This window comes from Anticarsia gemmatalis, chromosome 5 (assembly GCF_050436995.1).
Source record: "Anticarsia gemmatalis isolate Benzon Research Colony breed Stoneville strain chromosome 5, ilAntGemm2 primary, whole genome shotgun sequence".
Classification (NCBI taxonomy): Eukaryota; Metazoa; Arthropoda; class Insecta; order Lepidoptera; family Erebidae; genus Anticarsia; species Anticarsia gemmatalis.
The window spans coordinates 3463031-3523978 of record NC_134749.1 but is presented as its reverse complement, the minus strand read 5'-3'; the positions used below and the strand labels follow the sequence as shown (position 1 = coordinate 3523978).

General features: G+C 33.2%; 3 protein-coding genes across 4 annotated transcripts in view; all 3 read left to right on the top strand.

The window, feature by feature from the left end:
* Positions 1 to 9642: 9642 nt before the first annotated feature.
* Positions 9643 to 35855, top strand: LOC142973327 (cardioacceleratory peptide receptor-like). The gene is made up of 10 exons (XM_076114975.1): positions 9643 to 9777; positions 13412 to 13547; positions 13962 to 14065; positions 14285 to 14378; positions 15859 to 15954; positions 17060 to 17239; positions 20393 to 20488; positions 27781 to 27961; positions 32886 to 33018; positions 35446 to 35855. The coding sequence occupies exons 1-10, from the start codon at positions 9670 to 9672 to the stop codon at positions 35593 to 35595; spliced, it is 1278 nt and encodes a 425-aa protein (XP_075971090.1). The 5' UTR covers positions 9643 to 9669; the 3' UTR covers positions 35596 to 35855.
* Positions 35856 to 58319: 22464 nt separating this feature from the next.
* LOC142973326 (uncharacterized) lies at positions 58320 to 60420 on the top strand. The gene is made up of 5 exons (XM_076114973.1): positions 58320 to 58503; positions 58702 to 59022; positions 59184 to 59629; positions 60131 to 60170; positions 60318 to 60420. The coding sequence occupies exons 1-4, from the start codon at positions 58485 to 58487 to the stop codon at positions 60152 to 60154; spliced, it is 810 nt and encodes a 269-aa protein (XP_075971088.1). The 5' UTR covers positions 58320 to 58484; the 3' UTR covers positions 60155 to 60170; positions 60318 to 60420.
* A 202-nt stretch (positions 60421 to 60622) lies between these two features.
* Positions 60623 to 60948, top strand: part of LOC142973325 (uncharacterized) — a 2126-nt gene continuing 1800 nt past the window's right edge. Inside the window, exon 1 of one of the 2 annotated variants that reach the window (XM_076114971.1) lies at positions 60623 to 60730. The gene's annotated coding sequence lies outside the window, so the exon portion shown is untranslated. The remainder of the gene's footprint in view (positions 60731 to 60948) is intronic. The other variant, XM_076114972.1, reaches the window with a different exon arrangement.

The following is a 60948-nucleotide window of genomic DNA, read 5'->3' as shown; positions in this document are numbered from 1 at the left end:
ATGAATAAAGACAATACTTGTCGGGGAAAAATACAGGACAGTTCTGAAGATAAACCACATTGGGGTGGAGTATCGTGATAAGTTGACCTTCATTGCGGCCCTTGAATTTCGACGGGTATTTTCGAAAATTGCCTCTAGGCTCTCAGTTTCTGATGAAATTTTTCAAGTATCATGTACTATTACTGTTGACATTTGATCTTTTCACACAAATGCGTATAAAGAACATGATATCTTTAATATTATTAGACCGATAAAAGTGGTGTTTTTTTTGTTCGATTTTCTTTTGTATATTGCACAAATGCTCATAACAATCATCTTGAAAATGCTCACGTCTACGAAACCAACGAAATAGACTAAATAAATATTTTCTTAAAATACACATTTGTTAAGTTTTGATTTAGTAGTTAATTTACTCAAACGTGACGGGTTCAAGTATTTCTTACTCAATAACATAACGTACATGTAACAGCTTCAATATACATATTATTAATCTCAATAAGTTTATAAAAGTATAAATACGTTCTCGTTAAACGACATAAATGCAATAGTTTTCTCAGTTCCTATAAAATTTTCATTCCAATTTAGCTCTCAATCTAAGATGTTATAGTACTAAAATTGTACTTAAATAACAAATTAAACGAGACTCGACTAATAAATGGTACTTTCCATGATTGCTGGGTCCATTCCTAAAAATCCATCTTGGGATTAAATTGCTATTTATAGCGTTTTAATTTCGTATTTTGCGCATTTCATAGACGTGACCGTGAGCTTTATAAAAGGCTCGGCGACGGGAAATTAAAATTTAAACGAAATAATGACTTTCTTCCTGAATCGTTACTTTTCTTCACCAATTGAAAAAAAAGACACATAATCTTGACATGTGATGACTCTAACCCTCGGATTCTGAGATGTATTTAGCGATAGTTTATCTATTCAATAGCGTTTAACTGATATGAATTGAATAGATAAACTACCGCTAAATGTACTCAGAAACCGGAGGAATGGAATTGCATGTTGCACCAATTAAGTATTTCTAACGCACTAAAAATATTTCTCAAAAATGGCTTTACTAAGAATTGATAAACATTTAGTTGAGAACGTTTATTGGCTGTCTACGACCGGCCCTAGAAAAAATACTACATGCTAATATCACCTAACGGCTCGCATGTGCCATTAAAACTACACATAAACGCAGATAACACTGAATAAACTGTCGTTGAACTGCAATAGTATTACTAACTAGCTGACCCGCGCAACTTCGCTTGCGTAACATAAGAGAGAATGGGTCAAAAATTCCTCGTTTTTGTAACATTTTTCACTGGTACTCTACTACTATTGGTCGTAGCGTGATGATATATAGCCTATAGCCTTCCTCGATAAATGAGCTATCTAACACATAAGAATTTTTCAAATCGGACCAGTAGTTCCTGAGATTAGCGCGTTCAAACAAACAAACTCTACAGCTTTATAATATTAGTATAGATATTGCTTACTAAATATGTTTTTGCCTTTAAATGTGCATAAAGCTCATCTAAAATACATTAAAGATATCTTGATCAATTCTCCCTTTATTTGGCAACATATTAACTCGACGATTGAGACTGGATTATTTTCTATCTTAATTTATTCGTCCCCTCCCTAAGGATTACTTGGTATTTTATTTCGCTATTACCATTAGACTGGTTTATTTGAGAATGGTAGATTTATTAGGAGTTGATATTGGTTGTAAATCGATACTTAATACTTGATTCAATCTCGTGTGGAAGTATACATATCTAAAGTTTTAACGTTAGTATATCGGGCGACTAGGCTAGACTAGGCGACTTGGAATGGCATGGTTATAGAGAATTAATTTGAGAATAGTATCAAAAAAATAATTTATTATTGATAGGAACGATTGTAGCGGCAAAGTTAATACCGTAACTCTCATCACGCATTTTTTATACCATTGCTTTTATACATCGACAAACAAAAAATTCAATACAATCTCTTTATTTTGAGAAAATAACCGCATAAGGAAAGAACTTGCAATTCCATCAAAGGCAAAAATATGAGCCAATTAAAGCAATTTACCACAAAATACAAGCAAACTCCAGTAACAAATCAGCCGTAAGCCTCTTACGAATTAGTCGTAGCTTCTTTTATTCCCAAAGCTTTAACAAAGGGGAAATTCCAGGAACTAATTGGGAAAATAAAATAAGAAATTACACTTGCGCTGTTCTACCGCAGTCATTTAGACACCAGTGTGAGTGTGGTTTGGTTAAAAGTTTTGAGAGAAAACATACACGAGAAAATAGTGCATAAAAATGTTGTACTGCTCACATCTAAAACTTGAGAGCCTTAAAAGAACTAAGATCTGTTTGAAAAAAAAAGGTTTTTTGTACAAAAAAGCATGACGTAGCAATGACATATTTATCATCAAAACAATATTATATATATTTTGATATTTTCCTTTTGCTAATTTGTAATGTGTGTCACTAAATAATCTCCAATCTAAATCTTTGGTCGAAGCTGAGTATAGCTCCAATTAAGACATAATAATTACTATGTTAAGGGCCAGTTTCCCAGCTAAAATCAAATAACATAAGTACCTGTGAAAAAATGTAACGGCAAATGTATTGAAACAAATATCAAAATACTAACTGGTAAGTTATTTTATAGACATCTAGAAGTATTGACACCAGGCCTTAGCCTTTACAAAGACAATTAAAAGTCATATACACATCAAAAGAAAAAAATCTAAAAGCAATGAACTTGTATCACAATCAGACTAGAATTTGAAATCCAATTTTTTCCGAGCTTTCCAATTAAACGAGAGTCCTTTGCGAGCAAATTGAACCGTGTGTCAACTGAATTGTGTATGGACGTGTGAAGCAGAAGCTGGGGATTGCAGCAAAATACCGGATCCATTTAGATAGGTCTATTCGTGTGTGAATGCAGTCTGTCAAATTGTCGACCATTGTTCAAACACGGTGCGTTTTGACTGAATCTATTGAATCTATTCTATCGCATTTTTTGTGTACAGAAAACATGTATACATGTGTATCTACACGTATTATTAATTAATACTTACTTACAATCCAAAACAAAGGGGTATTTAAAAGCTAATGGGTAAAAGAACTAGCCCCATGAAGTCGATTTTGTCACTCCAATCATCTTCCTCTAAGTAAAAGCGACTATGTTTGTTAATGAGACTTCAACTAAAGTTCTTTAAATTTCATCGAAGACCGTTTAGAACTGAAAACGTAACTGACAAAAAACTTTCGTATTCACTATATAATTATGAATTTTACATAGAAGCGTATACACCGCTAATGATTTAATACAAACTTTATGTGTTAGAATTCTGTGCTAGGTATGTCTATTTTTAAACTGATTTTATTATAAACATATTTTCTGCTGTTGGGTGATTATTTTTGTTTGCCGAAAATAGTATGTCTACACTCGATCATTTTGTATAACACTCGCTACCCATGTATATTTTCGTAAGCCTTGATCTCAATTTCCATCCAAGTAAATTATTTAGATAAGAATTATTTTTTATTTACTGTGAATTACTAAAGATGAAATTTGGGCAACTAAACAATAAATAATGATTATAACAGTGTTTAATTTGAGCCGCCTACTTTTGACACTGATCTACAGACAGTAGATGCATTTAAACACACGCTCTTTCGCGCGTGAAACAACAAAGGGAAGAGCGCGCGCCGCATTCATCTGTCCAGCCCGCGAAGAAAACGTGAGCGAAGAGCGCGCCGTCTGTGTAAAGAGCGTGTGTGTACACCTAATATGTATTTATGTCATGTCGAAAATTTATAGCAAAATTAATACATGCATTAGTAAATACAAAAAAAAAGGAAATGTCGTACTTCCTCCTTTATAAAGTCAGTAAAAAGTAACTTTACACCATTCATTCGGGTAAAACAGTTTCAGACCGTTTTCAAATCAGTATATTTTTACATGTTCATAAAAACTCCCAGTTTATAGATGTCGAGTAGGCGAGAATGTGATAGGGGTTGTGTATAACCCAATTTTTGGGGCACAGAGCCTGACCGGGGCTTAAGGGCTCTTCACTCAAGAGTAACTGCACAGATTTATCAATCTACGGTTAGACAACATTGCCGCTGTCGGGCAGATGAGGATCTGATTTTAATGTGGAAAAATATTTACTGAGAGATATAAATTGTTGTATTTTTATGAGAATAATAGAATGTTTTTCTAAGTAAAACTGTTTTACTTTCATTAATTAATGAAAAGGAGAGAGTCTCTAAAGTAATTTAAGTCTTTTGGAACCCAGTAGTGCTAATTCGCATGTGTGACATATACATATTATAGCAATTTATCTGCTATCTAATTATATGGAAATGAATGACCTTTTCTATGTTTGTTTGTTTGTGAACCTTTTTTCAGCCTGTATCGATATCAGCTGAAAAAAAAGCCTCATAAGTAATTGAGGATTCTATTAAAAATATTCTGTGTTAAAATTTGACACACATAAAATACGAATATCGGGTACGTAAACAAAAATAAATAATTTAGTACATTTTCTTTTCTCAACAAACTTTCTAGAGTAGAAATGAAGAAATGAAGAAAGACCATGAAGTTTTCCTTGAGAGTATAGAAAAGTTAGGACTTGTGACGTCATAGTGAAGCTCGCTCTCATAATAAGTAATCTTTCTTCCAACTGACTGCTTCGTGATAAAGTTAGTTTAGTTTTTAAAACTATATTGACACCTTTCGCTTGTTAGGTATCAACACGACTTTAAAATAAGTTTTCATTTATATATTTTATTTACAGTCTACATAGACAGAACATACTTTAGACCCATTATTGATTTAAGGCACTGACACCCTATACCAAAGGATGGGTCCAAAATACACAACCGCACTTATGTAGGTACTCAACTAGAACTATTTAATATTATCTTGAATGGGTACTTACCGATGTAACAAGGAAAATCATAATCTTCTACAAAAAAAAATTTAAATTTTCTTTTGTTTCCTTTCACAAATCTATGTGTAAAAAACATTGGTTGAACTAATACTGCCTACTCCTTATCAAAATAAAATAAAATAAAGCCATGAATAAACACCTTCAATATTTTACGAAATTTAGTTTTGAAGATCCGTATGTTTCGAAACCAAAATCCCTATAGAATCGAGCGCTGTATCGTTGTGGGGTCTGCCGTCACCAGATAGGTTGACAACTTCATTCATATGTCACAAGCAGCTAGCTTCAAACTTTGACCGCGACACCGCAATTTACTATGTGTGTGTTTGTTTGTGCATTAACGAGTAGTGTGAGTAAGCGAGTCAGTTATTATAAAGTGATTTAGTCAATGCATGCTAAGTGCAAGACAATTTCTGAGTGTGATGTTGTTTTCATGTTTTGTATATTTTGTTTGACTTAACGTGAAAGAAAACTGAAACAATGGTTTACATTTCCGGTATTCTAGGGTTTATTATTTAGTAAATATCTACTCGTCCGATGGACAGACCTGTACCCCCTAACGCGTATATAAAATCCCCTTTACCTACTGTACTGTATAATGTTTAACGGCCAGGGATATAACATCTAATATAATAATAAAGAAATTTTAGTAAAGAACCTTAGATTCGGCTAAACTGTGTCCAGAGATTTCATTACTTTCATTATTTTTTTTACAGAATATTGTACAGAACGTATTTCGTGGCATATTGGATTTTCAAGTGGCTTTTTGTGAGTCTAAAATTATTTTTTAGATTTATTCTCAATTAACAAACTTTAATATTGTCAATCTAAATAATATTTTTATAAATGAAATATTATCTGAAACAATCTGTTACCATTTTTAATAAAGATAATTTGATTAACGTCTTCGTACTAAGAGATAAATGTATTTTTTAATTTAAAGTAAAGACAATTGTTTTGAAGAAAGTTTTCGTCATTTTTATGAGCGTTATCTTGTTAATTATTTGAGTTGTTCTTAGAAAGTTACACACGGAGGAAATTACGAGGAAATTAATGGGATTTAAGACGCCTTCTAAGGTTGTGAACTTAGTAGAAGGGGCGTAGCGTTTTGTTCAGTCTTTTAAAATGGGTTTAATGTAAAATACTTTATGTTTTTTAGTCTTCAGGATGTAATAATATTTTCTTGGCCGCTATTCGGCTACAAAAGTAAGTTTTATTAAAAGTTTAGTGTTAAGTAAACAAAAGCACAGTGTAACTATGTGAGTGCTACACTCTCCATTATATCACTCTTATAGCCAAATGGAGCCGACACGATACTGGTGATATATCAAGCGCAGGGTTGACGGATTTACGTGTACTCTAAGGTCCTATAAACATTGGACATATTCATCATTTCTCGTTAGAAAAGTCAAGACCCTCTTTCCGAATTGACTTTCTTATTCCTAATTGATATGCATTCATTGGTTTTAAAAGATATTAGAACTGAGGCATACTCACATAGACTTTAACACTGACTTCGATTAATAACGAGGAATGTAGCGCCCGCTTTCCGCTTTTCCTTGGTTACTGACCTAAACCTACCGAAACTACTTTTTTCCTTTATCAAATAGTTAATGTTTGTTTTACCATTCTGTTTGTGTAAGGCCTGTATTTGTCTTATCGGAGTATACCTGTTCGTCAATTCTTTGTACAGGGACTTGCTTGAATCAGTAAATATTCAATTAGGTCTTTATTTTCTTTTCTATTTATCTTCATTTTCTTTCAAATTGTTTAAGAAACCTATTACTCGATAATACTGAAATAATAAATGTTACGTTTTAAATTGGCGAAGTGAAGGTTCTTGTAGATTTCACCAGGGTCTATTTTTTGTAGGCTCTTAAGTAATTTTTAATAAACTAGCCCTTAAAAGTAAACAAAATAAGGATTTATTAAGGTACTAACATTTTCTCATCATTTTAATAAATAAAGTGCCGTAGCTCCTAATTTGCTACTCTCCTAGCAATTTCCAAATACATAGCGTTCATTAGTATTCAGACGGATACAAAATTAGGCTCTCAAGATATTTTATTTGAAATTTTGAAACACCTCACCAAATTATTTCTAATCTATATTTCGCTAATGGCACCAACAAAGCAGAAACGACTATTTATATCCAAACTTTCGGATTTTAGAATGAAAACAAACCTCAAATCCCAAATTCGAATCCAAACGTCAAAAAGTTTTAGCAACAAACAGAAAAGCCACTAATCTACAAGCAATACGGTGATATATAAATTCGAATTTCTAACTCTAAATCGCACCTGCGTTGCCACAAGACGCATTAATTTAAACCTTCGCGGATAAATTTTGATAAATTAGATCACTTTCTCAAATACCAATTGAATCGCTGTCCGATTGATGGATTGCTTACGAACGATTCGACGACGACTCGCCTGCATAGGATATTACACTTTATACTCACTACATAAAGTTGATTTTGCATTGATAGGTGTTTGTTAAATAAGTGCGAACACCTGTGTTTTGATAAAGGAGCGATTTTATAAGTTGTTCCGGAGTCACAGTGTCGGGGGAAGTGAGGCTGTTTATTTTTGGTCGAACACAAGATTGTTCTGAACTTAGTTTGGTAGTGATAGTGAAATTGAAGATGTTGAAGAAAGTTTGAAAACTTTGAACTACAAATACCTACGTATGTTATTGATACGATTTGTTTTGGTACAGTCCCAGTTTCAATATGTTAACTCGGTTAAAGTACCTATAGTCATTTAATGAGAAGATATTCTCAGTGATTAAAGTTAGAACATCAAGTGTTGGACTGTAATTTTTGGTAAAATTTTATAGCATAATACGCCTAAATTTAACATATTTAGGCGTATAGATGTGGGCCAAAAATGATATAGCAATATATTGTAATATTTTTGAAGCGCGTTCTATTTAGTATTAAGTAAAAATATAACTACTTACTTCTAATATCGTACGGTTTGTAGTCAATCTAGTGTTAAAGTCCTGTAAGCCCACCAAAAGACCTAAGCCGTGATATAAAAACGGCTTCCAACGAAACTGAGCCAAAAAGTCCTATATTTGTTTCATATTCGTAGTACATTTGTATTCCTTTCCGCAAGACGTGACGAATGGGCTCTATGTGAGAACGATTCACGATTCTTATCATTTCAGCCTCTGTTCTTTGCACGAGATATATTATGAAAGTCTTAGGAATTGTTGAGACACGTCTCCCACGTAAAGTAGATTTGGTACCCTTGAAGTTATTGTGGTGAAAGTACTATGTATAATTTATCTATACAAATATTACGAATACGAAAATTTGTATAGATGTTTTTAAGTCAATCACTCTAAAATCATTTCATCAAGAAACTTTTCAGCGTAGTAGCTTATGAACTAGACTATAGAAATACTAGCTCTTGGCCTTGGTTTTGTTGATGACAGAGCCATAGTCCACGCGGAACAAATCGCGGGAAAAAGTTTGTAGGGAATAATGGTAGAAAGAACTGTATGTACAATGATGAATGATTGAAGCAACGGTTGAGTTCAAATTATTTATGAAAAACTTAGCAGCAGTGCGATTTAAAATGGCGAAAATTTTACGAGAAGTGTAGTAAGGAAAATTTATTAGCGATTTGATACACTTAACGTATCCAGAAATCATGAGTAATTTATTTTTTAGTGTGTATTTTGCTAAAATATCGGGTATATTTTATATTCAAACAATGTGTAATTATTTTAACAAGGAGCTAATTAAATTCTCACTTCTATTATACATTCTTCTATATATTCTACTTCTAATGAAACCTAACCTATTTACATAATAATTAAAATGTAGTAAACGTTTTAATTACGGTCGCTATTTGTTCAGGATATCCTAGATAAATAATATTTTAACATAATTATTGACTTTTAGGAGTTTACTTAGGCTTCCTAGTAAGAAAGCGTGGCTTCAAAACCTTATAAATTTACATTGAGATTTCATGGCTCCAAAATATAATTAAAATCCAATCATTTAATTTACATGTATTTATTATATTTTTTATTAGTCATCTCGTATAACACTCTAATTTGCAAGTTATCTGTGGGAAAAATTGCAGTTTTTCAGTTTTCAAAGTAAAACCTAAGGCTTTTATGATAGTTGTAATTACTGAATTTATCGCTAGTTCTAGTTTTAAGGCCTTTTGACAAGACGCGGCCAACACACATGGCCCACTAAAAACAAATTTGAATTATAAACTAACATTATTGCAGTGCATTATCTATCTATACTAATATAATAAAGCTGAAGAGTTTGTTTGTTTGTTGGAACGCGCTAATCTCAGGAACTACTGGTCCGATTTGAAAAATTCTTTCAGTGTTAGATAGCCCATTTATCGAGGAAGGCTATAGGCTATATAACATCACGCTACGGTCATAAGGAGCGGAGTAGCAACGAAAAATGTTACAAAAACGGGGAAAATTTTGACCCATTCTCTTAGGTGACGCAAGCGAAGTTGCGCGGGTCAGCTAGTAACTACATAAAATCACACCTTGTTCTGTATTTGTTACGAGTCCTACCTATTTATTAATTTTTAATGAATATTATTATTTCGGTATTTTTTATTTTTCATGGTTGCCCGGGTTAACTTATTCTTAAGCTATCTTTACATAATTACTTATTAACATAATAATTTCTTTGTTCTCAGGTACTTTCAAGACAAAATGTGAAGGCTCGCGTCATGGGGGACGAGTACTGCTACAACTGCAGCCTGTACGCTGAGGTCAATGACACCTTGTTCAGAAACGTCACCAAGAATGAGACTATCAACAAGTTTTACTTCTATCAGGTAAGAATTCAATCATGAGTATATTACTTATAAATATTTAAAGAGAAGTGATAACTGAGTGGTATAAGTTGATAGCTCCCACGCTAGTGGTAGCGTGTTCGAACACACCTATAACTTCCCGAAGTTATGTGTGTGTGAAATAATTATAATTATAACTTGTTCCAACGGTGAAGGAAAACACCGTGATGCAGCGTGGCTAGCATGGTGGACTCGATGCCTGACCTGAAAAAAATCAGACTGCTTCTTGGCTAAAAGTTATAGGTAGTAGACGAGTATCTCGCTAAAAACTAATTGACACTGCGCAACGGATAAACTATAATAGTACCTAATCTGTATCATATTTATACAAAATAAGATTTCAAAAGCGTTTAGCATATTCGCCATAACTTGTAGGGCACTTAATTATGAAGTAATTTTTAAAAAGATTTTATTAGTTAAGGTCTCTATATTTTTACCAGATAACAGTATAATTTCTTTTTATAACTAACTTTAACGCTTTTCACAAAAGTAACAACTTTTAAGAGCACATTTTCTTAATTTCATTGAACACCAATAAAATACATTTATATTTTCTTTTCATAGTACATTTGAGAGTCCCATAATAAATTGTTCTTAACGAGTTAACTCATTATAGCACGTGCCATTAAGCTGAATTGCCTGTCAAACTGTCGGCTCAATAAAATAATATAAATGATTGTGATACGTTACCTACGTTCTTAGGTTAATTGTGTGAGAGAATCTGATAAATATGAGTCTAGACTGAAGAAGGGCTGGAATCTTTAAAATCTCATCATGAAGCATAGGTTTAGAGCTTAATATCTTATGAATTGAAACTATATTCAAATAAGGTCCGAAGTGTCGTAGTGGTAACTGACGGCCCATAGGTTTTTGAACTTATTGTCACATCACTGTAGAACAAGATTATGTACTTAGTCGTAGTTAGCGCGGAGATAATCTTTTCTGTTAGAAGCGCGATGACGTGTATTGGGAATATGATTAATTTGAAATGCACTGAAAACAATTAGATTCTACGGCATCTAGGGGCGCTGATAATTTTTCCTACAAAATTTCTTGATACATAGCCGGTTGTCAATAGACGATTAGTAGGGAACTGCCCCTCAGGAGTGATAGTATAATTTTTCAGATTTGATTAATATATTATACCTAACGAAATAACATCCAATAGCCCTCTGCAAGTCATAATAATATATTGTTTCTATCTCGTTTTATCAACCAATAAACCAATCTTATCACTCTCTAATTACTTCAACAAAATTTAAACTCCGACCCGTATTAAAACGATAACATCCTCCACAATTCAGCACAAAGAACCCTGAGGAAAGAAACTGATTACACATTAAAGCCACATTACGTTCCTAGGATTAATCGCGAAAGGTTCTTCAAATAAACTATGGGTCTAGACACACTGTATTCTAATCTTGTTATATAGTTTAGTTTTAATCTTGGAACGAGACTGCACTTTTGTTCGACCGTTTGAAGGGCGGTGGCGAAATTGTTTAAATCACTGTATAAAGCACGATGGAGGAATGTAGAGATTGAGAATATACGTCTCGCATTTTATCTTTTATATATTAAGGAAACTTCTTCATTTAAACTTTTTTTTATAAGTTAATCTTTGTAATAGGAAGCTATTACAAAGCCTAACTATAACAAACAACTTATTGCAAAATATGTATAATTTAATTTCAATTGCTCTCAATTTTTCCCGTATTGTAATCAAATATGACTGCTTACGGGTGCCTTGGGTCGCCTAGCGGTTAAATCGCCTAAAACTAGGTTGCCAACTGAAATACTAAGCCTCCAACCTTGATATATAATAATAAATGTTTTATGCGCTCTTACAGGTATATAATGAAGTAAAGGTTGTAACAAATGCTTGTTGACGTAAAGAACCTAATTTATTAAAGCCATGTTTCACGTGTCAACTTTAAAATTTAAATCCATTAAGTAATTATACTCAAATTAAACCCATTTCGCTCTTTATAAACTATAATGAGTGCATTAAAGTATTTCAAGCCATTCCACAACAAACTTTATCTGCAATAAAGCCGTATACATAATGTGTATATTAGGTTTTAATTAATTTACGTAGGTATCTGAAACAGTGGAGAGACGCCGTGCACTCTGCAGTTTACTACAAATTACTTGGGAGAAGTATTCGCACCGAATCGACGCGAAACTTTAGCACTACATCGAACGTTTAGAACTTGTGATAGTTATTTCGGTAATATTTGTCACCCTCACGTTGTCTGCTATATGAAAAGACTAGGAACTTGACTTTGCTTGCGTATATTTTTGTACAATTTATTTAACCAGTTTTGAGATCAGTGTCTCAAAGAAAGCAATCTTTAAATCTATATCACTACATAAGTACATAGTACAGAACAAAGTCGCTATCTACTGTCTGTCCCCATCATGATTTTATCTCTAAAACTACGTAACGGATTTTGATGCGGTTTTTTTATACATAGAGTAATTAAAGAGGAAGACTTACCAGTACAAATTATAAGGGTGTTTGTATGTATGATTATAAAACCGAAGCAAATATTGTTAGGCACGATCTTAGATGAAAATAAGAATGATAATACCACGAGGCAACACAAAAAAGATATTATTAATACATTATTATCTACCTACTACAAAACGTGACTGGTTCAGAATATTTTTGAAGCTAAAAACCTAGTTTATGACGCAGACTAAAAGCCTTACTTCAGATTCAAAATCCTTTCTGTTTAAACCAAGAATTTTTAGTCCATTAATAATTGTAATTACTGTTATGATATTTAATTAAACTAAAACCTACGCAAAAGTATGAAAAATCGTGTCAATCTTTTTCGAGTTGAAATAGAAATGTAAACAATGACTGGACTTACAAAGATTATAGAACAAAAAATATAACAGAAAGTTAATTATGCCTTTGCAAAGTAAAAGAACCGCGAGAAATTAATTATGCAAGCCTCCAAGATGATTCTGTAAGGCTACTAACGAATTCGTAACAGGAAAAAAATATGCTAAATAAGGACGCGTGCCTAAATTGACAAAGCAAGTTTATATTTCTATTATTCTTATAATGACGACTGGAGATTAAGTTTATTTTGATATCTGATTGATATAAAAATAGTAAAGAAGTTACCTTATAAATTACTTATACTAGATGTAAAGCACTCGGAAATTATATAAAATATCTCCTCAGCGAATAAAAAGAAAAAGGGTCGCTTGCAGTTCTTGACTAGCAATGTCTACCAGCGGGCTTATTACGTATTTTAGTTGACAACTAGTGTACGTATAATTGATGGTCACTATTATATTGCTGCTTTGACGTAACGTGTTAATCACTATAATCTAATTGAATATACAGCTAAGTGGCTTTCAAATAGTTGTCAACTGAAATACGTGATAGCCCCCCAGATTGGAAAGATTTCAACATGGTTGCTTAGGTGTCATGGAAATTAATGCGATTTTTATATTTAATACTGTGTAATTGACGGATTCTTGACTTAGCAAGTTAAGCAACTTCTTAATTCTTCGAACTAAACTAGAAAATAATCATTTCCAAGCCTTGAGCAAATCTTCCTACGTATATTTCATCTAACTAAATCTTTTGTTTACCCAGTCAGCACAACTGGCTATACTATGGATGCTGTTGGTGACGATAGTAGCCGGCAACGCGACGGTGGTCCTCGCATTGCTGCTCACCAAGACCAGGAAGAGTCGGATGAACTTCTTCATCATGCAACTGGCAATCGCTGGTAAGAAATATTATGAGATGCTTTAAAAGTCAAAATAATTACTTCACTTCATGGATTTTGACAGCCTCTGTAGCGCAGTGGTTTAGGTCACCACGCCAATACCACAGCGTCGGGAGGTCGCGGGTTCGATTCCCACTCGGATCAATTTTTTGTGCGATCCACAAATAATGGTCGGATCTGGTTGTGCTTTGTGTCTGTTGTTTGTCTGTTTGTAAAAGTCCCCGCGACACAAGAGCAATTCTTAATGCGGGAGTTCTTTTTAAGAATTAAAAAAAAAATTCTTCACTCTTGAGTTTACGATTTGAGATCAGCTTCTAATAATTATTCATTTTTAAGCAAAGCTGCGAGTTGAAACAATATTAGAATGGCACAATTTGATTATAGATGGGAAGTAATCATACGTGTTTGTTTCAGATTTGTTAGTTGGTCTAATCAGCGTTTTACCAGACTTAATACAACGAATAACAATCACGTGGCTCGCGGGGTCCATCACTTGCAAGATGATGAAATATTTACAGGTAAGACCAAACTCAAAGGTCAAACTTGCGATCTGGGTGGTCAGCGATTTAAATATTACCCCTTGCACTTACAGTTGTATTGGAACAAATATTTACGCTTAATTGAAGCAATTCCTAGTAGCTCCTCAAGCTGAAAAGTTTGTAGCTAAAAAGATTTTCTTGTTTCTGTCACTGACATTTAAAGAAGAATATTAATTTAAACATATTTTTTATATATAGGGCGTGGTCACATATTCCTCCACATACGTGTTGGTAGCTCTAAGTGTTGACCGATGTGACGCCATCACACATCCAATGAACTTCACTGGAAGCTGTAAGTAAACATGTCACATATTTTACCATTAATTGAATGGTTATTTATTACTATAACCATGAAAGTTTATAATAAATATCATAAATGGACAAAAAAATGTACAAAGCAGGAACTAAGCCCTTCGCTAAGCTAACTGGCTGATAATATTGAATAAGGTAATTTAAAACAAACAAGCTCTAATAAAGACAACATTTGCCTAACTAGCTTGAAATTCTCAAACACATAATACAGCCATTTTACTCTAGGTCACCAGAAATAAGCAAAAACTTACAACTAGAATAAAATGCCTCCTATTTATTTGTCACTTGTATTTTCTGATAGACATCGGTCTATAGCAGACCAGACACTGTCCGAAACAGAGCTGATCTCATAACAGATAGTGTGAATGTGTGTTTCTTTAATTCTGTGTTGTTCAAGTTAATGTTATTGAAGGGTGTTTTGTTTCAAAATTGAGCGTTTTTGGTACATTCGTTGACACGAACAGTTATTGTTTCAGCAAATTTTTAGTTTTAAGAAATTATCGTGTAGAAAGCGATAATTTTAGCACTATTGCTCCTATGGTATATTACAGACTTAACTTCGTTAAGACTTAGCTTGCTTTTAGATAAATCTTCTCAAACTTGTAACTATGTGGCATATATCATCATACATAAAAAATTTTCAAACACGATTAGTAGCTAAGAATTTTTGAATAAATTGTCTAGCATTTTGCCCTTGTCTGTCCCACTGTTGGGTTAGAGTCTCCTCCCGAACAAGGGAAGGGTTAGGCTTTAACAGTATAGGTTAACATTACTAATTTTAACATTACATTTTTAACATTATATTTTTTCAGATTTATATTTTAGACAAATAAATGCGTTTTGCTTAAAAATAATAAACTGTAGACCATTCTGGTACACTTCAAAAACTTGCACCATAACGAGAAGTTATAACTTTAGACTCTTTGTCTACTATTTTATATAGTAATTTTCTAACAGTAATTATGTTTTATGAAAGGAAAAACAGCATATTCTTGTGGTTAATAGCCCGAGAGGGTTTTAAACTCAAGTGCGGGTGACGCGTTATTACGATGCTAATGTTGTGGACTTTGCCAAGTGTAATTACGTTTACAATACGAAAACTTGCATTTGCGTTTCATATTATTTATCGGACACATTATAACTTCAAACAAATTTTGTAGATTTTTTAAATAAGAAATACTTATTAACAAAGTGAAGAGAAAAATGTAGTAGTACTCTATTGTAAGGTGTCTAACAGAAGGTGTGAAAAAATAATGTTTTGGGGAAAAAAGATTTAAGAATAACGATAGAAAACCAAGCGGTGGATAATAAAACTTACTCGTGTAATAGTGAAATTACAACGATACACACTTTCACGTTCCTTTTATATTTTTATTCCTAGTAAAGTACCACATAGTAATATGAATATAACTGTAATGTTAAAAATTAAATGAATACTTAAGTTATGATGTCCTACACAGGGCGTCGTGCTCGCGCCCTCATTCTCGGAGCGTGGTTCGTCAGCTTCTTGTTTTGTGTCCCGATGCTGTTTCTATTCGACGAAGCGAATGTTGAAGGTATGTATGATTTCTATTAATTTGAAATTCTATCTGTCCGATATGATTCTATAGCTTTACCACTAAACCAATAATTATTTTATGAAGACATTTTTTTACCCGCGATAGAACAAAAATCAGGGGATGTTTAAAACTGTTTTAGTTTTAAACATCCCCTGATTTTGCCGAGATAGTAAATAAGCCTACGAAGGTTTATGAGGCGAACGAACCATGTCAGATAACTAGTTGTAATTAATGCTACTAATGCTTTAAATGTGGTAACAAAAATAAGAAATAACTTGGAAGCCAAGCCATCCAAATTTGGGAAAAATACTTTAAGACTTACAAGCATTTTTCCCTAATTTACAATAGCCAGTGCCAGCACAATTCGTAACAACATACTAAGTTCTATAAGCGAGACCATGTGGGTGTACAGACAGTATTAACTGTTAGTCTAGCATTTAATAACGCAGCTTACAAGTTAATTGGTTTTATTTTACGACATACAACTTGTTTAACACTACGATAGACATCTGTGCATACGAATACGTTTTTTTCAGTTGTTTTAGTAGTCGTAAAAGAAATGCTGAGAAGGAAAGATTTGTAATGAGCGTCTCGTGATTTTAAATGGAGATTTAAGTCTTTAAAATACATTGGGGAAACGTTAGAGCGTTTACAAGGCTGTAAAAGTGTATCTCAGTTTTACAGAATTTAGTAGCTCATTCGCTATGACTGAGAGGAAATATCAGTGAATCAGTAAAATCATAATTGAAGTATTTCTTTATACTCTCTCTCACTCTCTCTCTCTCTGTCTCTCTTTTGCCTCTCTCTCTCTCTCTCTCTCTCTCTCAATCGCAATAAAAATTATTTATTTTCAAATTTTGTGTTTTTAGTACTAATTAGATATTGAAATTCGGTAGTGAGTTGACCTAATAACAATAACCTGATCCATTAACCAAAAAGTTATAACGAATTTATTCGAGCCTAGAGCTCTTTACGGATGACTGGTAAAAAGTTCATATTCAAAGAACATCATTTCTGTGATCTCTGTAAACAACTAATTATAATCATAAATTTTATTTTACTTTTCTTTTTCTATCCGTATTAAATCGAAACTTTCTTCTAGGCATCTACCAATGCTGGTCAAGCATAAGCAAGCTTCAGTGGAGGATATGGATGACGAGCGTGTTCGTCTCGTTGTTCGTGGCGCCCGCGTTAACTATATCTGCTTGCTACGGTGTGATTGTGGTCACTATACGACAGAAGAGCAACCGACTTGGCCGGCGAGCGACCGCTACTAGACAATGTAAGTTAATAGCCTTTTAAAATTTGGGGTTTTGAACTGCTGAAATGTATGAATTGAAATGGTTGTTAAGCTTTTGATTACTACAGAATCTACAGCTCTGTCAAATTTGGAATCAAAAATTTTAATCTTTACTTTTTAGAATTTAATACTTATTTATGTTTAAGAATAGTACTTGTGGACTAAAGATTATAAACATATCTCTTTATTCGTAGGGAAAAATAAGAAAACAGGAAACTAAATTTAAAGAAAAGCCTATTAATACACAAATTTTAATATAAAAATCTATTATAGGAAACCTACTCTAATTAGTTTAATCCCGTAATCAGTATAATATAACAAATGCATACATTACTGTTAATAATTATAGCTATTTTATAAAATCTAAAGCTGTTCAATTGTTTGTGAAACCCATCGAGCATGTTGGGCCAATTAAGTTGGAACATGTATTGGCAGTTTCAGCCAATAAACCGTCATGCCGCCCACTTTCTGCCAGTCACACACAATTAATTATAGTGGGTAATTTGTCATTGTTTTTGCGGGAAAATTTTAATTGGAGAGAGTCATCCCGGACCTGTTATCTGACGTACTAAGACTAAGTGACGATATTGTACATGAAAACAAAAATATGAATAAATTGAAATTTATGTAATACTAGACTTTTGTAACATATATATAGATTCGAAGGATTATTTTAGCGCAAAACTATAAATTAATAGGTAAAAGTCAAGAAACGCACTGTTCATAAGGCATAGGACGTACGTGACGTTTTTAAATAATATCATAATCAGCGTAAGTGTATTTTAATTAAACCATTGACCGTTTGAATACTAGATGATATAATATACAACAGTAATATTATTTCACTATAAGGCACATCTCTTCATTATAAGGCTTATCATAATCAGCGTAAGGCATTACACACATAATACGCACAACATGAATTTTATTCCCTTTATAAAATTGTTGGCAAGTCTGAAAATCTTTGAGCTTTTACTTATTCAATGTACTCTAAAATATTAGAAAATTCATAATAAAATAAAGAATATCATGAATAGATACGTCATGAGTTCATGAATTGTAAATCTGAGAAACTATTTTAATAATGATATATTATGCTAATTCAAAACTTAGTTTATGATAGAACGAACGAAGTTTTATTACTTACGTCGGGATAAAAATATTAAGACGAACATGATTTTCAAATAAAGTTTTCCAGAGTATTCATCTGAATTCGAAGTTATAGATATTATAGACTTTTGCGTAACTGTATTACGTAATGGAATATGATAAGTCTTTCTTTATTTCTTAAGTTAACTGTTTAATTATTCCACAGGGAACATAAAGATCAGTAAGAACTTCTATAATTTACAAAACTCTGAAAAAAGAGATAGCATTTTATGAAATTTTCGATTACTTGTATATATCTATTATGAGAATAATGTTTGACCACTTGAAAGGTTTTCAACCTATATCTGAAAGAATAAGCTCAACGTAGGCCGGTAGAAAGTTCTAAATGCGCAAGTTAATAACCCAAGTAAAGCAAATAAATGAACAAGCCAACTTAAGTATAGTCGCAAATTATCTTCATTGAATAATTCCGAAAAAAATACATAAAAAAACACCTAACAAAAATATCTGGAAAGCCGAAAACAGCGAAGTATCAGGGTCAAATTAAGCCGAACGTGACCAAACTGTGAAAGACAGAGGACTATGAAATATACTGAACCACTTGAGATTTATGTGTACGAATAAAATGTTATCGTTGCTTATTGAATAGTAAACTGAATAACTGACGGTAAGAATACGGAACGATAAACTTTGTTGTGATGCTGAAGCTTAGGCCTGAGTCAATATGATAAGATCAGGTATTAAAAACACGCGTCTTATAAAAAAAAAATTAAAATAAATATTATTGGACAACTCACACACGGTCATTTGATTCCAATAAAGCAGAGCTTGTACTATGATGAACAAATAACTGAATTAATTCACTTATATATTTCTAAATACATACTTATATAGATAAATTGACGACCAGGCTCAGAACAGATACCCGTGCTAATCACACAAATATTTGTCCCGGATGGGATTCGATTCAACCACACGCGGTGCTACGGTTATCGCGGCGACGTGACCACTTAAATCATTGCGCAAAACGTGCAATTAAAAAAAAACAAGGAAATAATATTTTTTTTATTTTATTAAAAACTAACATGCTTTAATGAAGAGATTTACCAGGAATAATCTAATATGACACCTTACTTGTCTGTTAGATTTTAACGCGTTCTTCAAACACCCAAGATTTCAGTTGTTCACAAAAATGACTCCGTTCCATTGTTTCACTTCTTCAGTGGTACTACTAAAGGCGCAGAACAAAATACTGCAAGAAATCTTTAAAATCGTTGCATTTCGCATACTATAAATTACAAATAATATCTCCGTCAATTTCTCTAACGCCTTTGCAAAGTTACGCCCACGGCTATAAATTTTATATCTCACAATATGCGAGGCATCTATTCAAGGAAATTTATCAAACAAACTTTTACAGAGCACGCCAGACCGTATTGATAGACAACTTGTTTGTCGCAAACTGTTTGCTGATGTTGCCGAAAATCTTCCGTATTTTGAATGGAAAATGTTTCATGTCAAAATAGAGATTATTTTAGTACAATATATTTTAGTGAAAAGTTTTTGAGAGCAGTTATCTTAAAATAGTTAAGTATAGTAGTACAAGTTTACCGTTCGTGCACTTTGTAAGTTTCCAAATGTAAAATTTGTTGGCGTTGATCACTGACTAACGTAAAACTAAAGTACTAAATACCAAAATATATATAACATATTTATTGTTCATACGTAGCCACCCAAAGATTATAAGCGCGAAAAGTGCAAACCAAACAGTAGCTCAACAAATAGAAGTAAACCAAATTTTAAGGATTTTCGTTAGATTGATTACTTTCGTATTCTTTATAGAATCCAATATTCGTCAAAAACAGCAATAACAGCAAGAAAAACCCTAATAAACGTGTTTTGCTTATATCAGCAGCAATTCTTGAAAAATCATATTCAGCATAAAACAAATACTATCAATACTAGACAGCCTTTAAACCTAGAATGCAAGTGAAGCAGATTGGTAACATTTTGTTTGTATTGCAGACAGTGACGACTTGGACAGCCGGCGCGCCAGCAGCCGCGGCATCATACCGAAGGCCAAGATCAAAACTGTCAAAATGACTTTTGTCATTGTATTTGGTAAGTGACGATTTTTTCTATACTTAATATTATTTAGAGGAAAGATTTGTAAGTCAGTATATAACGAGTTCATGTTTATAACGAGTTGGCTCAAAAAGTACTGGACGGATATTAATGAAGTTTGATACATATATATAGTTTATAATCTAGATAAACACATAGGATACTTACGAATTATCCTACATACGATAAAGTAGCAGACAGAAGCTAGCATTGCATAATTTTAGTACTATGAAGAAAATACGACCCGCTATCGATTTTAGAACGATGATCGTTCTATGCGGAGACATTACGATATTATCAAAAAATCCAGGTTCGCTGACCAGCCTTAGTCAGGTCTATTATAATAGTATCGCCTGAGCTACCAATGTCAACGGTGTACCATTTGACAAATAAATTGTTATCAAAAGCCATTTAAATGTGTTTTTGACAATAATAATCTAATCGCAGATATTATGGCAGGCACTTGATTTCTTAAAATCGTTGTTCATCGTTACAATAACAAATTTATTGAAGTAGAAATAATTAAGATTTTAAGCACGACTATCGTTCATTTAAGGCCTAAAACACGACTATTTTCATTTATTTCGGCAATACAATAGCAATTATACTCATTAAATTGTAGTTTCATTTAAACTTTTGACAATTGATGAAGGTACCGCTTTGTTTTAAATTATAATTTAACAAAGTTTTGTATTCGTTACAAGCAACTATTTGAGGCATGAATACCTTTTTGTTAAAATATTTCGCTTTGTGTAGCACTCAAATTAAATAATTTACGAAATATTGCGATAAAGTCCAATCATTTTGTAAAGAAACTTGTATGCTAGATTCGCGTTAGGTGGAGGCATACACAATTCACAATTTAGAATATCAGTACCAGCTTATGCATATAGTCAGCCAACTTAGTAGGGAAACCAGTATGCCAGGTTCGCGGCAGACGGAGGAATACAAAATCCTGAATTTTGAAAATCAGTTACCCGCAGGCTTCGGCAGCCGACTGTGGCCTGTTTAATACAGCTTCTTTATTTTAGAAAAACACAGAATTATTATTAGTAATCTAGATAAATCGTGCATGCCAAGGCTGTCTACTAAGTTGACGGACTATAGAATTACATTTTAACTTTTCTAAAAAAGGGGTTAAATTGTGACTAAGAAAATTCGTTCAACCTATATTTTTTTCTTATTATACACACTTTTCTCGTCAATACAAACATATTATTATGGTTGACGAAGTCATTAACTTGAAAATACTCCCCATGCAGTTCCTGCCCTATACAATAATTATGTCGGGTATTATTTTGATTGACAGACACGCGGAGGAGAATTAGTTTATTTTTGTAACGTTAATTTACAGGTTGATTTTTCAGTTTACTTCTACATACTTTTTTTTAAATTTATTAATAGTTTATTACAAGATTGGGGCTAGTTAAGGATTAATTCGAAAACTATTAGTTTTCTTTACAAAATGATTTTTTTAACTAGTGGTGTAAAAATGCTCAATATATAAAATCAACATAAATATTTAAATACTACAGCTATAACTATAGAAGGCTTTCGTATATTCAAGAACGAATTCCCACGCAAGCTTTTATTCCGAGAAAGGTTGATAAAAATATAAAATAAACATTATTTAAACGAAATGAACAATCAAGAAATCCCAAGAATCGTACGAAGTTTATTTAGGTGTATCAAACAGGCGTAAATTTAAAGCTTAAACAATGATAATTTTACTGAACAATGATTAGTTCCGCAACATAAATTCAGTGATAGGTTACGCGGAAAATTAATGGCAACCCCGTAAAGCACATACAAACATAACTTCAGAGGAAGAATGACGTAACGTTGAACCTATATCAAGTCGCATACACCGTTATTCTACTGAAGGTGTGATAGATATATCTGCATACATAACAGAACATTGTTTGTGCTGTGTAAATTATACGATGGCTGAATTCGCGGTATGTGTGACAAATTGCGGTGTATCAAGATAGCAATGTGGAGGGAATAACCTCGCAGGTTAAGATTTTAACAGATAATGTGTACTTACGAGTTACAAGTACGTACATACACACATACATTTTTCCCACAGTAGTATGCAGAGACCAAAGAACGATATGGGCTCTGGTCTCTGTCTACCTCTAAGGGAAGTTATGAGTACCTACATATATAGCAAATATATAATATAAAGGACTGATAAAAATTAGTTTTCAGAAAAGTACGATAGTGGAATTTAAAAAAAATAGTTTCTTTGGAAATCGTATGATCTTATTTGTATCTACTAAGAGAGGTTATGTACGTTTAAAAATGCGTACAATTGTAGAATAATCCACAACTCTGTTTAAGCCAAAATTATGACAGAGCATATAGAAAGTAGGCTTTTGTGCATTAAAAGGAAGAAAATATATGTTTCGAGATGTAGAGCAAAATATGAAACATCGTCGTCGTATTCATATTTTATGGCAAGGTGTCATAATAAATTTAGCCGCGAATAAGTAACTCAAGAGAAAAATATCTTCAATGTCAAAGGTTTTAGGAACCTTATAGAATAAAACAAAGTTATTACATAATGTGAAAATCACTCGAAATGTCAAAGATTTTTGGTGTAAAGCATAGCCCAAAGATTACGTTCTATTGACATACATACGATTAGTTACACAATTCTGTAAAATCTTATGCATTATTCCTATTCATTCCCCTAGTCCCATTTTCAAGAACTGTGTACAAAACGCAAAGTTTGAATCTCTGAAAACTCTTCGAATCAACGCACAAATACAGAAATACACCACCAACAATAGAAAACAAAACTTGGGGTCGAATCTCTTAGAAAGCAATAATAAATGTGAGAGCCATCAGAATATGAAGAGGCCACAAAAACTGGAGGAACGATAAAAATTCTTTACGATCTCCTTCATCATGTCTAACTGTAAGCTATTGTTGTTCTACCACGGAACATAAAATCACAATAAATAAATTAACACTTAAAGTGTTTACATTGAGAAAAGCTGACAGGCTTTGTGCAAAAACTTGGATGGAAGATGGTGCCCTGTAGCGCGATTCTCTACCGTTGGTTTTGTCGAGTATCGAGAGTTTGACATTTGAAATGTGTACTGCCAAAATAGTTCCTGCAACGGCCGCTAGAGGCGCTGATCAGATTTGCATACAAAAATTTCTCGATAGTCGATAGCGGTAGAGAATCGAGCTAAGTAGCGCTATTCTCTAAGGTCGGGACGTTTAAGTATCGAGAGTTTGACATTTCAAATGTACTGCCGGTACTTTCGAGTTTTGAGAGATTGATATTTTAAATGTACTGCAACAATAGGTCCTGCGGCGCCCGCTAGAGGCGCTGATCAATTTTCATACTAAAATTTTCGATAACCTACTAGTTGACAATAGTCGATTGTGGTAGAAAATCGCGCTACTGAAGGTTTTTGAGATGACTTTCTCGTGACCTTGACCGGTACAAGGAAAGTCGTATATAAAAAGTTACAGCCGCAATAAAAGAATGACGGAGGTTTTGATCTTGAATTTTGGGTTGGGATTGTTTATGTGTTTGGTTTTGTCAACGATGCGAGGGGTGAACGACCTTACGAAAAGGGCTGGGGGTAAGGAAAAGCAGTTGTGTAAACAAAGGTTGAGATTTTGACCTTATAGACAGCAGTGAGATCTGAAACTGCAAAACGAATTGTTAGTGTTTTATGGATGAAGAAAACAAAAATACTTACATCTTTTCTTTAACATTATATAAAAATGTGTTAGGATTTTTTTTTTACTTTACAATAAATCCAATCATATTTTTTGTTTGTCAGGAACAAAAACGAATCGGAACTAAAACATAAGCTCAACTTAAAATACAATAAAAAAATTGTCTGGGAATGCTACTATTTATTAGAAGTGGTCCAAAGTATTTAGCCTATTTCCAAAGACGAAAAGTAAGATATCATTACATATTAAGGCACATTCATTTTTATAAAGCTCGATCGATCGTTTCCCAATCTTCTTTATCTTACGCTTACATCACTGATGACAGGAATTACCATAATCATATTTTGTACAGTCATCTGATCTTAACGCTTTTGTTTTTTGGCTCAGATCCCTTATTAGGAAAACTTTTGGACCATTTTTGCAGGAAGATCATTTTCCGCTCAGTTTGCATTCACAACGGTTCTTTTGGATATTAATAGCTTATTAAGAAATTCTTACAGATAATTATACTCCGATAATGTTTATCAACTTTAATTATGTCAGGTCCATCATGGCAGGATTTGGCACAGAACAGACAGATTTGGATGCAAGGAGAGGCCTACGCTCAGCAGAGGGACACAAAGTGATAACAAAACAAAATGTCGCACACTTTTTTATCATGTTAGGATTTCCGTTGCTTTATATTAAAGCAATTTTATTTAATGACAAAAGGTTTGAAACGACGGTTAAAAGTTCAATATACAAAGAATTTAAAAAACTCTACTCTTGATTAAAATTATTAACTGTTGATGTAACAGTCTACTCTAGATACAAAAAGATCATAACAGCCAGAAAATAATAACAACAATATTTATAATCGCATCAACTTCTTTTATGCCAAATAGCACTTTACTTCAGAAAAGACCTAAGTCACGTCACTCCCGTGTAATAAAAGGAAGCTGAGAAATAATTCGAGTTGAATTGGCAATGAACACAGACAGCCCTGATTAAATCACACTCGACAATGTTTATGAGCTGTGTTCTCTTTTAGGACTATTTTGAAGAAAATCGTACCACATTTCTGTCCTACGAAAATGTAAGAGACTTATTACAAATAGGTTTTGTACAATTATTTTGTTATTACTGACGCAATTCGTCTTCTGTTGTATGTAGATTATTTTTATTGCTCGCGATGTGATGTTTTCAAAAATGGTGCAGCACTAAATAAATACTGAATACTGTATACTTAACAAGAAATTTTCGAAAAATTCCCGAACGTCCCAAAATGTTATAAAGACTTATCATATATTATCCTCATAAGTAGTTTGTATTAAATCATTGTTAGGTTTAATGTCTAGCAGAAGGATAAAAACAGCACAAAATATATTATAAATTAAAGGAGAGCTTTGAATAAATAAAAATGTTCCTTATATCTGAACCTAAGGGCTTCAAACAATCATTACTGAGAAAATATTTTTCGCCATCACATTAATTTAGCAAAAGTTCAAATCAATCAGTACTTTAAATGCCAGAATATTTGCCTTACAAACGTTAAACCCAATACCGTAACAAATGGTTGAAGACGGCAAATATTAAATTATCTTCTAACATTTACTTTGAATTTGTGTTCAAATATGAAAGGTAAATACAGGCAAAAAGGCCCTAAGACACACGGAATAAATTAGAAAATGAGACCACGTTTGTAAATCGGAGTGAATCAACATTCTTGGTAATGGCGAAGTTCAAGCCAAAAATAGCTAAGAAATACTTTGAGACACCTTCGGAAGAAATAACTAACAGGTTTTATAATTGGAGTGTCTTCAAAATATTGTATAATAGCACATACTTTGTTTTGTAAAGTAAGCCAAACTTCTACTCCTTAAAAAAATAAAAACATGAAAAGCTCAGCTATCATACTTTTAACCCAAAAAAAAAAAAAAAAAAAACTATTTTGAAATCTTTCCTATTACGTGACATGTAAGGATTGAGTCTTGTAAATATTATATTATTAGTTGTGTTAAAAAAACAAAGTTACAACCACAAGCATTACAATCGCGTCTAAAAAAAAACATCATAAACAATCTCGGACAGTTTCCACAGATTAATTTACCGCAATATTCTCCAAGTAAAATGAGAAAATGTCACGAGTACTTCATAATTTTCTATAATTCTTAGATCAACACAGATTCTAGGACAAGAAAGTTACACTAACCCGACATAATAATAAGTCCGCGACGGAAACTTTGTACAACTTACTCGACGAAGCTGGTCTGTTTTTATTGGATAATCCCCCAAGAAAGTAGTTAGGGAGTGCTATAATAATTTGTGAATTTATTATTCCAACATTTGTTCCTTATAGTCTTTATTAAATACGTAAATTATACGGTGGTGAGGATAGTTAAGTTAGCATTTGTACAAAGCTTTGAATAGGACCCAGAAATTATGAAAAAAGAGAAAAAGTGATGATCATTGTGTTATAAATTAAGACGTGGTTTTGTTGTTTGTGTTCAAACTTGCATTTTCTTAATTCAAATCACGTTACTAAAGGTATTCATTAAAAGAATAAGTTTTATCAAATCATTATCAGACTTAGAGATAATTTCGCTTAAACAGGAGAGATACCACTTTGTATTTCCAAAACATTTATCCAAGATTTAGATATACTTATGTCCAAAACCTAGAGAGCAATAATACTGCTGTCAAGTGCTTTTACAATCTGTCTATGCGTTTCTATAGTTCGATGTGCCAAGGGAGAAATTTCTATTCCCATTGTAAGCGAATGGGAGATGCGTTAATAGGAACAATGTGTTTTGCCCCATTAAATTCAGGTTACCGTGTCACCAGCCTGTTACGAAACCGGCAGGATATCAAGGAGCGTACTAGGAACTCATAAAAATGTAATTACCCTCACAAACCTTTATTCCCACAATTAGTTACTCAATTGAGAGGATAATGAAATAATTTAGCTTCTACTTCATTCAATTATACGGTTTATTTAATTATCATCTGAGTAATTAAAACGGCTCGTGAAAATATTAATTGAAACAAGATATTGTATAATAAAGTTTCGAACTCAAATGGCTAGTTAACTTAATAACTATTGAAATTCATTGTTGTGATAACTTTGTAGTTTATAACGTAGTTTAGATTTACATATTTAACGATCTTCGAGTACCCGACAAATGAAGCATAGATCAAAAGATTTCTAGAAAATAACGTAAAGATAGACTTATTTATAAAAAAGGTATACAATTTTATCCTCACCTTTTACCTTTGAAATCTGCTCAATTAAATTAAATTTATTGAAGTAATGGATTATGTCCCTTAATGCACATACGCTAGATTGCAAAGGAAAAATCTTCTCCTTTACTTACGGCCAGTTTTTTCATCAAAAGTAACAGCCAAAGTATAGTGTAAAGTAAAAATGAAAATCAAATTTGTTCGACAAAGTTATTTTTACTTTCGCTGTTACATTTGATGAAAAAACTGACCGTTAATGCAACAGACTATTATAGTATAGGTACGGTGCGATATCTTCAATATCATACAATCAAAAGTTTGTAGGTACTTGTTTTATTTATACAAATTACAGAAGTCTTTTGTTCCAGTATTCGTGCTCTGCTGGTCTCCGTACATGATCTTCGATCTGCTGCAAGTGTACGGCTACGTGCCGGACACGCAGGTCAACGTGGCCATCGCCTCGCTCATCCAGAGCCTCGCGCCCCTTAACTCGGCCGCCAACCCTGTTATATACTTTATATTCTCTAACAGAATATTTGTTAGTCTCAGGTAAGAAATCTTTGATATTACTTATATTAGTAACTATAGTACCTAAAAATGTTGATATGCTATCATATCACAAACAGCAAAAATTTTTTTCCACAAAAAAAATGTATATAGCATGTTAAGACTGTGAAATATGTTGCCCAACACCTAAATAGCTGTTGAAAATCGTGTATAAGAAATCCAAGTATTATGTGATGTAAGTAACAAAAAACAATTCTTTTAAAAACTAGGTAACTTACATTAAACATATTTTTATATATAGTTAACGTACCGTAACATTGCAATCTTGACAGCAATAATTTACAATTAAAGCTTTTAAAGAATATTTAACGTACAAATGCATTTTAAAACAAAGCAATATTGATCCAATTTTTATCTTTAAAATACAATAACAATTATTCAAATCTCATATAAACGCATACTTCAACGTAATGTAATAAAATTAAACGATCCCACAAACCATTTTCATCTCGGAAAAAATTTCAACATAAAACGTTTTATAAAATAAGGTGCTTTGTAAAATGGGAGTTCATGAACGTAATCTTGCTAATACTGAGAATGTTAAGGATAAAAAATGTTCTTCGGTACACGAGGTAATGATAAGTAAATTGTATAATTTATTCATTTATAAAAAGGAAGTTTTCCGTTTGATGTAATTATCTTTAGAAAATAGATTAATGACATTACTGTCCACAGGTTCCTGGGTCAAATATGGCCAGCCCAAAAATATACCATTATATAATTTTTCATAACTTTAACTTTCGAGTTGCATGTTGTTGAAATATTTCTATCTTGACTATTAAGACAGGAATGACACTTTAATTGTTATCTTTGCTTTTAAGCAGCTATTATATGGTCTTTATTTCTGCAAAGAGACTATATAAATATAAGTAGTCTGCAAACTTTTGAGATCGCTCCCTTAGTGCATGAACATTATTTTAGAAAATAAACGAAATTAAGTGTTTGGGAATTACGAAGGTAGTTCAAATATACAATACACATTACAAATGGTAATAATAAAATTGTAGTCGCAATAGTTAAAATATACATCTTTTTTTGTGAACCCGTAACAGTACCACTCCAGGGCAAGGGTCTCCTCCCAAATTGAAAGCGAGGCCTATGCATTGAGTCTACCACGCTGGTCAAGTGCTGGTTGGGGACTTCTAAGATTTCATCATTATGTTTTCCATCGCCGTTACAAAAAATTACAATTATTTACATTTTCAAATAAATTATCATGAAAATAAAAAGAAAACCTAATTAATCAATTTTACTACATTTGTTCATTTAAAGTGAAAACTTAGAGTTAATTATTTATGCCTCAATCCCATTAGTCGTTACAGTCGTAAAGTAAGACAGTCTCGTCATCTCGAACGACTTAGAAAAGGTCACCTTTAAATTTTCTAAGCGAATTTGAGAACCTTACTTAAAGTAAGTAAGCATTTAATTATAAATGCTAGAAATAGCTTCTACTTTTTGCTTGTTGAAAAGGATTTTTAAATAATAATTGCTGAGATCTGTTTTCTGGGACAAATATTATTTTTGTACAAGATACTGTCTCCCATTAGATTACTATATGATAAACCATGTTAGATAAATAACACATTCTTAAATACAGGATTAGAGAGAATATTCAATTTATAATTACCATAAGTGTAAGTTTCACTGTGTTATAGATTTTTCGTTAAAAAATCTAATAAAAAATCTGTTTAACTAACCAGCTGACCCTGGTTAGAACCTAACTTCATACATTGTACTAAAAATCACGCAAAATACAAAGTGTAAGATCAGTTTCTATGTCGATATTCTTCTACTCAATTTCATTTTTTTGGGGAGACATAAAACCGATTTTTCCTCGGTTTGTCCATTTCAACAATCAATATAAAATACCCAGATCTTTGATATATTTTCTTCAGCACCCGTCCTTCATAGACGGTCCAAATTGCAACCTTCCGCGCAAAAAATGATAGATATTGTTGGGAAAAATTCAAAGGAAATGAAGTGTCGTTTCCGTCCCATAATTCTGGCGGAAGAATCGCCATTTGTTCGGAAGAAAAAGTAAATGTCCTGTCATAACAAGCTAACGAAAGAATAAAGATTTAAAATGTCTGGCTCTTTTTAGATTGAAACAGGATCTGCAGATTTATATCTCACTGAAACTACAATTTCCTTTTACAAATAAAAGTAACTACGTACAGACAGAAACAAATGTCGTTGAACCGTATTTTAAAACCGCTATACATTGTTATATGGGATTTCTGCCAAGTATTTAATGAGCTAGTGTTTATTTGATTTATTACGCACGTATTTGTTGTTCATTTTTGTACAAAATATACATTTGAGTTAAAAATGATATTTTTTGGAAGAGGTTTTCAGTTATATAAAAAATTTGATACTGTTGACATTATTAAATATAAAAACACTGTTATCATATCCTAATATGTAAAACGGGTCTTGAGCGCGATTAAAAATTAAAGATTACGATATCCTATTTGTTTACCTGACTGATCGAATTACACCGGTTGTGGTCACGGGCTGCCTTATATACCTGCAAAGCGTCGTCTACTTCTGTGACATTTCATTGATTCTTTACCCTGGTGATCCAAATCTCTGGATACCTGGATATTTTAAAAAGTACACTAAACTGCAGCAGATAGACGCAGCAGATAGATGCAGACGATGGCCCCAGCAGGTTAACTAAAGATAATGTTTTCACAACTTCAAACTTTTCATACAATTACTATCATATTCATAAACATTAATAAGAAGTGCATTAAGTCTGTAAATTGTTTAGAAAATTCGAACAATAAGGCTCCTTAAGTACAGTAACGGAGACATAAAGACTACGTGTCTCTAACCTCAAACACTGACGTTAAACTGCACTTAAAATACTAAACGCTTTATGCTTTTTAGATCGTAAACTTGTGCTATTTAGTAGCTTTTAAGTGACTATCTGTTGCTTCTAGAATGTTTTGTTTTAAGGCCTCATTGCAAGCGAGAAGCGATTTTACAGAACGATAGAGGTATGAGCGAGTTTGCTGCTGAATAAGGCTTTTAGTATTTTCTAACAAATCTTGTGGCAACATCAGTCTCTGTATTGTCATTTCATGGCAATATTTTAGAACAGCATACCCTTGACTTTGTCATTTAAATAAAAAGGAATCAAAAACTGAAATAAATTCAAGGGACTAGCATTTAAATCACTTATTTTCACTGCAGTTTGCCCTAATTGAAATGTACTCTTACTCCAAACTAAAGAATTTACAATATGTATTCAAGCAAAAACTTGCATCCCTTTTTTTTCATTAAATTTTGTTTTTCTTATTATAAGTGGATATTTCTTAAGTTAAAGTCGCAGTTTTCCTATCGTGTGACCATTACCCAAAACATATTCTATTAGACTTATAAAGGAGTATAGTGGGCGTATTTTACAGAGGCGAACTCATAAAAATATAAGGGGAAATTGCTGTTAAAGCCATAGCAACCAAGGTTTTAGGGTGTGGTAATGAAATAAGTAAAGAAAGCTCGGAACTTTTGATTCGGAAAAAGATTATTTACTTACGAAAATGTTGTGGCCACAGTTTTTTAAGTGATAATTTAGGTTATAATAATACGGTTTCGCTTTCTGATTTTGATTCTTATTTTGCTAGTCTTCCCATTAGCGGCATACGGATACAGTTTAAATAAAGTGAAATCGATTTTATTTATAAAAACAACAATTCGGGCAATCTTCGAGCAAATTACGGTTTCATAATTATTAAAGGAATCCTGTTATCCTGAATTAGTAATCATTTGTATCTTTCTTCTATTTAATAAGTTGAACAACAATCTGAATGTCTATTTTGACTAAGTACTAATTAATTATTTAATTAACTTTACGTACAGTAAATAATCTTCAAAGACATTCAGAGGTATTAGACTCTCGAGATACAACTCTAACTTTACTTGTCAAGTCGTAAATACCGAATGAAATTTTTTTTTCTTTAATTTCTTTGATTCTATTTGAACACCCATTGAAAAAACTACAATAATTATAAGTGAGGCGAGAGTTAGTTGCGCTAGCTAGTCTATAAACAATTTCACAGATGGGTGGCTACATAGTGGTATATCGAGTGTCTTCGTGCTCCGGAGGGCACGCTAAAAGTAGGGATCTTGTTGTTAGTTAGGCTATTGGGCTAATATGACTAATCATGTTAGCCGCAAGCAAAGGCGCCAAGTCTACTGTCATTTTCCTGACACCTTACCTAACTTTCTTATATAAATCATTGTTATATAAGTGAGAAAAGTCGAATAGTACTTGACGCGACTCGAAAATCAAACCCGAGACCCCATGATTATGGTTGATGGTATCCAACTGATATAGTTCGATGTATAACCGACAGCACCACAGAGGCAGTCTTTAGCCATACGATAAATAATACCACAATTAATAACTCCAATTGACTAGCGTAATTAATTCTACTTAGTTAAAATACTGGGAACCAATTTTCTCCAGTTAATTATCTGATGAGTAACGTTATTCAATGTTTAATTAAAACATTCCTCTTTAATGTATTCTATAAATTGTATTGTTCGAGTTTCCTTTAATTTCTAATATATGGGTTTGTTGGTGTTTGGTACTTAAGTATATAAGCGAGTTATTACGTTTTATACTGTGTTGGTTTTTAGATCGTAGGCTATTTTGGATTACAATGTAATTTTTTGTTCATAAAGTTATTAGCATTACATGCGAAGTTAAAGATAATTTGAATTCAAACACCCCCTTAATACAACGAGAAAAGAAAAAACGCACGCAAAGTATGTAAAAAAAATTCAAAAAAAAATATTTGGGAATTATTAGGCCTATGGATATGTTAAACAAAATAACATAAGTATAGTATAGAACGGCTTTGAGCTTAATTTTAAAATGTTTTCTTTCATAAAACAGGAACATTCCGCCGTACAAATGGTTGTGGTGCTGGGTGCGGGCCAGCGACAGTCCAGCCGGCAACGAGTCCCGGGCGCACACAGAACTGCTCACGTCTTCACACCGACGGACCAGGCACGAACTTACTATTAGAGTAAGTGTACATACAGCATTAACTTAGTATTAGTCTTCATGAAATAACCTTTTTTCATTTACGTAGAGACGTTTTATAGACTCCTTATCCTTATTACATTAATGTTTTTACGTTTCTTCGACTTCTTGCTATAATTACTTGTTAATTTTACAATTACTGACAGGGAAAGAGAAATAAATTGGTACCAAAAAATATTGTATGGAAGAATTAAGAGGTATTCTTGGCACAATGTACGTCAAAAATTTATAAAGAAAATGATACAAAATAAACAGAAATTCGGAATCGCATTAACGGGTTTCATGGTGTCTAACACAATCAAGAATCAACCTCAGACATTCGATTTCTGATAGTTTTTGATCTAATCTTCTTGCCATTACCAAACTTTAAGTAGTTCATAATAGTATATTTTTTGTGGTAACATTAACCGTCAGGTTACACAGTACACTTATAAAATAAATAAAAACAATTCCTTAGAAAGTATTTCTTAGCCTCATTGCTTATATAAGCTTAGGAGCTAAAACTTTGAAACTGGGATATATCGCTCCATACATCTAGTCAAGTTACGACAGTTCAGTGCCAACTTTCAGAAATCGGTTCAAACTTATTACGTCTATAAAAACTATTATGTTTAATTTTGACCCAGAATCTTCAGAAAATTGGTCTAGAAAAGACATTTTGTATAGGTATGTAGGACGCGGAGTATCCGATCGGAGGTACCGCGTCCTGGCCACGTTATGGTGACCGCAGAAGGAACACCGTCAGGTTTTTAGTCGGTATGCCCAAGTCAGCCGGAACGCCTTGCCGGCGGGAGAGCCCGACAGACCCCCGCTATCCTCCCTGGGGCGGGACATGCAGTAATGCATTTTCCTGACGAAAAAAAAAAAAAAAAAAAAAAAAAAAAAAGGTATGTACATGTAAGAAAGCTATCAAGACTTAGATGTTATTAATACGACTATGGATCTTAAGAACTTGGGTTCAGTTTCCTGGTGGTAGGGAGATAGTATTTGGATATATGTATTAATACTAGCGATCCGCCCCAGCTCCGCCTGAGTTACACAAGATTAACCTAAGATTAACTCACCAAATTATACACTAAAAAGTGTTTTCAAAAATGAAAATGTCAATTGTTGAAAATCGGATTCGATTTTAAGTTTATCGCTATTAAACGCACAGACAGACGTGGCGGGCAACATTTTTTTGTAATATTTAGTGATTATTTGATATAAGGCGAAAGCACTCATTTTTTATTGAAATTGAAAAGTACATGGCAAGACAAGTAAGTTTATTCAGAAAATAATCAAATGAGTTTACGAACTTATGCCAAAAAGCGTCTAAGTCTAAGAAACTTTGTCACAAATCTAACTGTATTTCCAACATTTTATACAATAGGATAATAAATTCATTTCCAATTCCGATTCATTGTCACCAAACAATGCCCTTGTCCTTTCCGGGAGTTAATCACCGTCTTCAACCCTACAGAGGTCATTCACCTGAATAATTATAGAACCTATCAATTCCCTTCCCTTCAACTTATTACTTAATGTTTAAAATTTGGTTCTTATTAACTTTTTTATTACTTCTATTTAAATTGATTGATCTTGGAGTGTCAATTTTTTATTCGAAGTTCAATTAGGTGTGGTTATTTTGCCTTCATTTCGTATTTTTCTTAACATTGTTGAAGTTTAAAATAACGTTACGGATGAGGAATATTGGTGCATTACGTCTAACCTATTATGCCTGAAGATGTAGGCAAAGGTGTACGAAATACATGCACGTTTTCGCCTTTTGAAATTGTAGGTTAGGCCTATGTAATATAATTTTAGCACGAATTATTTCAAAAGTAACCTTTTAATAACTGTAGCGTATTTCCAATTCAAAATATGTAAAAGCATTTTTCTTTGACTTACAAATTGAAAAAGCGGATGTTGTTAATTGGGTCCACTTTCGAGGTTATTACATTTCCTTTAGAACCTTACGACAATATTTTTCAGGCGGTAAATTAATGTTTAATTGCCATAAATAGGTCATCTCCTTAGAAACAAACGACACACCAACGTTGTTAATGTTAAAGTCTGTCTGTCTGTATTATGCCTTTACTGCTAAACTACTAAACTGACTTTGATGAAATTAAGCACGGAGATAGTTAAGGACCCTTGATCAAACATAACGTTAAATTTTTGTTTAACAACCGCTAAGGGGCTGAAATACGGGCATGAAATTTCACAGGCAAATGAAGCCTTAACGCCAGCTAGATATTAATATTTTGTTTTTTTTAGCTTCGTGGCGATTAAGGCTTTATGCCTGATTCCGCCAATAACATAGTATTAAGTAAAACATATCGAACAATATTTTTAAATCCGTTTTTCTGACTGTAAAGCAACCATGTTGAAAAAAAGTCCCCTACTAATATGTTTCTAATCCTACTAGTTGAAAGACGACAGCATGAAGATTCCAAAGCAGAGGGTTCATCACTGCAACAGCACAAACTCCAAAAAGGTTCGTCTACACTTGCCGGAGCAGCAGATCAACAACAACTGTCACCCAGTACAACGGAGAAGGGAGGACACCTTCTTGTAGTCTATACACAAGTTTTAAAGAAAGGATGTTGATGAGTAAAATGGCGGCTACTAAAAAACAAGTTATTTGGAACATCTATACAAACATACTTAAACACAAATACATATAATATATCTATTATCTAAAATGTGAGTCTTTAAAAGATGTTCGTACCTAACTAGTCTCTGTCTCATTCCTGAGGTAGATCAGTGTTTAACTGGATATACAAATGTTCTGGTTTGAAAACAAATGAGTTCCCTACTTTTTACAGAACTGCATAAGTTTAGTTTGTCATCGTAATAATTGTGATAGCAATTTTAATTTGCTAGTAAAGTTTACAATAAAAACAAAATACGACGATATTATTTCAATTTTTATGTACTCCATACTAATAGTTTCTAATAAGATTTTCATAACTTATTCTGGCCTGGATCCAAATAGTACTTACCGCAATATTACTTGTGAATGGACTTTTCTAATAAGATGTATATTTTATATGTACGTATTATGTATACTGTGTAATTTTAATCTGTGTGAACTTAATCAATAAGGTATAAAAGAATTTGATATTTAAATGTTTGGTAAATATGATCGAATTGATATATTGTTTAGGCATATAAGAAATTAAATTAAAACATCCCAGACCCGCTAATAACAATAACTTTAATAAGTACGCTTTTAAGTTTCAGTAGAAACAAATTACAAAAATCGTCTTTAGAAAAGAATATTATCTACAAGCTCAAACATCCTAAATCTATTATTTTCTTCGAAATCTAGAGTATTTCTAATACATTCTTTTGGCTTTCAAACAACGTAACGCTTCAGGCTCTACTTAAAATCTAAGATGTGCAAACAATTTTTACGAAACTTGAGTTAGTTACTTAAGAAATAATTAGACCACCATTTTTGCGAAAAATACATGAAAATATATTGAAAATAATAAATACAAAAGTTACCAATTTTTATTTATAATTTAAAACCATTTTTTATGGTATTACAAAAACACATAACTCTCTTTTAGCAGCTGGGCAGTCATGTGAAAATAATATAGTAAAGAAGAGAAAATGAATTACTATATCTTGACTTATAATATACGAGTATGTCCTTATCTATAATTTTGTATTACGTCTTGTTCAATAATTATCATCATAGCCTGGTGACTGTTGGATGATAAGCGTCTCAGAAGATAATTGGAGAAACCAATCGAACATAAATCATTAGCAAAGTTCTCTCGGTTTTGATTTCAACAATTAATTGATGTGTCTACCGCACAAGAGAGTTAATTTATCCCGACTCCTAACAATATTATGTGTGTAATATATTCAATTTACTGACGTGTTATACGACTTTTTTATTATAGTTTCTGAAACCATGGGACTTTTTCTACTGTAGGTCTTTCATAAACAGTTTTATGATAAAAAATGTGGCAAATGTCATTCGTTATCATTTGACTAACTTTATTCAATCGTGCAATAAAAACTGCAATTCTTCAAAACACGCGAAAGATGCTTTATGAAAGATACTTTCTTAAATAAAATTATGTCAAATCCTTATCGATTCTTTTGAAATCGCTGTAGCGCTTCTGTTAATCTATCAATAGACAAGATTTCGGATACAGAACTAACATACGAAATCTTACAGCCAGTTAACATTGTCGCAGAAGGCAAAACCAATTGCTTTATGTTCCTTTGGGATATTCCGATTTAAAAAACCGTATTTAGATTTGAATTTATATTTTCCATATTAAAGTCTTTGTCTCAAGTAATTTCGGTTAAATTCTCAAACGTAGGTGTTGTCAAGTGTTCCCCGAGGCACAATACGTGCTTGATTTGGATCCGCGAAATTAATAGCTGTAAACGAATCCCGGTAGAATTCTATATCGTGGCTATAATACGATTATTTGCGGAATGTCGATATTTTTATAAAAGTTCAAGGAAAATGGTATACCTTATATGAATATTATGCACAATTTAACAGTGAAATAACAATAAAGTCCGCTGTGTAGTTTTAAAGTTCGGGTTTTTAGTTTAATTGATTTCAAACTTATTTTAGAGAGGTTTCCATAAATTGCAATAAGTTCTTCTGCAAAAATCAAATATATGACTAACGATATCATACTTTGAGCAAATAAATTACTGTAAATATTGCATACAAATTGAAATATTAAATAGAAACAGGATGGTCCTTTTGATAAACAAACAATATAAAAATTAGCTTCGATACAATTCTTCGATTACGTAAGCAGAATCTAAAATTATGTTTTAACTATTTCCTCTGAAAAGTAGTATTCCAATTGTTTGAGCTTCATACAAAAGGTGTGATACATTCAGAAAGTATTTTATTATAAAGAATAAGTAGCAAACAGAATACAGGGACTATTTAGAAACGTCTACTTTTCGGTGTACTTTGTACGACTACTTAGATCTCTTGAACCAAACATCCTGTATATATAATGTAAGGTTGATGTTAAGTATTACGGTCTGTAAAACTTTAGGGAAGGTACTGAAATCATCGTTCATTTATACTCTACCTTTGACTGTACTAAAACCAATATTTTCATTTTATTTCCAATCGTCTTCAGGACGACGGTACCTATGACTTCAAATAGCATAACTGTAAAGAACATAAAAAAATATGACAAAAATAATAACTCATAGATCAGTGCTTTCCCTAAAGTTGAAGGATATAGTTTTCACAATCCATTTATAACAGTTAATTCCTTCGAACGTAGAGTCCACGATCTAGTTATGTACAAAGAGTTACTTAAGCCTTCTCAGTCATTTGCCTCCGTGGCGCAGTGATTTAGGTCGCCACGCCAATACCACTTCATCGGGAAGTCGTTGGTTCGATTCCCACACGGAACAATTATTTGTTTGATCCACAAATAATTGTTTCGGGTATGGTTGTACTTTGTGTCCATTGTTTGTATGTTTGTAAAAGTCCCCGCGACACAAGAGCAATTCTTAGTGCTTAATGAATATTCTTTAAGAATGGGCAAAAGGGAGTTTCAAGTGTTTTTGGATTGTAAAAGCTATATGTAAAACATTTATTACGTCTAGTGAGGTGCCAAACTAGATTGGAGTCAAACTCTAGTCACAATGTGTTTACGTGTATTTTAAATGTAAATGTACCTTGTAGCTATTGGATGGTATGATTTATTATTGAAACTTAGTAGTTACCCGAAGAAATTGAAAGGCTGTTTATTGCTGACTGAAGTATAATTTCAATCCTGGTTACTTTTTCGTACATGTATTTTTTGTGGAGATGCAAAGGAGCAAAGAAAACGAAAACGAACGTCCGTTTGGAAAATCATCAAAAAATAGGGTGTAACTTTCTCAGAATGATTTCAAGGGCTAAAATTCTTAGAAGTTCCCAAGAGAAATGTTATTATACAATATGAGAATTTCTCAAGAATCCGTATGTAGAGCAAAGAAAACCGCAACAGACTTTGTTTTTGAAAACAAACTAGCGCAACAAAGTTTTATATAAATCATACCATGTCGGTAGTTACACTGTTTATACTGTATCTGAACAAACAGAATATTAGAATAAATGTATGGAATATTATAACGGAGTTTTTATTTATATTGTTATTTGTTTGCCTTAAACCAGACATTGAAATATTGTATTTTTTTTATATTAACACTTTCGCTGCCAACAAACCTACTTAGTAGAATTTCTGAACTCACTCAGTGAGTAGCTGGCAACCAATATGTTAATGGTAACGACTACATAAATAGAAGAAATTATTACTTTTGATGAAAGAAGATCGCACATGATACAGAAGATTGAGAGAGTAAAAGGAAAGTCTAAGCTTGGCAGAAGGACATTACAGAAGACATTAATAAAAAAACTTTTGTGTTATTTTACAGTTCAAAAACCATCACTATTATGAACAGTTTTTCTCTACCTGTTATGAGGCATAGGTTTTATTCCATTTCCGCCAGTCAAGCCAAGTGCTAGTGATCCACTAGTCTCCAGTATTCGTTCTCCAGTTTTTCTGACGTACTCGATTATGCTAGCAACACAGTTTGAACTATATCAAGATATCAGTAATAAAGACTTACAGAAAGCTTTTGTTAATCTCTAAAAAGATAACAAAATCGCTACAATAGGAGGCAAAATAGATGATCTAAAATAACTTTTCCATCAAAAATATTTCAATCATTAACATCATAAATGAATAATTTCTTTTAACATTAAAAAGGTTTTCCTTTAGAAAACATCCTGAAGCGATAAATAACGGAGATAAAAACAGATTACAGAATTTATTCACAATTTATGGACTGTCGACTTGGGATATTATTTTAAGAAGTTAATTTCTTCGTGCATTAAGACCACCAGATTTTATCTTAAAGATAATGCGTATAAAGGTATGTTTTCACTAATCTTTGTTTTCTTCTCGAGTCCTAGTAAGTACGCAAAGATATTTGCTTATTTTTCTAAATAACATACACGCCTAAATGAAGCAAGAAAACCCCTTTTCTCTGTTAAATAATTCTAAATAACTACAGATCTTATCGACACCGAGATAGTACTTGTTGTACACACCACGAACAAGCTAATTTCCCGGTAAAAGAATATTGATTGCATTAATTATAAATATCAAATAAAAATATATTAAACTATAAAAACAACAAAATATTTAAAATTCTGATTTATTTATTAGCAGTAGGTGACTTAAAGTAGCATTCTTTCCATACATTTGCATACCCAAATCAAAACCATAAAATGTTGGAAACTAGAACAACATACGAAAACAATTTTCACGCCACATAATTAAAACTACCACAGCATAATGTTGACGCCTTGTAAAACAATTTTTGGTAAAAATTACCTGTTTCGACAATTAATTTTCGTCAAACGTCTGCTACGTCATGTTATAAGTTAAGAACAATGTGTTTCAGTGTTTTTTGTTTTTATATTATTTAGTAACAAAGTGAGTAAGTCAACTTAGTTTTGAATTTCTATACCGTAGAATATTTATTGTCTTCAATTATTTATCACAGTCTGAAACAGTACAAGTTTTTTTTTCAAAACGAATTGGGTATAATTAGTTGTAATTTTTGTTTTCCTTCACTTTAGAATTACACTAAAAGTTAACTTTACTACTCTAAAATGTACCTTCTGTACTTTATAATTCCAATCAATTTTGAAATGAATATAAAGAAAGACAAAACACTGTCTACTTAACTACAATTATTATTTCGAGATTAGCTAAGTAAGTATTTCAGCTAAATAACACTGAATGTTTAACACAATTTGGGCAACACATAAAACTGTAAACTTCTTTTTATGCACCAAATAAAAACAAACATCTGAAAAATCCAAAAGAATACATCGACACATTTCAGAGCAATCGTGTCTGAAAGAAAATTTGATTAAACTGGCTCTTAAGACCTAAAGGACACTGAACGTGGTGTCAAGACATCGTTACGAACGAATTATTGCTGGAAATAAAAAAACTGGTCAAGTGTGACTTCGATTTGCGCACAAAAGATTCCGTACCATTATTTATAAAAACGGCCGTAAAATCATGTTTGTTGCATGGGAGCCCTCATAAATATTTATTTTATTCCGATTTTTAGTATTTGTTGTTACAACGGCAACAAAAGTTATTACTTATATCACTTATGAAAACTTTAATTGTGAGATACAACCTGGTGACAGACAGACAAAGAAGTCTCAGTACCTGTTATCCCTGTCCCTGTTATTCGTAAGGTCTCGTTTTTATCCTGTGGGTACAGAACCCTAAAAATATAAAAGTCTAACTATACTGTACTACTTGCTGAGTTTACGTCCGTCTGTCTATTGTAATTACTTAGACTGTGACATCTTATTTAACTTTTTTGATAACTTCACAGCTACAAAACCAAATTTCGTAGAGAATATTCGGTTTTGTATGTTGTCTTCTTTCTTATTTCTTTTGATTTGTTGTCAACCCAATAAAAAAAATTTAAAATAATAAATTTAACCCATTACTGTCCCACTGCTGGGCAAGGGTCTCCTCCCGTAATGGGGGAGGGGTTAGGCCTTGAGTCCACCACGCTGGCCAAGTGCGGGTTGGGGACTTTGCATGGCCTCAATAAATGTATTAAACAAATTTTTAGGCATGCAAGGTTTCCTCACGATGTTTTCCTTCACCGTTGGAGCACGTGACAATTATTTCTAATACACACATAACTTCGAAAAGTCATTGGTGTGTTGCCTCGGGTTCGAACCTGCGACCACTTGCGTAGGAGGTGTCAACTTATACCACTCGGCTATCACTGCACCCAATAAATAACTATGATAAAGATGCTTGAAGTTTGTAGGCTTTGTCACCAAAACAGGAGTCTTCTGACACGAAGAGTCAATTCAGGTGCGTTCTCCGAGACACCAAAGTCAACAACCTCAATTATTACCTTATTGCGGACAATTACTATAGAAAATTTCTTGACAATAAAATTCAGGAATATTTTCTTGGACTGAACCCTAGTTCGAACTCGGTCGTCATACACAACAGACCGCGCTTAGCGGTGGGCACTATGCAGGCTTACGAAAATTTGTTAACTTCACATAAGCATCCAATTACGATAATCTTCTTTTAGAAATGTCAAACTAAATTCAGTGCAGTTACGAGCAATCATTAGTCTGTATCCAGAAAGAGAATAAAACAAGCTCAGTCCCTTTTGACCTGCACGTCCATATTGCTTGTTGCAACGTTGTCAATTAGTGAGACGTTAACTAGTATAGGTCAGTGAGGGTAAAACTGACTATTCGATGCTCTTTGCTATCGTTTTCTATCCACCTGAAACTATACATGTAAGGACAAGTAAGTATGTGTAATAGAGAACGAAGTGACGGAGGAATTTTTAAGAAATGCGCATATACCGCTCGATAAAATTGTAAAGGCTTACCCTCTTATTCATAAAAATATATGAAGTTATGAAAGGCTTATAAAGTGTTTTGTTTCTTTTACTCCTCAGCGAAATCAAAAGAGAAAACATATTATAGTAGCTTTTTAACTAAAATATGTTTATAGTGAGTTTATGAATAAGAGGGTAAGAGTTTGCACATTAAAAAATGTAGGCCTTTAGTGGTTTCAATATTTAAGTCTTTTTGCGAAAAGAGTGATAGAGCTAGCAAGGTTTCGTGCCTAAAGGTAAGTTAGTGACAGAATTAATTTACCTAAATTCTGTACTTCCTAATTTCCGATGAACAACAAACTTCGTTGTACGGAATGGTAGGTAGGTATTTATCTTTTTCTAAAGAGTAAACAAACATAGTATAAATGCAATAGAAACAACAATATCTGTATTGCATTTGTTATTTAGTTGTATCCTTTCGACATTAGAAAAACCCTTTTACCAAATTCTTAAATCTTTTGCCGTCGATCGTACAAACCACAGCAACGAATTTAAGATTTGTACAATACATTTCATCGCGAAGCCAATATAGTTTGTACGTGATTGTGTGTGACTGAAACAGGCTAGCCTGGATATATTTTGAGAAAAAATACCAAAATACAAAATCTATAAGCCGTTACATACTAACAGTTATTTTTTATCGACATACAAACTCGTAACTATTTATTTTCATTGCCGCTTATATCAAAGTTTGAAGACATTTGGCTTTTTTATATAACACGCAGAAAAATAAGAATAAACGCGGTTTTAAGAGGGTATTAGCAGATATTCTAGCCACGACTAAAAGTATTTATAGCTAGGGGCCGCCCGCGACTTCGTCCGTGTGGAAACCCTTTCCGTGTAAATCCCGATTCCTCGGGAACTCCAGGATAAAAAGCCTATGAGTTATTCTGGGTCCTCCAGCTACCTATATACCAAATTTCATCGTAATCGGATCGGTAGTATTTGCGTGAAAGAGTAACAAGCATCCATACATACTCACAAACGTTCGCATTTATAATATTAGTATGATAGCGGTATGTTTTAAATCCATACAATATTCATATAGTTCTCTGCTCCAATATTATAACAATAACTATCAAAATCTTAGTTTTGTTCATATCTCCTTTACCTACGATCTCGAAAATTGTGTTTAAAAGAAAACTAACAAAATATTCCGTGATCCCTCAAGACCATGAATTAAGGGCACATAAACAAAGTCGGGCATAGCATCTAGTATTCCATATCCACCGCCCACGCCCAATAAACTTGTAATACGGTTGTCTAACACAGCCATCTATCTTCAACCAACTATAATTACCGATATATGAGCACGTCATTTTCATAACACTGTTATTAGAAGCTTCGAAGAGAACAAATGTTGATCGTCTTAGATGAATGGGTGTTTATTTTAGGAGCATAGGTTTCGGTAACACGTACTAAAGTTTTTGGTTACTGTAAGATTTTATCAAAACATTTTATTATGGTATGTATTCACTTGACCAGCGTGGTAGTCTCAAGGCCTAACCCCTCCCCTTCGTTTGGGAGAAGACCCTTGTCCTGCAGTGGGACATTAATCAATACCGATATGAGTTGGTACCCTTTTAATTTGAAACAATTACATTCTGTAGAAATGTATTTGACTTAAGAAACATTCCAAATGATCTGGACCACGTTTGGGCAAAATTGTAATAAGGAGAATTTGGAGGAGACCTTTGCCCAACAATAGAACAGCACAGCATAACAGCAACGTGAATGGAGAAAAGAGCAACATTTTTTATTGCAGTTAATATTGTAATATATCCAAACAAAAACAAAACCGAAACATAAACAACCCCACTGATGAATATTTCCACGCTATCTTTGGTAACAAAAGTATAAGATAAATCAAGCAATGGGTAGATTTATCACATACATACGTATGTATGAAGTGGGCATAAGTCAGTCCGCAAGTTATTGCGATATTGACCTCTACTCTTTGTTCTTGGGGAACTTAGCATTGTGTATTTTGGACTGCCCAAAGCTTGGGCGCGTGGAGATGTGAGTTTTGGTTTCATATCGTTGTATTCTTTGCACTTTGTTTATTTATTTCATTAATATGTTTTATAATACAATGTTTAGAAGACAATTCATGCAGTTACAATTAACCTTTGGTCGCGGAATCTTTTACACAGGTAAAACCTAAGGATAAAACTGCAAAGCACAACCAGTCCTCAGACTCTCGTGCGTCTTGTCAGCACCGTGTAAATAAAAATCATTATCTTTGATTACTGCGCGTTTTGGTATCATGTTAGCAGTGACTATGAGGTAAAAAGCTTGACAGATTTTTGGTTATTTTTATGCCTCTTTTAATGACCGATTAGTAGAAATCCTGGTCATTATTTTTAAGGTAACGATTGTAACTTTATATTAAATATATGAAAAGAACACACATACATACAAAAAATCACGCAGTTTTCCGAAAGGGTTAGGCAGAGACCAGAAAACTTATTTAAATAGCACTAGAACAGTAAGTTACGAAACTATTCTCAGAAACAATGACATGTGTTCATTACATAATTAAATCGACAACTAAAATTAATTTTGATTAAAGCAGTTATCTCCATATAGAAACACTTTGAGGGCTTCATTATACAATTATGTGTTATTATGATAATATTGATTATAGACTCCGGGCACTTTGACATGATTCATAGTCTTAAGTACATGTTGTTAAACTAATGTAAGGTCTAAGGTCTGTCGACAAGCAATAGATTGTATTTTCTTTGGAATATAGGGTCAGTGTAATGCAAAACAACGTGCCATACCTATCTATTTAAAAATTATATCTACCTAAATAAAGTGTTGATGTAGGTGTCCTATTTAATTCTATAGTTAATTTTAAAACTCTTGGCTTTGATATTGGTTAAGTATTACTTGTAAACTCGGGTTAACTTTTAGTGTGCCCGCTGAAGCATAGATATGCTAAAATATTACTTTAGAATCCGTAGCAAAGGGAGCCTACAAAATGCAACGGCCTATTAATAACTTAGCCCTTTTAAAATTATAACTATCTCTGAAGTTAGTTGACACCATTTCATTTAATGAGAAAAGGTATGTAGCAACACACATCATCTTTTCAGAAAACATAAAGTACAAAGTATTCAGAATACAGCAAAAGTAAAATCCATAAAAACCCGCAAAAACACGTAACAGTCACGTATGAAAAACTCTACATATAAAACATTCCCGCGGTTCAAAGCAACATAAATAATATACTTTAACATTACTCCTTCATTTTGACACTCAAAGTGTAACGTGTGACCAAAAAAGCGAGGCAATCGTGTCAAGCACGTCTCGGGAACCAAAGTGCGAAATAATGTTAGTCGCTTCCGCGGAATTGTGTAAAAACTTGGTGAAAGGACTGTCCCAAACCGCAACGACGTGCTCACTCTACACTTGCTGGGATCCACTCTGACACAACGCAGAGACATTGCAGTATAATACATGTACAAAAACGAAATAAATCGAGATTGAGATTAACATTTGCCTCTGTTGTGTGTATGTATTCGCAATCTAGACACTAATCATTCTTCTCTAATTTTACTTAGCATACCGAGATGCAAAGTAATACACATACTTATTATTACTTAAACATACTTTCAAGCGTCAAGGTTAATAATAAGACAGATAGGTTAAAAAAAACGTTAGATTAAATAACGAGTCTTAGGTGTGCATGTTCACATTCTGGTAATAGGTATGTTCGATTTATTATAAAAGTCAGTTTTATTTTATTGGAATCTGAACTGAACCCCGAAAATTACATTAGCGCAACTTTTCATATTTCCCTCTAAGATTTTGCTGCCACAATTCCAAACAAACAGCACAGACTAACCTAACCTTCTTTTTCTTTCTTGTTTAATCCCCTCAAGCCTCATTTACTAAGAAACTAACCGTAACGTAAGTGACGCTACCGTAAGTATCAGCTGCTTTAAACCACTGGCTTTAGACTGTTCGTGTATTACAGTATTATATCAAATTATACGCCCTGTTTGTGTACGCGCTTTATAGATGAATTAGTATATAACAAACGGCAATAAGAAGGAAGAGAGTTAAACCTAAATATTTTTTTATTTATTTTTAAAATGTAATCTCAAAATATTGCATAGAAATTTTGGACTACAATCTGTTCACGACCGTTGCTGACAAAATATTCAGTTGATTACGTAAAAAAGCTTACTCGTATAATTTATGGAAACATTATTAAGCTTAAGAGCTGTTTAAATTAATAAGACTTGCCAGTTCTGTAGTTTGTTTATATTTCAGTTTCAGATCGCCTGTCTGCGAAATAAAGTGTAATAAAAGAAGTTTCTGTAAAAAATCCACCTGAACAATGACCACTATCTGATAGATATTTAGAAGAGGTAAAACAGAGCCTTACTCTTCTTTGTGTCAAAATTGACTACAAACAAATTACTTTCGATCAAGCGAAAATTTTCTCAAACAAGAATCACACGACATACAAGTCATTAACAAGAATTTTAATTACTTTTCACAAAAACCGTTACGTTCTATATGAGTATATATTGTGGAGTACAAATTGAAATTTTATCGATTTTAATCTATTTTCTTTGAAGTTCTTTCAGTGTATTGCGCTTCGCTTCAGGCAAGATCAAATGGGGTTATGTAGTAGTATCGACATGCAACAAGCAGAAGAAAGGATCTATGTACCTGAATGAAATATATGAAAGCAACAAAGACTTTGAAGTTTTGAGGATAGTATATATTTAGGGAATTGATAATAATATAGGTAAAACTTTTTTATTTAAATCAATCCTTAACGAACTAACATCTAAAATATAAGTCTATAAGTCATTAACTTGTACTACACAATCTGACCCGTGCAACATCGCTTGTGACACATGAGAGAAAATGGTTCATCATTATCCCCATTTTTGTGACATTTCCGTTTCTGCTCCGCTCCTAATGGTAGCGTAATGTTATATAGCCTTCCTCTATGAATAGGCTATCCAACAGTAAATATTTTTTCAATTCGCATCAGTAGTTCCTGAGATTAGCGCATTCAACCATACAAACAAGCAAACTCTATAATTTTATAATATTCTTACTTGCCCTGTACATTAGTAAAATTAAAGAAAAATAATATTAAAAAGAAATAAATACGGTCGTAATCTGCAAATTCGGTTTACGTTTGTATACGGACATATTCCTGTTTCGTATCAAAACATTTTAAATTTTAATTTAAACCCAAAACAACCTTCAGAAGCTTTCAGAAAAGGGAAGTTACATGTGCCGTTAAAAAACTTCACGCGTACATTTGTCGACGCTCAATAAAATGCAAATGGCTGACATAGGGGTGTACACACGCATGAATATCTTTTTATTTTTCATTATATCGTACAGTTAGTGGTAAGCCTAATAGTAAAGTTATTCAAGACCTCCGTAAGGCTTTTGACATGGCTTAACAACTGTTACCTTAGCTGACAACGTCCACTTTTAACGTGCCCTCCGAAGCATGAAAACGCTCAGTTTAAATAGTTCTAAACGGCCACCCATCTGTGGAATGACCGCACTATGATTGCTTAACCTTTAGATCGTTTACCGACAATTGAGGGCAAATGGGTATAAGCGCCTCCTACACATGAATAAAGATAACACATCGACACCTTGAAATATTTCATTACGTATCAAAGCTCATACAATTTTATTGAGAAGTATATTGAGAATTTTATTATTGAGAAGTTTCCTATATGATTTATTTTTCCTTATGAGTGATATTCTAAAAATAGAGACGTAACTACTGTTATTTATAAATTTATTGATTTTCTTTTTTCCTCAACAATCAAACTTCTATTGCGTTTCATTTTGATCAGTTTTATAGGGAATGGTAATAATAAAACGACTTACAGAGTAGAACACAAAATAATAAGGACGTAACTAAGAAAATCTGCAGCTATAGAAAAAGAAGTTAGTGAAAGCTGCAGTGGCTCGAATAAGTTGAGATGGCATGCAATCTTATGATAATCTTATGTACATCTAACTATATATACTATACTACTATATATATATATAGATATATATATATACAGGGTGTGGCGTAAATAATGGATAATCCTTTACCAGCGGATGGGCGACAACCCAACTGATCTAAATATCAAAATTTACCTCTGGCACAAGTATCATAGTTTTTGAGATTTTGGCCATTTTGTGTGTTTTTTAAGAAAGCGATTTAAGCTCGTTCTTTTTAATGCTGTAATCACAATTTAAGGTTTTTTTTAAATCCGTTTTTTGCAATTAAATCCTAAATAGATGTGTTATTGAATCTGAAATCTTGTTTTGTTATTACTACTTGTTTTTTATTTAAATTATGCATTTAAAGTTAAATTTTATAATCTTTCACAACTTTTGTGCAACTTTGAGCACTTGTGGCGAAAAAAAAATGTATGGTGGCTTTACTGCCCACGCCATAAATAATTTCTAAATTTTATTAGAATTCTAAATTAGCATAACATGCAGCATTAATACTGATTATTGTCAAAATATTACAAAGAACTTAAATTATTAACACTTTTGCCGGTCGACTAATTTTATTTTTTCACGCTAAGCGCGTTCTTGATTCAATAGCACATCTATTCAGGAATTAATTGCAAAACACGGATTTTAAAATAGTCTTAATTTGTGATCACAGCACCAAAAAGTACGAGCGTAAATCGCTTTCTTAAACACACATAATGGCCAAAATTTTTTGCAAATTAATTCTGAATTGATGTGCTATTAAACCTTATATCTTGTTTTGTTATTACTACTTGTCTTTTATTTAAACTATGCATTCAAAGTTAAATTTTATAATTTTTCAACACTTTTGTGCAACTTTGAGCACTTGTGTGTAGTGTTGAAAAAAAAAAGAAATACGAAACATAAATACTATTCAAATAATAAAGATAATTAGAAATCTAAAGAAAACTACTCTGTTGACAAAAAAATCATTTTTCATCAAATTGTAATACATTATTTTGAAATAGACTTGGTAGAAGCAGCACAGTTCCAAGCTTTTTTATTATCTAAATAATCTTTAATAGTGTAATAACCCTATAGACATGAATATTTAAAAGCAAACTTAGCTTAAACGCGCTGATAAAATAAAATTAGTTGACCGGCAAAAGTGTTAATAATTTAAGTTCGTTGTAATATTTTGACAATAATCGGTATAAATGCTGCATGTTATACCAATTCAGAATTCTAATAAAATTTAGAAATTATTTATGGCATGGGCAGTAAAGCCACCATACATTTTTTTTTCACCACAAGTGCTCAAAGTTGCACAAAAGTAGTGAAAGATTATCCTCTCAAGCGCCCGGCCACCGTGTCACGGTTGAATGTTCTACCCCCGTCAAGCGTCCCGCCACCGTGGTACGGCAAAACGATCTTGCATTTAAAAAACGTAAAAAAGAAATGCTAAAACTATGTTTATCCCTTTCAAACATATTTGACATTGAAGCTGATGAAACGAGACGACGATCTAATGCACACACTTGCATAAGTGGTTGATATAGGCCAGAGAGCACCTTAAACAACATCTGACCCAACGACATGTTCCTTTATGACCAATATTGTAAATCCTTTTTTTAACTAATTTTAAAGATTTGAGTATATTTTACAGTTGGATTTTAATGTCATTATTCATTAACTACACGATAAGACCTTTCGTCATATTATTTTTTTTGCCTAAAAATATTTTTTTGACTTTCTTCAAACACATGCCTAAAGCACAAAATATTCAGATTAAACCGACTATTGTACTACCACTATCAAATATTATTTGTGGTTTATTTTTTAAATCTATAGCAAATTTAATGTAGATTTCAAATATATAAGGTATGACTAGGGTGTTAGTATTAAAATATGACGGAATCGGCGCTTAAACGCCAACCGCCAATTCAATTTCGCGCGCCATTTTTGGCCTGGACGCTTAACGGTATATTTGAATTTTGACGTTGGGGCGCTCGAGAGGTTATAAAATTTAACTTTGAATGCATAATTTAAATAAAAAACAAGTAGTAATAACAAAACAAGATTGCAGATACAATAACACATCTATTTAGGATTTAATTGCAAAAAACGGATTTAAAAAAAACCTTAAATTGTGATCACAGCATTAAAAAGAACGAGCTTAAATCGCTTTCTTAAAAAACACACAAAATGGCCAAAATCTCAAAAACTATGATACTTGTGCCAGAGGTAAATTTTGATATTTAGATCAGTTGGGTTGTCGCCCATCCGCTGGTAAAGGATTATCCATTATTTACGCCACACCCTGTATATATATCCATACTAATATTATAAATGCGAAAGTAACTCTGTCTGTCTGTCTGTCGGTCTGTCTGTCTGTCTGTCTGTCTGTCTGCTACTCAATCACGTCTAAACTACTGAACCAATTTGCATGAAATTTGGCATGGAGATATTTTGATACCCGAGAAAGGACATAGGCTACTTTTTACCCCGGGAAAATTACGCATTTCCCGGGAAAATTCAGAAAATTCAACGAAGTCGCGAAATATCAATATTATAATGACATTGAATTAACAAAATTCCGTTGCCATGGCAACTGTTTTAATGGCGGATATGCCTTAGCGCGACTTCGTTGTACTAAGAGATATAAATAATATTGAGAATATTTTTCGTGAAAAAAAAGCATATTTGATATCATCACGCTACGACCAATAGGAGCAGAGTACCTAACAGTAAAAAGTGTTACAAAAACATGGAAAATTCTGACCCATTCTCTCCTATGGGACGCAAGCGAAGTTGCGCGGGTCAGCTAGTATATATATATATATATATGCATCATGCTATAACTCGTGAACGGCTGGACCGATTTGGCTATTTTTTGTCTTGAATTATCAGCTAGTATATTATATGTGCCTGTCATCTTATGATCAAGGAAGTCCATAGTAAGCGATATCCTAACAAAAACCTCATGGTCTTGAAAATTTTGAGTCGGGTATTCATTAGTGTCATAAGTCGGAAATCATGTTTACGTCCCAAAGGATCTAGTTCGTCTTCTATAATATGCTACGAAACTATGTAAATAATCTATTCAGCTCTCCAAAGTAGTACCAGTCAATAACCACGAAATGTCAAAATTACGTTCAAATTCAGGCCTCCAGTCTCTCATGTTATCATTAGTATTCGAGAGCTCACTTGTTCGTGACGAGCCTACGTTGTGGACCACAGACTGGAGACCTTATGTTACCAATCACAATACAGGGTTTATTTATTGAAACGTATTTGAATGATTCTGTTCGGTAATTGAAATGTATCGGCTATTGAATAGTTCGTTATGAAGTATGACAACTTTCAGTATAGCTTTTAAGGCGCTGTCTCCACGGGCGAGAGAATCGCGGCGATATTATCGTCGTGCCACGTATTTCTATACACTCTCTATGGAACCGTCTCCACACGGCGATAATATCGCCGCGATACGACGAGTGTCAACGAGCGTGTGAAACGTCAATACATCGTCGCTAGTCGGCCGCGACAAGCAGCGAGTCAAATGCAGCGTCATTTGTTTTCAATGTTGCCTCTTGTTTCGAGAAGCTTTTTAAACAAGGAAAACGCGGGCTACGAGTCGCGACGATACGCGGCGGAATTATCGCTCGTTCGTGGAGATTGTCCGACGATACAAGGGCGGACTCGTCGCGATTCTCTCGCCCGTGGAGACAGCGCCTTAGTGTATGACGTGTTAAAAAATCCGTCATTGGTCATATTGCTTTCTTTCGTTAAATAGATAGATACACCTATTATTGATAAATTAAATTGGCCATAGTTAAACGGAAAGGATCCAACCCACACTATGGGTAAAATGAGTTATGTATACCAAAACACTCCTTGAAGTTAAAATTTTAATATCACGAAAACAATCCAAGTAAAATTCAAACCCACCATGAAGTTATAGTCCTGAGTTAGTCCCCAAAGTTAGTGATCTGAACTTAAAAGTTAAATATCTCGAAACTACGTCTGTGTGGGTTGGATCGTTTCCGTTTAACTATGGCCAATTAGGGCATAAAAACAATTAAATTAAAATATTTTTTTGACGACTTAATATACTATTAAAGATATTAATGGCAAAACGTAGGTGTTTTTTATACACCCACACCCGAAGTTTGTTTCATACGCCTCTATCTACACCATCGGATATAAAGAGCGTAATATTATGAAGGTACGTAAATATTTCCAGAATCGCAACACAATAGCCTGCACGCAAATTTTCAATATGATCACAAGATCGACTGAAACAGCTTTTTTAAAATTAATATTTCAGAAATATCTTTGAAATTAAGAATGACTCGACAAGCATTACTCAAACCAAAAAGTGTGTAAAACAAAACTAATAACACGTTGATAGGCGACAGCAACCAATTTACTATTTATATCGAATTCGACTGAATAGTATTAATTTAGATAAGTATTTTGTATTCCAAGAGCAGATTGATATTGAATTTACTCCAAATTAATGTCGACCTCAAAGTAAATTATGGATGCGTGATGAAAAGGGTTTCAATTATCGTCGTTGTGTTGTGTGGCCTTGGGGTTAGCCGCACTGAATGAGATGACGACAGATAGCCCGAAACATGAACTAGGCCGTAAATAAATAATTATAGAATAGCAATCATAATACAGTTACTTAATAGAAATCTGCATGATATACGGATTTCTTTATCTTATGTTCGTACAAAAGTAGCTAAACTGCATGAAATTATCGCAAATAAACTTAAATAAATAATTTTTCGCATCTTGAAAATAGCACATTCAAATCAGATTTATTCAACAGTTTTAGAGAAATGAAATTGAAAAAAAAGCCATCAATAGCTATGCTATATACATATACAACAAGTCAATGCCTATAAGTATGTCTATATACAACAAAATAACTCAAAGAAAATAGATAGCAAAAATGTTTCGTAACCTTTAAACACTCATCGCATATAATATGATAATACCCTTTTCACTATATCTTACCAATTTATAATAGAGTATTTTTTTATTTAACTTTACTATAGTATAACTTGCAAAGCCGCCTGTTCTGAAATATCGCAGAACTATTGCGTCTACAATATTGAACATTTCAATTTTAAAATGCATTCTCTTCAAGTTTGTTTTCCATCATGCAACAAAGTTTTTGATCAGACGCTTGCGTTCGAAAATAAGAGATTTAATTTCAATAAGAGCAAATAAATCAACTTGGCTTGAACTGCAATGTTGTAGACAAGTTTAAATTGAAGAATCGGACGGAAACTTTAATATGTCACGTGGAATGAAGTCTACAGGCTATTGGAGAAAACTTTAACTGCTCATTTTATTTATATGGTCATTTGGAATGGAGAGCGAAGCCATAGTAAGTTGTATTTGGGGATAATTATGTTTATTTTAAAAACAGAGTCATTGTTTTTAACTTTGTTTCTATTGTGAGAGTTTTCATTACTAGTAGATTACGTAATTATCATATCATCACCAGGCGTAGACAGAGGCACATAAATCCTTTTGTTTTCTATGCCTAGAAGCCACCAATGTTTTGCTATCTATAATGCCATCATAACTATCTTAAAGAGAGCCAACGAATTGGATCTCGATTAGAAAATAAGTATTTATAGTAATTAACCTGAGTCGCAAACCGATTTTATGATCAGCCGCGGCATACAACACCACTCGATTTAGAAGCCGTAATCAGATCTATATCGAAGAAGCCAATTTGCAATAAAAAAGTGCAATGGACTTATGAACAGCGTGTCTAAAAGATATTACATTTCTATATTTTTTTCACGCACTTCAGCCTACAACCTAAACTATATAGATTCCTCTCGCCATTATAGACTTGTGTTAAGGCCCATCAATCAATGACATCAGCACGTTAAACTCGATCGTAAATAGATCGACAAAAGTCCATTACTCAGATACTATTATTTATTCTGCCATTACGGAAATAACTCACGATATAACTGCTTGTCTAGACTCTTTATGAGTCTAACTATTGTCTTATAGTCTTAGGAACAGTTCTCAAAGTCGTTTGTAATGATTTATAATAATCTATAGTACTTCGATATTTATTTTCTGTTGGTTTGTTTTGGTGTCGTACTAATAAAAGGCTCGCCTAATTGTGCAACACAATGGTCGCAGATAAATTGCGTGAAAACTCGTTTTCGGTTATAATTCGTCTCTCCAAAACATTTACTCAAAATTTTCTTCACTTCAAATGTACTTATTAACTACCTTTGTTATCGATTCTTTCTCCACGCTGTATCGTATATCTGTAAAGAAGCTCTAGTAACGGGTAAACATAAGACAAGTTGTTATTGGCTGCACTTTCTATTCAAATACATTTGAAAAACATGTAAGTAGGGTGACCAGACAGAAGCAAAAACATTGTGCACTTTTGTCTTTGCATTTTGTTTAGATAATATATGATCAGTTTTATATTTATAGTACAATTTTTTTTCTATTTCTGATCGATATTCCGTCGCGAAGTATCTCACCGCAGTAGTCGCATAACTCGGTAAAACAACATTTGAGCACAATCGGCAAAAAACCGACTTCAAGTGTTTCCGAGGCACGGAAATCTGCAACTTCAAATAGCTGACTCGGAAAAATACATATTATATCTGAAAATTTTACTGTCCAAAATCAGAAATTTATTTTGGGTCCCCATTCACCAGAAACTTTGTCTTACTGTGCTAGAAGTCTTCAAATAGATAATCAATAGCATCAACAAATTATAAGAACACTATCCCATTTCAACAAAAAACTCTGACACTGCATAATCCCTAGCCGCGCTACAATATCGAGACAGTTTTTACAAGCGGCGTGCACCCGACATAAATCTGTGTTCTGAACATTTCACTTGTATGAAAATAGATCTCGACTCACTGAATATGAAGTCACTTTTTATTAATTTAACAAATATTTGAACATTCCTTGTATTAAAATATAAGTAAGAATGTTTGACTTTATTTGTAAAATTCTGTAAGTAGTAGATAAAGTTTTTAACGTGAATTTTCTTCCTCTCCTATTAGTGAAATAGTTTACGTACATTCATCTCTTTTTTTTAATCAAATCATATTCTACTACAACCAGTTTCAAAGAAAAATATAATGAGAAGGTGTTTGGAAATACATAAAATGCGCCTTTTCCGCATAGGGGTGGACAGAGACCAAAGGAAGCCCTGTGGTACGATCCTTACAAACTTACAAACCGCCGGTTACGAGTTTTGGTATCTCGAAATCTAACTTAATTCGGAAACAAACACTATAATACATTTTTCTATACAGTCACTCTCTCATACACTCTGTTTGTAAACGAGGCTAAAACATGCAATCAGATTTTACATAAACACACACTATCAGTCGAAAACTTTCAAATACATAGTTTTATTTCCAAAATTTTACAGTCAACAGTAAAACGTAAGCGGCAAAAGTTTTAAAATGTCCGAGTGTTTACGTACACGTTTCAAACAAGGTTGTAAAAGGAATGCCATCAAAAACATTCTGTAAAAACCTCAAGTCTCGCCGTAAAAAGTTGTGAGATCTATATAATACCAAGTCGATTAATCTATTTAGTCTCTACTTAAAGGACCTTCTGTCTTAAGTTATTACGTATGTTATTATCATGCCAATTAAAAAAAATACCTTTAAAACAAATAGACCGACCTGGCCATCGCATGATTTGATTATTAGTATGTATCACACTACACAGCACGACGAGAAGTTAATGCTCCTGAAATGTTAATGGCGAATTTGTGTTTTCGTGCGATGACCAAGTCGATCTATTTGTTTTAAAGGTATTTTTTTTTAAATTGGCATGATAATAACATACGTAATAACTTCAGACAGAAGGTCCTTTAAGTAGAGACTAAATAGATTAATCGACTTGGTATTATATAGATCTCACAACTTTTTACGGCGAGACTTGAGGTTTTTACAGAATGTTTTTGATGGCATCTCACTTCTTTTTGTAGAGCGAACATAAGTCCAATTTGTATGGAAAGACGTTTTTTTTTCATAATTCAACATATTTTCCTATGGGAATGTTGTTCAGTTTCATGGGCTAAACACCCTTACCCACCCTATACCCTCTCCCGTTATGCTTCATATAGTAGGTACCTATTTACACCTATTTATTTTATTATCTACAGTAATAATAATTCATTAACTGCAAATGTAACCTTGTAATCCTATACATTTATATGGGATTACAAAGTTATTGTTGCAGTTGGTGTATTTAGAAAACTGGACCGAAATTAGAAAATATTAAATTTTTCCCATGATAAAAACACTCAACCCTATTTGTATTCTTAATTTTAAGCTTCTAAGTCTGCTAGAAGTACCTTAGACTTTTGATGATCGGTGAGTCAGTGAGTCAGTGAGTCAGTGAATCAGTGAGTGACAAAATTCAAAATTTTAACAAGTTGTCATTCTTAAACTACTGGTTCAAATTGACTGAAATTTTAAATATACCGTGTTTATACAATGACTGATTAGTTGCTGAAAATCCAGGCTTCTTGTTTTATCCAAAACGAAATTATAGGGGTGTCAAAAATAGCCCGAATTGCTTCGAGAAAAGAATGTTACGGCCGTGCCGCTTTTTTTTGCTCGACTTGCGGGGGCACTTCCGTGCCCCCAGATGGTTAACCGAACACACACACACTCACACACGCATACATTCACAAAACTCTCACACATACAAGACACGATTCGTCGGTATTACGATGTATTTACGACCCATCGCTCGCTAAGTACTACTTAGCTTTATTTCCCGAAGTAATATTGGTAATTTTAGCGCCCTACAAATACTGGATCAGATATTTGCTGTTGAAAAATACGTGATTATTCTGATTAGTTATGTTGGCGATAAACTGTTCGATTCGGCAAAAAGGTCTAAAGGGGCATTTCCATGTGAAGAAATCTCTTCGGTTTGTTTTAACACTAATATAATGCTTAAAACTATGTATTTAATTACTGTTATAATAAATTTGTATTAGAAAAAAATAGTAAATTTAAACATGAAATATTCGTAAGATAGAAGTATGACGATATTTCATCAAGACCTAGTTATAGCCTCGCTTAGTTTTCCGCAAGTAAATAATCAGTGGCTGTCCTACATCACTTATCCATTAGATAGCTCATCCGAGAGTTTCCCGTAAGCTATGTAACCAGCCCTTACTCTTACTAGCTACAAAACTACAGCTACCAAAAATACCTCTGTTTTCGAACCAAGTTATACTCAACATAAAAATATGATTACTTTCCACCACATGCCACCTCAACAGTTTTAAACATAAGGTCACTGTCAATCACGCAATAAAGACGGGACGAATCGTTCCACATTTTATAGGCTGTATAAAAAATACCCATCGCTTTTATACGAGGCAAGTGGCGTATGAAACTTTGACCAGTGATATCGGTCAAGTCGTTTCCTATCCTGTTTATGATACGTATAGCTGACCTTACTAGGTTTTATAGACCACAAACTAGGTTGAAAAAGTGGTGTTAAAATAGATTAATGTTTTTAAATGGATGTGTTGTGTGTGCGGAGGTTAAATGACTGTGGGGGTACGGAGAGATGTTATAAGAAATCGTCAGCAGAAGGAGCAGGCCTCTTACATTATAAAGCTCATCACTTAAACGCGTCAATGGGTTCTTTAAGCTTTTATTGTATTTGAATACCATTTCACTTTAAATACCTGTACCTGTAAACTGCGATTTTTTTTAGGCTTCATTACTTTCAATTTGAAAACTACATAAGCAACACAAACATTTCTTACTGGAAATAATGTACATATATTTTTCATAAAATTCTAAAAAGGAACTTGATGTTTTTGACATATTTCATTTGCCATTATACGATTGTCATAACTAAAAATAAATAGCTACGAAAAAATAATATAAAAGATTAATAAACATGGAGCCATAAAAACCAGAAGAATCTATCAAGAGAATATAACGAGAACGATCTATAATAAAAATAATAAGTATGGATCGATTGAACAGAGGTAAGCATGAAAGTATACTCACTCACATAGATTAACTCGTCTCCTCGTAAATTTCCTGAGTGTCCCAGACCTTACAAGGCACTTGGGCTTTTACTAAGTAGTTGAAGAAGTTCGTCGTTCTTCGGTTTCAAAATGATATCAATCGATGAGACACATTTTGTCAACAATGTTTGTAAATAAAGTGCTGTCAATTTTCAGAGATAGACGACCTACTCAATCTGACCGATTCAGAAGATGACGAAGAAGATTCATCAGATAACAACACAGGACTCTTTGAAGGGAGCCGCCCTTTTATTCTTGAGCTGCATGAATTGAAAAAAGATGGTCCTAATCCTAATCCGGAAAGTGCAGCACTTGCAGCTAAGGCGAAGAAACTTAAGAAGAAGAAGAAAGGACCAGGGCAGAGGAGTCAGACCAGTGCATCAGAGAGTATGTCTGAAGCAAGTGTAGCTGTTCCAACTGCTGCAGAAGTGAAGGAAGAGTTTTATGATGCTCGTGACAGTTATCATGCTATACCAGGTTTGTTATTCGGTCATTTCTTAGTCCATAGAAGTTGGCACTATTTGTCGCTTAATCGACTATTAGACAGAATTTATTACTTTACCAATTGAAGAGTAGGTACGTCAGTAAATTTCTTTTATGTAATTACACCATAAACAACAATTGTTACTGTTCTTCAGAAAATCAATCAACAACAGGGAATCCTACAGCAGTATCACCTGCCGTGAAACCGGCTGCTGCGCCTGCTGTAGCCCACGTCGTAGCATCACCCGCTATAACACCAGCCGTAGCCCCAACTGCCACGCCCCCTGTAGCACCGCGAGCACCAGTCGTAGCCCCGGCTGCCTCTCCGGCAGTAGCACCGGCTGTAGCTCCAGCCGTAGCCCCGACGGCAGCACCAACCGTAGCACTGCCTGGAGCACAGGCCGTAGCACCAGCCGTAGCAGCCGTAGTAGCATCAGTGGTAGCAACGGGGCAGCTTCAAGAAGGCCTCGAACTACCACCAGCTGTACCTCCTACGCCAAAACTTCAAGAATCCGTGCCACCAACAACGATGGCCTCAGCTACGACTGCAACTAATGCTCCAGGACCTACGCCGGTACAAAAGGAGCCTTCTGTGATTACAGTAAGTTTTTTCCATACATACATACTCTTTTGAAGATTTCTATTTTAGAGTAAAGACTACAAAGCTTCATAATGTTGCACTTGACTGAACCAAAACATGTGAATAAAGAAGTGCCCAATAATTTTCATTTCAAATACTAAACATGTCTCGCTGTAGTACACTGAAACCTTTTTACGTTCATTGATTTAGATTTGTATAACATCATATTATTGAATAGAAGCGTAAATACCATCTGACAACAAGCATTTCCATTCAATAGTTCTTGTTCGAAAAATTCGTACCCTTAACCGTCACCTATAAAGGTGCCCCCGATGTGTACCTTCCCACACTTTTTCCACCTCACTAGCCGATACACAATACTTGTTCAGAGATCGCCATGTAGAAACACTCGCTCGATTTGAGCTTAATACCGAGACCAAACATTTGTATTCCCTGTATTTTTATAGATATTTGAAAATACATTTTCGTGTACAATAATCGCGTTTACTTCTTTATTTGCAGAAACCAGTCACCCGCCCGGAATAAGACCGTTTTTTTCTCGGTATGTATTTTGTATGGTACAATTATTACTGGTTAGTTCAAATGTTTTCACAATGTTTTCTTAGTTTTATTTTCTAGAATAGATATAGTTTTAGTGAAGGACGTTGATAACGACTTAAATTTAACTTACGTTTTTTTTATTTTCCAGATAAACAAACAGAACCGAAAACTGATCAACCTCGACACTACAATACATTACATAAAACTTTTAACCATGAAATAAAATAAACAGTAACTTTTAAAAATTATAATAGTTTCATTATTTGCAACTAAAACTCCCGCACTAAAATCTGAGCACACGAGATATTTAAATAATTTTACGAGCATGCAGCTTGCAGCAGAGGGCATCATACTCCAAGGAGGTTTATTACTCTGTCGATACTTCAAAGTATACAACCTCCGTTGCTTAAATGAATCCATAAACTAAATGTCACTGTCATGCAGCGTCAAAGTGTCAATTGGTGTGAAATATAAAATTCGCAGTGGTCGCTATTTGTAGTAACAAAGTAATTTATTTATCGGAAGTCCCGGTTTTAGGGGCTTCCCGAGTTTTTGGGAACAGTGAGTATGATTCCATGCGTTATGTCACTTTGTTTAAGTTAGGTTGAAGGATCTTGAATAATCGCATAACTACTAATGCTTTGCGCATAGTGCTTTAACAGTGTTCTTTATTGGAAAACAATAATTAAATTTAATTGATTTTATTGACCCATGAGAACGTCCGCTGTGAAATATTCGCGCGGTACTATGATAACCAAAATAGTAGTTTATTATCCTAA

Bases quoted from the DNA above. Each gene is read 5' to 3' on its own strand.
- LOC142973327 (XM_076114975.1), top strand. From the start codon at position 9,670: ATGGGGGACGAGTACTGCTACAACTGCAGCCTGTACGCTGAGGTCAAT. The intron at 9,778-13,411 runs GTAAGAATTCAA...TTGTTTACCCAG, and splicing joins ACAAGTTTTACTTCTATCAG to TCAGCACAACTGGCTATACT. The intron at 20,489-27,780 runs GTAAGTGACGAT...CTTTTGTTCCAG, and splicing joins GACTTTTGTCATTGTATTTG to TATTCGTGCTCTGCTGGTCT.
- LOC142973326 (XM_076114973.1), top strand. The intron at 59,023-59,183 runs GTTTGTTATTCG...ACTGTTCTTCAG, and splicing joins CAGTTATCATGCTATACCAG to AAAATCAATCAACAACAGGG. The intron at 59,630-60,130 runs GTAAGTTTTTTC...CTTTATTTGCAG, and splicing joins AGGAGCCTTCTGTGATTACA to AAACCAGTCACCCGCCCGGA.